This window comes from Oncorhynchus keta, unplaced genomic scaffold (genome assembly GCF_023373465.1).
Source record: "Oncorhynchus keta strain PuntledgeMale-10-30-2019 unplaced genomic scaffold, Oket_V2 Un_contig_3860_pilon_pilon, whole genome shotgun sequence".
Lineage (NCBI taxonomy): Eukaryota > Metazoa > Chordata > Actinopteri > Salmoniformes > Salmonidae > Oncorhynchus > Oncorhynchus keta.
The window spans coordinates 68,513-139,691 of record NW_026287470.1 but is presented as its reverse complement, the minus strand read 5'-3'; the positions used below and the strand labels follow the sequence as shown (position 1 = coordinate 139,691).

The window sequence follows — 71,179 nt, the reverse complement described above, 5'->3', positions numbered from 1 at the left end:
GCAAGCCACTGTAAGTCACTTTGGATAAGTGCATCTGCTAAATTACTAAAATGTAAAGCTTTTGTTGTGTAAACATTTGGGGTGATTTTGTTGTTTGGAATAATTATGAGAATGACGTAGCAAAGTGCACAAAAGAAAAGACAAGAACAATTTTGAATTCAAATTTTATTTGTCACATGCTTCGTAAACAACAGGTGTGGACTAACAGTGAAATGCTTACTTACGGGCCCTTCCTAACAATGCAGAGAAAGAAAATACAGAAAAAATAGAAAAGTAAAACATAATAATAAAAGTAATTCAAAACTGTGTTGGGACCGTGATATTTTTTAATTTACCTTTATTTAACCAGGCAAGTCAGTTAATCACACATTCTTATTTACAATGACAGCCTACCAGGGAACAGTCGGTTAACTGCTCAGGGGGAGAACTACAGATTTTTTCTTTGTCAGCTCAGGGATTCAATCCAGCAACCTTTCAGTTACTGGCCCAATGCTCTAACCACTAGGCTACCTGCCACCAAAATAATTTGGTGATGTGGACACCGAGGAACTTGCAGCTCTCGACCCACTACAGCCCCGTCAATGTGAATGGGTGCGTGCTCGGCCCTCGATTTCCTGTAATCCACAATCAGCTCTTTTGTCTTGTTGTTGTCCTGGCACCAAACTGCCAGGTCTCTGATCTTCTCCCTAAAGGCTGTCTCATCGTCGTCGGTGATCAGGCCTACCACCATCGTGTTGTCGGCAAACTAAATGATGATGTTGGAGTTGTGCGTGGCCAGGCATCGTGGGTGAACAGAGAGTATAGGAGGGGACTAAGCACGCATCCCTGAAGGGCCCCCCGTGTTGATGGTTAGTGTGGCGGGTGTGTTATTGCCTACCCTCACTACCTGGGGGCTTCACGTCACGAAGACCAGGATCTAGTTGCAGAGGGAGGTCTTCAGTCCATGGTTCAGTCCCAGGGTCCTGAGGTTAGTGATGAGCTTGGAGGGCACTATGGCGTTGAATGCTGAGCTTTAGCCAATGAAAAGCATTCTCATGTACTGTTGCTGTTCCTTTTGTCCAAGTGTTGGGGCTGTATACAAATTGGAGTGGGTACAGGTCATCTGGGATGATGGTGTTGATGTGAGCCATGACCAGGCTTTCAAAGCATTTTAGGCTACAGATGTGAGTACTACAGGATGATAGTCATTTAGACAGGTTACCTTGGCATTCTTGAGCACAGGGAATTTGAATTGAGACTTGAATAATTGTTTTTGAAACATATTCTGGTTATTTGTCATAATTTGTTTTTATTATTATTTTTTTATTAGGAAAGTTAGAAGCCTAAAAACAAGTTTAAATATAGGTGTACTGTGTTCATGTCTCACGCCTTGGTTTTTATGTTCTGCGGGATTAAACTAGTTGCTTTAAAATGTGTTTTATTTTGTTTTATTTGTATGCAAAAATCTGGGCTGGACTGGGAAGTTTCACTTGAACAACCCTCTAAATGGTAATTACAACTGGGAAACCACTTATACCTATTCAACCAAAACTTGACAACAAATCCAATTTTGACAATTAAAAACTTATCAATTTGGATAATGTAGCTAGTTTTACCATACTGTCAATGTTAAGCAAACTAGATAACTTTATTATGAGCATCATGAGCTAGAAAACAAGCTAGCAAAAATCTTATTGGTTAAAGAATTGGTCTGACTTAAAATGCACTTGAACACAATCATGTCAGACTTACGACTTCCCACGAGCATATGAATGTCCCATCATTCAAATGTTTCATAGGTTACGCATGATCATTATAACAGACAATTTATAGACAGTCCATAATGTAAGACATTAATTAATATTCAACACATGGTTAGATTTCCAACAGTTCATATTTTTTATGTCCTTATTTAAAAACAATTTCTCAAAAAAAAAAAAATTCTAGACCACTGCTCAGGCCAGGAGATCCAGCCTGTGTTTGCGCTGGTGCCACTTCAGATGGTTTAGTTGTTTGAAGCTGAGTCCACACACAGCGCAGCAGTACGGTCTCTCCCCAGTGTGGGTGCGCTGGTGCACCTTCAAATTGTCTGCCCGAGCGAAGCTCTTGTCACACATAGTGCAGCGGTGGGGTTTCTCCTGCGTGTGAACGCGCCGGTGCAGCTTGAGGTTCCAGAGCCGACTGAATTTGTTCCCACAGATGGAGCAGCAGTAGGGCTTGTCTGTTGTCTGAATGCACTTGTGCCTCTTCAGGTCGGAGAAGGAGGTGAAGCCCTTGGAGCAGTGGCTGCAGAGGTGGAGTCCCTCTGCCTGGTGGACCCGCTGGTGGACCTTGAGGTTGCAAGCCTGGGTGAAGGACTTACCGCACTTGGTGCAGGAGTACGGAGGCCCAGATCCTGACCCTGAGACTCTACCTGTTTTGTGTGTCTGCTTGTGGGCCTCAAGGGAGCCAGAGTCTGAGAATGTCATGGTGCATTGATTGCAGGCATGACGCTTCCCCCCTCCTCCCATTACTCCTCCTTCTGTTACCTGCTCTTGTGAACGATCTCTGAGATTTAGAGAGAGTCCAAAGTTGTCAGGGGCACCATACAGGCTCTCTGTGTTGTTGTTGTGGGCTGAGCTTCCAGAGTGGATGGAGGTTAGCCCCCTGTGGCCGGCTCTGCTACCTGACTCTGGGACACCGTGTTCAGGGTACAAGACACTGGAGTCCTGCAGGTAACCCTCCTCGTTGATCAACAGGCAGTTCCGGACACCCACCTCTGGGTGGGGGGGTGGCGTTGGCGACGCCACCTGCTCCCTCCGGCTCCGATGGGGCCCAGGCATGTGGGAGCGATGGTGATGGTCTCCCCCCTCAGACCCCCCCAGGTCCACCTGGTAGTGACCCACAGCTCCGTAGCTCAACGCATCCAGATGAGACGGAGAACCAGGAAGCCTATCCAGCCCTTCCACGTCTAGACGATGGCCTCCTCCACCACCAGCACCGCCGTAACCAGATTTCTCAAAGCCACCCCCCAGATCCTCCATGCTGTAACGGGGTTGGAAGAGAGGTTGACTGGGGTCCCCTGGGTTTCCCTCTGGGCCTGGTGGTTCAGGCCCCTGGTCTAGACCGGATCCCCAGTCAGCCTGGCACTGCTGCAGCTCCTGCTCACTGAAACTCTTACTGGGCCCCGAGACGTCTGAACCATCGGCACCTGAAAACACAGGGGACATGAAGCATTAATATTTAAGACATTAGAACTAGTAGAAACAGTAGTAGAGTAACTCATGTTAAATGTGTACTTACAGCTTCAAGTTTACTTTACATGTGTAATAATGAATACATTTGGAATGACACAGCAGATTATCAGTTACTCTTCTTATCATTCTCTTAAACCTAAAGGTAGGCAATGTTATGTTTGTCTATGTTATGTTTGTTGTAAACAACTCACCGTCCAGGCAGACACCCCATCTCTCCTGTAGCTCAGTGTTGTGGAGAGGCTCCTCTTTCAGCAGGCTGTCCAGCTTCTGACCTGTGACCTCTGTGGACTGGAAGAGCAAATTAATGAGTCGATTCTAACTAAATGATTGATAAACTGACAGTGACTGAATAGAGCTGACATCATGGTTCTCTATTCAGAACTCTCCTCAGGGACCCCCAGACATCTCACAACTTTGTCGTAGCCCTGAACTAGCATACCTGATTAGAGTAGTGAAAGGCTTGATGATTCATTGACAAGTTGAATCAAGTGAGCTAGTTTTGGAACAGTTCAAATATGAGGAGAGGTTTGACAAAGGTTGCCCAATTATTCCTGAAAGACTATCTGTTCTAATATGTTTTCTGAAATATATTTCTACCTGAATGTCCTGTAACACTGCACCCTCCACCCTTCACAGGTGTTTAGTCACCTAGATACCTCAGAGGTTCTCCTAAGGCTGGTGGCCTCAGCCTCCAGATCATGGAAGGCTGTTTCCCTGGCCACGCCCCCACAGCTGCTCCACTCCTCCCCTGGTACCTTCTCCTGCTTCAGGCCACACCCCATCTCCGCACCTTGCCACAGGTAAACAAAGAGAACATTTTATTTACGTAAAAGGAAAGGCGAGAGCAACATTGTGGATGCTGTGGAGTCTTTTTTGCATTAGTGCAGATGAAGGAAAGGAGGCCTCTTATTGAGATACCACTAACTCCTTTCTTAAACCAATACTGCCTGATCACCAAAGTATGAAAAATACAGATTACATCAGTCACACTTTAGAGTGATTCCTCCATATTGTCTTTAGATGTGGCTCTCCTCACCTGTCTGTGAGTTTCCAGAGCTTCCACCTTCCCCATCAGCTCTCCCACAGTCTGCACACTTCCCCCTCTGGCCTCCCTCTCTGTCCCTCTCCCTTCCTCTGTTCTCCGACCGCTGTAGCCTCTTCTTCAGCGACTCGACCTGCTCACGGCTTCGGGACACCTCCTCCAGGAAGCCATCCTCCACCAGTCTGGTGATCTCATATATGGCTGACTTTAGGACCGTCTCCATGACTCCCGAGAGCTGGGTCTGGAAGGTGAGGACGAGGTTCTCCGACATACTGCTTGCGTGTGTGTCTTTTTTACAGATCAATTCACAGTGGGATCTGCACCAAACATCTGTGCATGTGGGATCAAGTCAGGACTGTGTGTGTGATCCTAAAGTGAATCTCTTCAGAAAGCCCTGTTATTCAGAATAAGTGGGTAGAAATATGCTATGACTATCACTGACACATCGCGTATCTGTTTCTCTGTCCAACAAGAGTGACAGCTCCTCCAGCTCGCTAACAACCAAGTGGCGAAGACAGTCCAGCGTAAAAGAGTGCAACAAAGGTTCAATAAGACGATCAAATTGCAAGGTTCACAATGTAACAGTTGTCTGGGGTCGTATCCAGCTTGCTAAAGAAAAATAGCTAGCTAGCTAACATGCTACTACCAGCCGTGTTGCTAGTCAATAAAGGGATATTTTGCACCATAATGTACTACTGATTCAAATCGTTATTACCAAAAGGTTGAAATCACTTGCTGAGCATGGGGGTTGATCGTTTTTTCCAGATAATATACGGTCTGGTGGGCGGGATGAATCGCTTCCGTGGAGATTTCCTGTAAATAATTTCCACGATAAATAGCCTACTAATCAGTATCTAGATTTGATAATAATAGCAATATTATATTTTGAACATTATTTACATTAAACGTAAGAACAAACAAAGTTTTTCTTCAAATAAATGTCGTCTACTCTCTGCAATAAGGAGCGTTCCAATGTAGATTGTCCCACTACCCGATTCGTAGGTCTGTTTCCGGAAGTCCTGTTGTTTTGTGGATGCTTTTTGTGTTGACTCTGTAGCTAGTTAGCTAACTACCATAACCTTGTTTTCTCTCAATACCTCTGGTATTTATATTTATTCGAATAGCTTCATATACAGTAAATGCTACAACTTAAATCTCGATATGATAAAAAATGTATTAGGACCGCCATGGAGAGAGACAGTAGCTAGCCTGCTAACGTAAGCTAGATAGCTTCCTAGCCTTTTGCTAGACTGGATCGTAACACTGACTCACCTGAACAAAAGTAGCTAAACGTTACCAACTCTTAATTGTAGCTAGCTACACATAGACAGTTTGCTATGATGTCTGAAGCCATCGTAACCTTCCAGTCTCAGCTCTCCGGAGTCATGGAGACGGTATTCAAGGCTGCTATGTACGAGATCACCAGGCTGGTGGAGGATAGCTTCCTCAAGGAGGTGTCCCGGAGTCGGGAGCAGGTCGAGTCACTGAAGAAGCGGCTGCAGTTGTCGGAGAACAGACGCAGGGATGGGGACAGAGAGGTCGGCCGTACGGGGAAGTGTGCGGACTGTGGGAGAGTTGACGAGGAAGCCGAGGAGAGAAGCTCTGGAACCTCACAGACAGGTGACGAGAGAGAGAAATCTGAAGACAGTATGCAGTGCTTTTAGAAAATATTCATACCCCTTGATAAGTTTTCCACATTTTGCTGTGTTACATCCTGAATTAATGGATTCAGTTCATATTTTTCTCACCCATCTACACACAATACTCCATCATGACAAAGTGAAAACATGTTTTTTAAAAATGGTTGCAAATACAGGTTATTAGGTTATTGTCCTGATAAAAAGAGAATTCATCTTCCAGTGTCTGGTGGAAAGCAGACTGAACCACGTTTTCCTCAAGGATTATGCATGTGCTTTGCTCCGTTTAGTTTTTATCCTGAAAAACTGCCCAGTCCTGAAAAATTACAAGTATACCCATAGCATGAAGCCACTACCCTTGACAATATGGAGAGTGGTACTCAGTAATGTGTTGTATTGGATTTGCCCAAAACATAACACTTTATATTCAGGACAAAAAGTGAATTGCTTTGCCAGATTCTTTCCAGTGTTACTTTAGTGCCTTGTTGCAAACAGGATGCATGTTTTTTATTATTTTTGTTCTGTACAGTGCCTTGTTGCAAACAGGATGCATGTTTTTTATTATTTTTATTCTGTACAGTGCCTTGTTGCAAACAGGATGCATGTTTTTGATTATTTTTGTTCTGTACAGTGCCTTGTTGCAAACAGGATGCATGTTTTTGATTATTTTTGTTCTGTACAGTGCCTTGTTGCAAACAGGATGCATGTTTTTTATTATTTTTGTTCTGTACAGTGCCTTGTTGCAAACAAGATGCATGTTTTTTATTATTTTTGTTCTGTACAGTGCCTTGTTGCAAACAAGATGCATGTTTTTTATTATTGTTCTGTACAGTGCCTTGTTGCAAACAAGATGCATGTTTTTTATTATTTTTATTCTGTACAGTGCCTTGTTGCAAACAGGATGCATGTTTTTTATTATTTTTATTCTGTACAGTGCCTTGTTGCAAACAGGATGCATGTTTTTTATTATTTTTATTCTGTACAGTGCCTTGTTGCAAACAGGATGCATGTTTTTGATTATTTTTATTCTGTACAGTGCCTTGTTGCAAACAGGATGCATGTTTTTGATTATTTTTATTCTGTACAGTGCCTTGTTGCAAACAGGATGCATGTTTTTTATTATTTTTATTCTGTACAGTGCCTTGTTGCAAACAGGATGCATGTTTTTTATTATTTTTATTCTGTACAGTGCCTTGTTGCAAACAGGATGCATGTTTTTTATTATTTTTATTCTGTACAGGCTTGCTTCCTTTTCACTCTTGTCAATGAGGTTCGTATTGTGGAGTAACTCCAATGTTCTTGGTCGATCCTCAGTTTTCTCCTGTCAGCCATTAAACTCTGTAACTGTTTTACATTCACTCTCGGCCTCATGGTGAATTCCCTGAGTGGTTTCCTTCCTCTCAGGCAACTGAGTTAGGAAGGACGCCTGTATCTTTGGGTGTGTTGTGGAAATTACCACTAAGGACCCCAACATCAAGCTTAAATACATTTGTTTATTCAGGTCAGCGGAGAGATTACAGACAAACAGCACTTTCTGATGAGGTATTTCCCCCTCAGCATGTTTATACTTTATACAAAGATAGCCAAATACATTGTTTCTCAGCAAAGTGTTTTCTCCCAGAGGCCGCCTGCTCAGGAAGAAAACACCTGGCAACCACAGTCTGGGTATTCAGCCAATAATTCCACTCCCGCTGAGCTGACCTTGTGAGAGTGTTGAAATCAATGAAAACATGGCACACGTAGCTCTGACTTCAGGTCTGACATTCAACACATTCTAAACAGCTGTTGAACTGACAACCAACTATTTCCGTTGACAATTCCCCATTGACAATTAAGTCTAGTCCTCTCGTCCTGTCATCCCCTGCGTTGTGTATTTATCTTCAAAATATTCTTATAAGAGCAAACCTCAAATACCCTGTCTGTCTCTGCAGCAGGTAAAACATGTATGATAAGTGTGAGAGATTGTAAGCAGAAAGAGACAGTCAAATTCCACTACAGGTGTATTGTTACGCCATTCAAAGTTGACTTAATTACTTCACCATGCTGAAAGGGATATTCAATGTCTGCTTTGTTTATTTTCCCCATCTATCAATAGGTGCTTTTCTTTGTGAGGCATTGGAAAACCTCCCTGGTCTTTGTGGTTGAATCTGTGTTTGAAATTCACTGCTCGACTGAGGGACCTTACAGATTATTTTAAGTGTTGGGTACAGAGAGGAGGTAGTCCTTAAAAAAAGATTGTTAACACTGTTATTGCACACAGAGCGAGTCCATGCAACTTATTATGTGACTTGTTAAGCACATGTTTACTCCAGAACTTATTTAGGCTTGCCATAACAAAGGGGTTGAATACTTATTGACTCAAGACATTTCAGCTTTTCATTTTGTAATAATTTGTAAACATTTAGAAAAACAATTTAATTTTGACATGATGGGTTATTGACAAAAACAAAATCTATATTTAATCCATTTTAACACCACAAAATGTGGAAAAAGTCAATGGGTGTGAATGCTTTCTGAAGGCACTGTATACAGTAATATATTGGTTATTGAACTACAGTAAGTTAAGTGTTTACACCCGATAACAGATTTACGGCAATGGAAATACATCATCGGTCACTGATGTGTACTACACAGAAATGCATAATTATGGATATGATTGTCATTCTCTTCATGGTGATGTATCCTGAATAGGTACACAAAGGTAGAAATATGCAATATCATCCATTGCATATACACTACCGTTCAAAAGTTTGTGGTCACTTAGAAATGTCCTTGTTTTTGAAAGAAAAGCAAGTTTTAGTCCATTAAAATAACATCAAGTTGATCAAAAATACAGTGTAGACATCCTTAATGTTGTAAATGACTATTGTAGCTGGAAACGGCAGATTTTTTATGGAATATCTACATAGGCGTACAGAGGCCCATTATCAGCAACCATCACTCCTGTGTTCCAATGGCACGTTGTGTTAGCTACTCAACTAGTACAAAGAAGGCCAGTTTTATTGCTTCTTTAATTAGAACAAAAGTTTTCAGCTCTGCTAACATAATTGGAAAAGGGTTTTCTAATGATCAATTAGTCTTTTAAAATGATAAACTTGGAGTAGGTAACACAACGTGCCATTGGAACACAGGAGTGATGGTTGCTGATAATTGGCCTCTGTACGCCTATGTATTCCATAAAAAAATCTGCCGTTTCCAGCTACAGTAGTCATTTACAACATTACCAATGATCATACTGTATTTCTGATCAATTTGATGTTATTTTCATTGACCAAAAATGATATTTTCTTTAAAAAAACAAGGATTTTTCTAAGTGACCTCTAACTTTTGAACGGTAGTGTGTTATTCTATTGAGCTCCGCCCCCAAACAAAACCAAATTAGATTGGTCCAGAATGGCCGAAATCTGAACCAGTCATAGACGTCTATGTTTCACAGGTTTTGACATCATTACACCACAGTAGAGTACAGTACAGAGAGAGAGTTCAGTAAAGTATTGTATTTTTGATTTAACTAGGCAAGTCAGTTAAGAAAAACAAATCGTATTTACAATGATGGCCTACCAGAAGGCAAAAGGTCTTCTGTGGGGACAGTGACTGGGATTAAAAATAAAATAAAAATATAGGACAAAACACACGTCACGACAAGAGAGACACCACAACACTAAATAAAGAGAAGACAACAACAAAGCATGGCAGCAACACATGAAAACACAGCATGGTCGCAACACAACATGACAACAATATGGCAGCAGCACAACATGGTTGCAGCACAAAACATGGTACAAACATTATTGGGCATAGACAACAGCAGAAAGGGCAAGAAGGTAGAGACAATAATACATTATGTGCAGCAGCCACAACTGTCAGTAAGAGCGTCCATGATTGAGTCTTTGAATGAAGATATTGAGATAAAACGGTCAGTTTGAGTGTTTTTTCAGTTCGTTCCAGTCGTTAGCTGCAGTGAACTGAAAAGAGCAGCGACCCAGGGATGTGGGTGCTTTGGGGACCTTTAACAGAATGTGACTGGTAGAATGGGTGTTGTATGTGGAGGATGAGGGCTGCAGTAGGTATCTCAGACAGGGGGGAGTGAGGCCTAAGAGGGTTTTATAAATAAGCATCAACCAGTGGCTCTTGCGACGGGTATACAGAGATGACCAGTTTATAGAGGAGTATAGAGTGTAGTGATGTGTCCTGTAAGGAGTATTGGTGGCAAAACTGATGGCCGAATTGTAAAGAACATCTAGCCACTCGAGACAACCCTTGCCTGCCGATCTATAAATTACGTCTCCGTAATCTACCATGGGTAGGGTGGTTATCTGAATCAGGGTTAGTTTAAACTGCAAAACCCTTACGCACCACTGCACTTTGTATACCAGGGTTGGCTGGCCTTCTCTAGTCACTCGTAGGCTCAGTCACTGCTATACTTTTATTTACAAAGCCATTTTGGGTTTACTACCTTTTTATTTGGGCATTTTTATTGTTCAGAAATGTGATGGGTACTCTTCATTCGCTGGACCTTATCCTGCTAACTGTTCCAAATGTCCCAACTGAATTTGGTAAAAGGACTTTTATGTACTCTGCACCATCGTCTTGGAACACCTTACAAAATACTTTTAAGCTGGAAGAACTTGTCCCGATTGGTGTTTTAAATCACTGATGAAGGATTTTGAGGCTGATTCCCTGACCTGCCAATGTTTTTAATTAGCTGTTTTTGATTTTGTTATACTCTTGTGAATTCAATGGTTTTTACTAGATTACTTGTAGTTTTTCATGTTGTCTGTCTGTAATTTTTGTAATGACTTGGTGCTGCCTATCTTGGCCAGGACGCTCTTGAAAAATATATTTTAAATCTCAATGAGCCCTTCCTGGTTAAATAAATAAAACAAATAAAAAGTTTGGCAGCTGTGATGAAAGAGGAGCAGTTATGATAGAGGAATCCAAGTCTAGATTTAACCTTTGCTTGCAGGTTTGATATGTGCTGAGAGAAGGACAGTGTACTGTCTAGCCATACTCCCAAGTATTTGTATGAGGTGACAACCTCAAGCTCTAAACCCTCAGAGGTAGTAGTAACACCTGTGGGAAGAGGGGCATTCTTCTTGCCAAACCACATGATCTTTCTTTTGGAAGTGTTCCGAACAAGGTTAAGGGTACAGAAAGCTTGTTGGACACTAAGAAAGCTTTGTTGTAGAGCATGTAGCACAAAATCCAGGGAGGGGCCGACTGAGTAAAAGACTATCATCTGCATATAAATGGATGAGAGAGCTTCCTACTGCTTAAGATATGTTGTTGATGTAAATTGAGTGTGGGGCATAGAATTGAGCCTTGGGGTACGCCCTTGGTGACAGGCAGTGGCTGAGACCGCAGATGTTCTAACTTTATACACTGCACTTTTTGAGAGAGGTATTTAGCGCACCAGGACAAAGACCCCTCAGAGATACCAATACTCCATAGCCAGCCCAAAGGAATGGAATGGTCTACCGTATTAAAATATTTGGCCAAGTCAATAAAAATAGCAGCACAACATTGCTTAGAATCAAGGACACTGGTGACATAATTTACAACCTTTAAGGTTGCAGTGACATCTATAACCTGAGCATATAGAATACTATAGACATCAAGAAAGCCAGTCAGTTGATTATTGACAAGTTTTTCCCAACACTTTTGATAAACATGGCAAAATAGAAATTGGCCTATAACAGTTAGGATCAGCTAGATCTTCCCCTTGAAATAAAGTAGGCACCATGGCTGCCTTCCAAGCAATGGGAACCTCCCCAGAGAGGTGAGAGAGGCTAAAAAGGTCAGAGATGTTCTTGGCGATGATAGGGGCATCTACCTTAAAGAAGAAAAGGTCTAAACAATCTGAACCAGATGTTTCTCTGGGGTCAAGTTTAAGGAGATCCTTTAGCACCGCGGTCAGCCTGCAAGGAGAAACTTTGTAGCGGGGCAGGGGGAAAAGAGGGAGGAGCATCAGGGACAGTCACGTTAGAAGGGGTGGGAGATGAGGAAATCTTGGACGGGCAGGAAGGCATGGCAGAGTCAAATGGGAATCCTGACTTAATGAAGTGGGGATTAAAGAGCTCAGCCATGTGCTCCTTGTCAGTAACAACCACATCATCAACATTAAGGGACATGGGCAGCTGTGAGGAGGAGGGTTTATTATCCAGGTCTTTAATTTGCCAGAATTCATTGGGGTTAGACCCACAGAGAGTGAACTGCTCCTTAAAGTAACTAACTTTGGTCTTCCCGATAGCCCAATTGCACTTCTTTCTAACTTGCCTGAACGAGAGCCAGTCAGCCTGAGTATGCATGTGCTGAGCGACAATTTGCCAAATGGAATTCTTGAGGTGGAATAACTCTGCCAGATCACAGTCGGACCAGGGACCGAACCTGTTTTCAATTCTCATATTCTTTATGGGCATGCATTTGTTAACGGTACCACTGGAAAAGATCAAAAAAAGAAGCGTCTTCGACAGAGGGGATCAAGCTGATTCTACACCAAATTACAGAGGCCAGATCATGAAGGAAGGCTTTGCTCATTCAAGTTTTTTAGCAAGCGTCTATGACAAGTCAGGACAGGTCGTTTCACTGAGCAGCCATTACGAACACAGGCTGTAAAACAGTGATCACTAGGGTCATTACAGAAAAAAAGACAGACGGATACCTATCAGGATTATTTGTAAGGATAACATCAAGGAGAGTAGCATTTCTGGGTGTTTCGAGTCATACCTTGTGGGATTGGTAATAATCTGAGAAATATTTAGGGAATCCCATTGCTCTAGGACTTGGTCAGGTGGTTTAAGCATGTTCTCGTTTAGGTCACCTAGCAGGACAAATACAGACTTAATGTAAGGGACAAGGAGAGAGCTTAGGGCATTTAGAGTACAGACCGGTGCTGATGGTGGACGATAACACCGAGCAACAGTCAACAAAGTGTTATTTGAACGTTTTTAATGCGTAAAACCAGCAAATCAAATTGTTTGGGGACAGACTTGGTGGAGACAACCGAGCACTGAAGGTGTTCCTTGGTAAAGATTGCCACTCCACCACCTATGGAAGATCTGTCTTGCTGAAAAAGGTTATTACCAGAAAGGTTAACATCAGTTTTCAAAACATTCTTTCTTAACCACGTCTCAGTAATGACCATCACATCTAGATTGGAGCTGTGAACCCACACTTTCAATTGATCAATTTTAGGTAATAAGCTTCTAGTGTTAACGTGCAGAAAACCCAGGCTTTTACGAGAGCAGAAATCAATGAAGCAGATATCAGAATTGGGGCTAGCAACACTAGATGGGTGAGGGTGTACTGTACATGCACATTTCCAGATATAATCAGCAGTAATACAATCAGGGCACGGCAGAGAACAGGGAGAGCTCTTCAGTGTTGATTTCATAACATTTGAATTTGCATTAGATGGCAACAAGATCATATTGTACAGCAATTTCATCAGGTAACCTTAATACAAAGCTGGTGAGAGGTGGTTAGAATAGTACAGTAAATTTAGTACAGTAAGTTAGAATAGGATGGCAGGCCAAGAGTCTGTGTAACCAATAGAGAGTCAGAGTCCCGAGTGTGGGAACAAAAAGACTGTCCCACGGTTGGGTAAACAAGCAAGTTCATAGTCAACAAAGCACGCAGGAGTCATGAGGCAAATAGCACAGGTGATAAATATTTTTTATTTATTTTACCTTTATTTAACGAGGCAAGTCAGTTAAGAACAAATTCTTATTTTCAATGACGGCCTAGGAACAGTGGGTTAACTGCCTGTTCAGGGGCAGAACGACAGATTTGTACCTTGTCAGCTCGGAGGTTTGAACTTGCAACCTTCCAGTTACCAACAACTTGGGGCTAGCTATTGTAAGTTCAGAGTCACTCACCTCAACAGTGCATGTGCGCTGGAGACAGGGAAGGGCAGACAGTGAACAGATGGCCAGGTGGAATCTAAACAGCATTGCATTGGCAACGGGAGTAGGTGTCACACCCACTTGGAAGAAGCTTTTTTTGGGAGGCAGATTCCTTGTAGAAAATCCCAGCAAGCTAGCTGACGTAGCTAGCAAGTCACTCTCCGTCTTTTTCATGTGGAAAAGGAGGTCGTTAGCTAGCTATTGTTACTTTTTTTATTGTACAGTATAGTACATTATACTACTCTAGTCTGCTCTACTGTAGTGAAATATAATGTACTGAACTATGCTCTTTACTGTACTGTCCAAACTTGTGAAACATAAACGTCTATGATTGGTTGTAGATTTGGTCATTAGAATAATAGCCACCAATCATGGACGTCTATGTTTGGGCCAAATCAAGGTTGTGGATGTTGAAATTATGGCTGGACCAGCCAGTATGGTATGCCAGTAGAATAGAGGACAGTAACAGGAGATCCTATGAGCTGAACGTAACGGTATGCCAGTAGAATAGAGGACAGTAGCAGGAGATCCTATGAGCTGAACATAACGGTATGCCAGTAGAAGGGAGGATAGACAATGATTTCCCAATGTAGTCAATTCAATTGGAGTATCTAATTCTGATACTGATTTGGTAACAGAATAACACGTTTTAATCACTTAATAATTCAGAAACAAATTGATATCAGTAAAAATACAAACGAATTGGTAGGTATACCATTACTTGTAACTTCTGTGAACTTTCATTATCCTCCCTCATGAGGGAGAGAAATTAGAAAATATATTAAACATATGTGGGTTTTTGGTTAAGGAATTACAAGGTAAACTCTCTTAAACTGACAGAAGGCAAATCATTTCTCCAAAACTAAATATGTGTTTATTACTTGACAGGGGTCTTTATTTCAACAGTATTGTGTTCTGATGTATTTCTGATACCTTAAGACTTTTTCCTGCTCGATGTTTTTTAAGACCCCTTTTCTGTCTTTTTGAATGGAAATCAAAGCCTTTACTCAGGCCTCATTTTTGAATGGAAAATGGTTGAGCAGTATCTAGGCTTTCATTTCCCCCAAATGGAGACTTTTAACTTTCATTTGACATGCTCCTATGAACTTTACATGTTGGTGCTCATGGGTACCTTTACATGGAAATGGCCATATGGAGGAATCACTCTGAAGATGGGCTGCTGTAATGTGTACCTTTTATACTTTGGTGATCACTGATCAGACAGTATTGGTTTAAGAAAGGAGTCAGTCATTGGTGGTGGTGGCATCTTAATAAGATGTTTCCTTTCCTTCATCTGATGTGAGGAGACTATTATCCACAATGTTACTTACCTTTTACTCCAAATGAAACGTCCTCTTTGTTTACCTGTGGCCAGGTGTGGAGAGGGGGCGTGGCCTGAAGCAGGAGAAGGTATCAGGGGAGGAGTGGAGCAGCTGTGGGGGTGTGACCAGGGAAACAACCTTCAATGATCTGGAGGAGGCTGAGGCCACCAGCCCTAGGATAATCTCTGAGGTAGGTAGGAGACTGACTAAACACATGGAGGCTGAGGCCACCAGCCCTAGGAGAATCTCTGAGGTAGGTAGGGGACTGACTAAACACATGGAGGCTGAGGCCACCAGCCCTAGGAGAATCTCTGAGGTAGGTAGGGGACTGACTAAACACATGGAGGCTGAGGCCACCAGCCCTAGGAGAATCTCTGAGGTAGGTAGGGGACTGACTAAACACATGGAGGCTGAGGCCACCAGCCCTAGGAGAATCTCTGAGGTAGGTAGGGGACTGACTAAACACATGGAGGCTGAGGCCACCAGCCCTAGGATAATCTCTGAGGTAGGTAGGGGACTGACTAAACACATGGAGGCTGAGGCCACCAGCCCTAGGAGAATCTCTGAGGTAGGTAGGGGACTGACTAAACACATGGAGGCTGAGGCCACCAGCCCTAGGAGAATCTCTGAGGTAGGTAGGGGACTGACTAAACACATGGAGGCTGAGGCCACCAGCCCTAGGAGAATCTCTGAGGTAGGTAGGGGACTGACTAAACACATGGAGGCTGAGGCCACCAGCCCTAGGATAATCTCTGAGGTAGGTAGGGGACTGACTAAACACATGGAGGCTGAGGCCACCAGCCCTAGGAGAATCTCTGAGGTAGGTAGGGGACTGACTAAACACATGGAGGCTGAGGCCACCAGCCCTAGGAGAATCTCTGAGGTAGGTAGGGGACTGACTAAACACATGGAGGCTGAGGCCACCAGCCCTAGGAGAATCTCTGAGGTAGGTAGGGGACTGACTAAACACATGGAGGCTGAGGCCACCAGCCCTAGGAGAATCTCTGAGGTAGGTAGGGGACTGACTAAACACATGGAGGCTGAGGCCACCAGCCCTAGGAGAATCTCTGAGGTAGGTAGGGGACTGACTAAACACATGGAGGCTGAGGCCACCAGCCCTAGGAGAATCTCTGAGGTAGGTAGGGGACTGACTAAACACATGGAGGCTGAGGCCACCAGCCCTAGGAGAATCTCTGAGGTAGGTAGGGGACTGACTAAACACATGGAGGCTGAGGCCACCAGCCCTAGGAGAATCTCTGAGGTAGGTAGGGGACTGACTAAACACATGGAGGCTGAGGCCACCAGCCCTAGGATAATCTCTGAGGTAGGTAGGGGACTGACTAAACACATGGAGGCTGAGGCCACCAGCCCTAGGATAATCTCTGAGGTAGGTAGGGGACTGACTAAACACATGGAGGCTGAGGCCACCAGCCCTAGGAGAATCTCTGAGGTAGGTAGGGGACTGACTAAACACATGGAGGCTGAGGCCACCAGCCCTAGGAGAATCTCTGAGGTAGGTAGGGGACTGACTAAACACATGGAGGCTGAGGCCACCAGCCCTAGGAGAATCTCTGAGGTAGGTAGGGGACTGACTAAACACATGGAGGCTGAGGCCACCAGCCCTAGGAGAATCTCTGAGGTAGGTAGGGGACTGACTAAACACATGGAGGCTGAGGCCACCAGCCCTAGGAGAATCTCTTGTATCTAGGGGACTAAACACCTTGGAAGAGTGGAGGGTGCAGTGTTACAAAATGCTCAGTGAGAAATATATTTTAAAGAACATATTAGAATTGTGAGGAAGAATAGGGCAGCCTTTTTCAAACCTCTCCTCATATTTGAACTGTTACAGAACTAAAACACCTGATTCAACTTGTCAACGAATCATCAAGTCCTTCACTACTTGAATCAGGTATGCTAGTTCAGGGTTACGACAAAGTTGTGAGATGTCTGGGGGTCCCAGAGGAGAATTCTGAGTAGAGAACCATCATGTCAGCTCTATTCAATCACTGTCAGTTTATCCATTATTTAGTCAGAATCATTTGCTCTTCCAGTCCACAGAGGTCGGAGGTCAGAAGCTGGACAGTCTGCTGAAAGAGGAGGCTCTCCACAACACTGAGCTACAGGAGAGATGGGAGTTCTGCCTGGATGGTGAGTCAGGAGTTTACAACAAACATAACAGACAATAGCCAACCTTAATGATGATGAGAATGATAAGGAGAGTAACTTATAGTAAGTATGCTGTGTCATTTCAAATGAATTCATTGTTATACATGTAAAGTCAACTTGAAACTGTAAGTAGACATTTAACATTACAGTTACTCTACTACCGTTTCTAGTAATTCTAATGTCTTAAATATTAATGCTTCTAATGCCTCATGTCCCCTGTGTTTTCAGGGGCCGATGGTTCAGACGTCTCGGGGCCCAGTAAGAGTTTTATTCAGCAGGATCTACAGCGGTGCCAGGATGACTGGGCTTCTGGTCTAGACCAGCATCCTGAACCACCGGGCCCCGAGGGAGAGCCAGAGGACCCCACCGACCCTCTCTACCGCCCTCGTTACAGCATGGAGGAACTTGGGGGCGCCTTTGAAAAGTCTGGTTACAGCGGTGATGGTGGGAGCGACCATCTTCTAGACATGGAAGGGCTGGATAGGCTTCCTGGTTCTCCGTCTCGTCTGGGAGCGCTGAGCTACGGAGCTGCAGGTCACTACCAGGTGGACCTGGGGAGGTCTGAGGGGGGAGACCATCACCATCGCTCCCACATGCCTCGCCCCCATCAGAGCCGGAGGGAGCAGGTGGGGTCGCCAACGCCATCCCCCCACCCAGAGGTGGGAGACCGGAACTGCCTGTTGATCAACGAGGAGGGGTACCTGCAGGACTCCAGTGTCTTGTACCCAGAACATGGTGTCCCAGAGTCAGGTAGTAGAGCCGGCCACAGGGGGCTAACCTCCATCCACTCTGGAAGCTCAGCCCACAACAACAACACAGAGAGCCTGTATGATGCCGCTGACGACTTTGGACTCTCTTTAAACCTCAGAGATCGTTCACAAGAGCAGGTAACAGGAGGAGGGGGGAGGCGTCATGCCTGCAATCAATGTACCATGACCTTCCCAGACTTTGGTTCCCTCAAGGCCCACAAGCAGACACACAAAACTGGTAGAGAGTCAGGGTCTGGGCCTCCGTACTCCTGCACCCAGTGCGGTAAGACCTTCACCCAGGCCTGCAACCTCAAGGTCCACCAGCGGGTCCACCAGGCAGAGGGACTCCACCTCTGCAGCCATTGCGGCAAGGGCTTCACCTCCTTCTCCGACCTGAAGAGGCACAAGTGCAGCCAGACCACAGACAAGCCCTACTGCTGCTCCATCTGTGGGAACAAGTTCAGTCGGCTCTGGAACCTCAAGCTGCATCAGCGCATTCACACGCAGGAGAAACCCCACCGCTGCACTATGTGTGACAAGAGCTTCACACGAGCAGACATTTTGAAAGTGCACCTGCGCATCCACACCGGGGAGAGACCTTACTGCTGCGCTGTGTGTGGACTCCGCTTCAAACGACTGGACCATCTGAAGTTGCACCAGCGCAAACACAGGCCGGATCTCCTGAACTGAATTTTAAAAAGTTACATTTTTGTTCTTTAGCATATGCTTTTATCCAAAGCGACTTACTTTTAGTGCATTCAACTTAGTTGGTTCGTTATTATTTTATTTGACGTTGAGAAAAAAAACGTTTTGATAAATTGTTTATTAGTAAGGACATTGAAAATATGAGCTGTTGGAAATATAACCATGTATTGAATAAGAATGTATGCCTTAAATGATACATTGTCTGTGAATTGTCTGTCATAATGACCATGCCAAACTACCAAACATTAGAATAATACTGCTTTCATGAAGTCTGCAGTGGTGTAAAGTACTTAAGGAAAAATATTTTAAAGTACGACTTAAGTAGTTTTTTGGTGTATCTGTACTTTACTATTTGTGTTTTTTACAACTTCTCCTTTTACTTCACTACATTCGTAAAGAAAATGATGTACTTTTTACTCTATACATTTTCCCTGACACCCAAAAGTACTTGTTACATTTTGACAGGAAAATGGTCCAATTCACACACTTATCAAGAGAACATCCTTGGTCATCCCTACTGCCTCTGATCCGAAGGACTCACTAAACACAAATGCTTTGTTTGTAAATTCATGGCAGAGTGTTGTAGTGTGCCCCTGGCTATCCGTATAAAAATTTAAATTAATTGTGCTGTCTGGTTTGCAAAATATAAGGAATTTTAAATTATTCATACTTTCACTTTTGATACTTAATTACATTTGAGCAATTCCATTTACTTTTAATACTTAAGTATATTTAAAACCAAATACTCTTAGACTTTTACTCAAATAGTATTTTACTGGGTGACTTTCAGTTCTACTTGAGTCATTTTATATTAAGGTATCTTTACTTTACCTCAAGTATGACTTTTGAGTACTTTTTCCACCACTGCATGTCGGAAACTGGGAACCTCAGAGTTCAAATTAAGTTATTTGCATAGAGCTTCCAATTGGTTGATTTTGATACTTTCCAAGTGGGAAACTTGGGTATCATCTTTCTACAACGATTTCCAAGTTGTACATTTTTGAGTTTGTTAGTTCCAACATGTCATGAATGCAGCATATGCCTCATATCTTCTGTTCATCAAGCTTGCTTTCTACCACAGTCACTACCCATACTGTAACCATGCATTTTCTTCCTGTACATAATACTTTGTTAACTGAATGAATTGAACCTGAATTGCCGTAATTGTCTTTCATGTACAATAAATATTTTGCTTCCCATGTAGTCTGTGAATATATCATTCCTTAAAGACGTGCTACTGACCTTTGACGACTACTAAGTATTTTTTAAACCTCCCGCTTTGGGCTGGATGTGTCAATCTGTAGTTCATAGATGCAAAATCTATGAGCGGAATTACTGTCTAACCTCAATTAGCCACAAAATCCCTAGTTTGAAAGTGACTGTTTTTTCTGGAAGCTGTGCTGGGCCATTTTCCCTAACATTCTCAACACATGCATAAGCCATATAGCAATTCGAGTTTAGCCAATGAGCTTCAGTCCCTCTGCCATTTGAGTGACAGCTAGCAAGATGCACACACAGCAAAGCGAGAGATCAATGACATGGTGACAAATCTACACATATGTGATGTAGTACGCAATTATCGGATCCACTTTTGGCTCGTGAGGGCCACTTTCAGAACTTCTTGCTAAAGTGCACAAAGTACCGGATAATCCCTTTAATTCCATTGGTAAATATGTTTTTAACTATTTGTATAGCTTACAACTATATTTTCATCATAGATAGACGAAGTGGAGTAATTATCGAAGTAATTCTCTACCCCACAAATATGTAAAATTTTGTCGCAAAAAGGTTTCACTTGTTCTATTAACGCGTTTCATAAAACGTTCCCTTACCATGCGGACGTTGATCACGCAGGGCCACCGTACAGCAGAAGGATGACGTGCGATTGAAAACAATCGAATTTCCGGAATCCATCGTCGATTAGCATGTTTTTTTTCGTTTTCTTCAATTTAAACAAAAATCTGGAGACAACTACCCCATGTTCATGAAGTGCTGTCAGCCTTTTGGTAATAACGTTTTTAATCAATAGTACTGTATTTTGCAAAATATTCCATTATTGACTTGTAACAAGGCTTGTACCAGTATCATGTTAGCTAGCTATTTTTTTTAGCAAGCCTGATACGACCCCATTTTTGTCTGATACCTTGTCTGTTACCTAGTCGAATTTTGAGATGTGACCGTTTTATTGAACCCATGTTGCACTCTTCTGCGCTGGACGGTCTTCGCCACTTGGTTGTTAGCGAGCTGGAGGAGCTGTCACTCTTATTGGTCAGAGAAACCGATACGCGATGTGTCAGTGATAGACATGGCATATTTCTACCCACTTATTCTGAATAACAGGGCTTTCTGAAGAGATTCACTTTAGGATCACACACACAGTCCTGACTTGCTCCCACATGCACAGATGTTTGGTGCAGATCCCACTGTGAATTGATCTGTGAAAAAGACACACAAGCAGTATGTCGGAGAACCTCGTCCTCACCTTCCAGACCCAGCTCTCGGGAGTCATGGAGACGGTCCTAAAGTCAGCCATGTATGAGATCACCAGACTGGTGGAGGATGGCTTCCTGGAGGAGGTAAGACGTGGTCAACAGGAAGTGACACGGAGCCACCAGGAAGTGGAGTCTCTGCGGATCTTGCTGCAGCGGGCAGAGAGTCAGCTGAAGGATGTCAGTCAGAGGGCCAGGTGTGGAGACTGTGGCAGGACAGATGTCTACAACGAGGAAACAGACGACAGACCTCCAGGAGTACAGGACAGTAAGTGGGGGCTTCCTTTGAGTCACAAAATACTTTTAGGTATAACCAAGGGGTAAATGTGTAGGTATTGCAACTGTTTCCAAAATGGGTTGTTTCTCCCTATGACAGTTCCTAAATAGCTATGCTCATCTACCACTGTTCTTTCCCAGCCTAAGGTTGGTTCCCACAACCACAATATAACCAATTAGCCTATACTTTTCGAGACATACTTTGAGTTCAGGGGGTTTATGTTATGTTGTTGTCTCATTAGTAGTGCTTTCATGAGTTGCACACCGTAGCAAAACGTTTTGCACCTGTCTCCCCAGGTGTGCTTCTGCTGAGCGGGTGTGACCTGAAGCTGGAGGAGGAGCCAGAGGTCAGGTGGAGAAGCTGTGGACAGGAAACAGTGGAGTCATCACAGGTAGCAGCTAAACCAACTCCTCCAGCTCCCAGTCCTTCGCTGGTAGGCAGTGTTAAGGAGGAGGAAGGGGAGGAGGACATGGAGCCGTGGAGAATCAAGGTGGCCATACAGCCGTCTGCAGCTTACACCTACACAGAGGAGCAGCGGGACTCAGACACACTCGTTCAGAGTACAGGGGACTCTATTGGGTTTCCCTCTGCAGACCCAGAGGTCCAACAGGTCACCCAGACACCCAGACTAGCAGGGCCATCTCAGAACCAGAGCAGAGGACCCAGCAATGACGGTGACAGAACGAGGAGTAGAGCCTCACCGGTGTGGATAGGCCATAGAATATTAGACACGGATACTGACGTTAACAGACAAGCTCAGTCGAACCTACGACTGGTAAGAGAGCCTCTGTCGTCCTCTGAATCGGCAGAGGCGAAGCAGCTAGCTAGAGATTTCGCTCCCCCAACCAATCCCAGCACAGCGGGGGCCTCTGTCTCCTCCTCATCGGGCTGTCATGTCTTCAGCTCTCTAAACTACAGGATTCCTTCCAAATATAAGCCCAGCGCTCAAACCCTGCCGCGCATGAGAGTATACAGGGATGCTGCCAAGCGGGGCGGCTACCCAATGTACAACAGGGGGACCGCCCAGGGAGGGCTCACCTCCTCCCAAACACCAACCCAACAAGGGAACCACCAGCATCACCACCCTGGGAGGCTGGCCCTCCGCTGCCCAGTGTGTGGTAAGGTCTTCCCCCATCCCAGTAGCCTTAAGGCCCACCAGCAGACCCACACGGGGGAGAGGCCGTTCATCTGCGCCCTGTGTGGCCGGAGCTTCACTAAGTTAAGCAACCTGAAGGCCCACCGGCGCGTTCACACTGGGGAGAGACCCTACAGCTGCTCGGACTGCGGCAAACGCTTCACACAGAAGTGCAACCTTAAGAGGCACCAGAGGATTCACATGGAGAATGATATATGATGTGGGCGGGGTGGAGTGTGTGGGTGTGGGGTGGAGTGTGTGGGTGTGGGGTGGAGTGTGTGGGTGTGGGGAGGAGTGTGGGTGTGGGGAGGAGTATGTGGGTGTGGGGAGGAGTGTGTGGGTGTGGGGAGGAGTGTGGGGAGGAGTGGGTCGGTGTGGATGTGGGGAGGAGTGTGCTCCAGGGGTGTTGGTTGTTCATTTGACCCATGTTATTGCATAAATATTATATAGTTTGTTATTCCTTTATATCAATACTGTTGATATGAAGTTAGACATGATGTAGGATAGATAAGCTGTGTTTTCCGCATGGTATTGTCTACAGTTTTTATAATAATGTATAGTCATTTGCATTTCTATAAGTGAATTGAAGTTTCTCTAGACCTTGTTCTCAGATGAATGTTCTACCATAGATGGCTAGTGTGGTAGCTAATCAACACTTGTCTTTTAAAACCTGAGCACATGACAATGCTCTAACCATGTTCTTCTGAGTGTCTGACATCAAATGTAGGCCTATACAACATGTCATGGAATATGTATACCCTATAAAATGTAACATAAAAAAAAATACCTCGGTCAATGAACAATGGCTGCTGAGTGAATAAGGTCAATATTGTTTTTGTATGAACTAAGTGGATAAAAAAAATATATATCTTTATGAACAAACATTTTTATGAGAACATACAGCAGGGTTGCATCGTAAAATCAAAGCTGTGCACTGTTCCCATTGGAAGTATAACATACAAGGGATGGATACAATAGTTTTATTTTAGAAGTAAATGGGGTGACTGAAGAAATAGTTTTGGTCTAAACTAGATACAGGGCTAGGATTTGTTTGTGGTTTTTAAATCCAAATTAAAGCAGTCAAGCGTGTTATTTTGTGTCCGATTTCTGTCATTTATTTGATTCAGTACTGTGTCGGGTATATTATCTTCCCTGGTGGAGTTATGCTGGTACTACTTTTTCTACTTTTCTGGTCAAAAGTAGGGGATAGGGTGCTATTTCACTGACCAGGACCCATAGGTCTCTGGTCAAAAGTAGTGCACTATATAGGTGACAGGGCACAATTTTGGACTCACAAAAAACACATAAACAGGCATTTAAGGAGACTACTACATCTGGTCCTGCAAACAGACCACTCTGGGACAATGCTGATTGTGTAGTTTGTGTCCACAGTATTAAGTTAAAGGTAGGCTCTTTTATTACTACTGGTAAATATAACATTGTTAATACGTTTTCAGTTGTGATGAGAAATGTGCAGTGTAATGTATATCTCTTGGGAAAATAATGTACGCGTTCCAAAGTTTTGATGCTGCTAACGCTTGACAGATCTTAAAACGCCTGGAAAGGTATTTGAAGTATCAGCTAACCACATCATACAATTTGTCAGTCGACGACACATTCGATGACGTGGCACGCAACTATTGGTTGTTGCGTCGCCTCGCCTTAGATGTGGAACAGGACCTAAGATTTCTACTTCACTGTATATATTAGATATCCTATGAAATTACTAGATGGGCTCTGTCATGATACTGCAAAGTTCCATACGGCAGCCATCTTGGTCAGGGAGAAATCCAAAACCAGTCTAATTGAAATGAATGGCAGTAGAGGCGTACAGTAGGTGATGCATTTCCTGCTTTTACTTCAGCAAGAAAATTAAAGTAAGGCATATCAGAAGTTGTGTAGTGGAATTATAGTCAATCTAAAATATTGCAATATAATTATAAATACATTTAGTACAGGTTTAATACCAATTTTATGAATACATAGCCTCCCAAATATATGTAAACAGACCATACATGTATCAGATTTAGTTTTCTTGGAAAGCTGTGAGTGCTATTATATGATACAATATCAGTACTTGTTGCATTTACAACTTGTCTAAGTCCTATCATCAACTGATTTCAGCCAGCATATTGCTGTGGATTGACTGCGTTGTTTGAGTGGAATGTTGGCATATTGGCAGTTAATTTGAAAAATGTATTGAATCATTCCTCTAAAACTGGCTGGCTAGCTGTCCTGTAGGTTTTCATTTTACTTTACTAAAGTAGTACACCTGATTATATTACTTCGCTGGTTGATAAACTGAACCAGTTTAGTTACAACTTGGGTTGAAATGAAAACCTACATGAGGGAATAGCTCTCCTGGAACAGGGTTGGCCAGCCCTGGCATAGATAAATAAAGGAGAATAATCATTACTCATATTGACCACTAGAAGCTGCTATAAAACCAAAAATCAACTTTATTGTGACAATATCACAAGCATAATATGGCATGAGAAGTTTACGGTGTGTGTGTGTTGTTGTTTGAGGGTAGACAATGTTGTAATGGTATTGTTAAGAAAAAAACACCTCACAAATCCATTCCAATTCCAAGTCACACCTAAAGTCATTCCATGCGTGTAGAGGAATATTTTGTACACCTCCAGACATCATAGCACAGTCCTTCTCTCCAGTGGCAGAATCAGGTTCTGACCACCACCAGACCCTACAGGGTAAACACCAGTCATACAGTTAGACTCGATGGTAAAAACATCATCCTGAAAAATATCAATGTTTTCAACTTTAATTGTTCAGAGCCTTTTCATAAGAGTAGTTGTATATATTACGCTTTGGTGAGTGGTGTGTAGTGAGAAATACCTTTGTTGAGAAAGATATACACTACCAGTCAAAAGTTTGGACACACTTACTCATTCAAGGGTTTTTCTTTATGTTTACTGTTTTCTACATTATAGAATAGTAGTGAAGACATCAAAACTATGAAATAACACATATGGAATCATGTAGTAACCAAAAAAGTGTTCAAAAGTAACCACCCGTTGCCATTTTTTTGTCCATTAAAATAACATCATATTGATCAGAAATACAGGGTGGACATTGTTAATGTAAATGACTATTGGAATCGGCAGATTTTTAATGGAATATCTGAGAGGCCCATTATCAGCAACCATCACTCCTATGTTCCAATGGCACATTGTGTTAGCTAATCCAAGTTTATAATTTTAAAAGGCTAACTGATCATTAGAAAACCCTTTTGCAATTATGTTAGCACAGCTGAAAAAGATTGTTCTGATTAAAGCAATTCTTCCTATTTTGTTGCCTTAAAACCTGGAATTAAAAAAGATTCTTTGGGGGGTTGTATCATTTAATTTACATGACATGCCTACCACTTTGAAGATGCAAAATATATTTTATTGTGAAACAAATAAGAAATAAGACATAAAAACAGAAAACTTGAACATGCATAATCATTTCAACCCCCCACCCCCTCCTGGGTCAATACTTTGTAGAGCCACCTCTATCTATTTCTTAACATTTTGAATTGCTTTATTGGCATGACATAACAATGTACATATTGCCAAAGCTTACGCTGGAAATGGAATGATTCGTTGACTCTATTAACATCAATGACAATCAGTAGCAAAAACAACCAATGGTGGGGGGATGAGGTTGTATTTACAAATGGAAATCAGTAAGAAAATAAACATACAAATACATAATGGACAATAGCGTTAACAGTGACAACACAATGGCATAGAAGACAAGCGTAGGTTGGTTGATCTCATGGCAGGCAGCAATGTAGTGCCCTGCCGACCCACAGTTCTCTGCATTCCCCCCAACAGGATGGGAAGCTTCTTGTCATATGAGGTCTTGAAAGACTTCCATTTTTATTTCAAAGTGATTTAATAACTGTCACGACTTCCACCGAAGTCGTTTCCTCTCCTTATTCAGGCAGTGTTCGACGGTCGGCATTTTTCATTTTCCATTTGTTTTGTCTTGTTTTCCTACACACCTGGTTTCCATTTCCCTCATGAAGTGTTGTGTATTTAACCCCCTGTCCCCCCTGTCCTTGTGTGGAATTTGGAATGGTTTGTTTGTAAGTGCTCGTTCACTATGTTACTGGCGCATGTCGGGTTTTTTACCCATGTAGGTTATTTTTTTATTGCCGTTGGTTTTGAAATGAAACTGCTCCAGCTATTACCTATTTATGCTCTCCTGCGTCTGACTTCACTGCCACCAGTTCCGCAACCCTTACAATAACATATGTTTTCCCTCGAATACACTCTCTCTTACCTGTTCATCTTCGCTGTTTACGATCACCAGGTCTGCTCCTCTGTTCAGACAGTCCTGTCTGGCATAATCCCAGGTGTTCACCTCAGTAGAGATGTAGTAACAGCTGCAGCCAAACCTCTGCCATCCTTCGGTACAGGTTTTCGCTGTTAACTGAACTTTAACAACACATTGCATTGCAATACAATCAATCAATTTCAGAACCTATACATCTAGTTATCTTTATTATGTTAGAAATATTATTATTTAAACCGAGGCTACGAGTACAGGGATTTTGCCCTTGCCCCTGTCCTACCCTTTAAAGATTATTTCTCAAACGTTAATGATCCGAATCACGCTCTGCGCATATGTTGTACACGCGTGTGTTTCACTTTACTCACCCTCTTCTGAACCATCAACCCATTTGATCATATGATGATGTAGCCTATGTCTCTGCCTCATATTTCTGATCAGTTGAAATTTGAACGAACTTTCCCAAAATGCATGACGTTCTAAATATATATTTGAAGGCTACATCATTCTGTCTGTTGTAGTGGATATTGCCACAGCTAGCACAAACAGGACGCAGTCTTCAGATTGCACTGGGGCAAAACAAGTAGCGTTTTGTGTGAGATGTAAGCATTATAGTTATGCTGACATATAGCCAGCAGTCTGCCTTCTGTTCAGCCAATGCTTACAATGATGACGATGAAAGAATAACATTACAATCGCTATTGACTGCCTGTCTGTTTCTTGTATGTTTGATATACTGTGTAAACTACACAAAGATTGCCTAAGTAGCTGCATATTATTCCCCTCCTGAAAAAATGAAATTGCTAGACAAACTGTTTGTGTCATACTTATGTTTGCAATGGCCTACTGTTCCAACAGACAAAGACCTACGTTTGTTCAAGCTGTTATGTGTACAAGCGGCAGTGGAGTCACCAAGCAGCAAAAATCCCTATTTTTTAGCAACAGCAAATTGGGTTCCATAAATTCCAGAACTGCAGTCGCTCCATATTATCTATTGATGTTTATTACATAGGGAAATGTGATAATTTTAAAATATTTTTTAAACTAACAGATCTGTTGTTGAACATATTAGCAGCGTATCCAGAGACCAAAAAGGTGAACAGAAAAACACAGTTATTTACAAGGTGAAATCACAATGAATTTAATCAATATTCTACAAAGAAAATAAATATACTCATTGACCAGAAAGAAAATTCTTAAGATTGTCTTTGTCAGTCTATAGGTTGGCAATGTGAACGGGATCTAAAAACAAATGAAGCAATGGTTGCTTTCTAAACCATTTCATACTTGTTACCTAGAAATAAATGACAAGCACAATTGTACTTGTCAAACTTACAGGAGACTGACAGGCCTATGATCCCAGCCAGTAGAACACACAGCAGCCCCAGACACTGCAGCAACTAGGAAGGGTCTCTTCCCTGAGCTATCAGAACCTGACCAGAGAAGGACTTTATATTAACTACAGTAATATGAGCTGTCTGAATATAATATAAGGGATTATACGTACGTGTGTGCGTGTGTGTGTGTGTGTGTGCGCGTGTGTGTGCGTGTGCATGCGCGCCCCCTTACCTGAGTAGCCAGGTTGTGGTGTGCTTCTTGGGGTCACTTCATTCCCAGTCTGGTAGTAAGTAGACATATCTGGAGTTTCACACATGGACTCTTCAAAGACATTGTTATGGTTGTCAACTCCAAACGGTTCCCCCGAAAACATCTTCCTTGGTATAAACAATGTCCCTGGACATCTCCACGGTTACCACTGTCTCTGTAAGCTGTTTGTGACGATGGACAGGGAACTATCATACCAGGAAGATCCATAGAGGGAAAATGGAAAACAAAGGCTAGCTGTTGACATATTAATATCGTACGTAACAAGCAAACTCAGGGCGTTTCCAGAACTCCTTTAACAAACAGATTCTTGTTGGATGGGACAGAGTCAATGAAGACGTCAAGTGGACACATGGTCGTGGAAACAGACCAGACACGGAGTTAAACATATTACACGTTTAGTACAAGACTATAAAATAGTTATTACAAGTTGCAGCGACGCATGTGGATAAGCATGAAAGGCTGTATACAAACTCCTAGATTCAGGAGCTTACATAAAGGGATAGTTCACCCAAATGACTAAAGTACACTCTGGTTTCCTTCCCCTGTAAGCAGTCTATGACAAGGTATGACAGCAATCTATGCTTTGGTTTCCAGTCGCTAACCAGTTGCTAACGCTTTTGCATTTCTGGCACAAATCTCATTCAAGTCATGGTCAAACATTAGCATTTGGAAACAGTGCCAGGGTAATGAACCAAAACATGGATGGCTGTCATACCTTGTCCATAGACTGCTTACAGGGGAAGGAAACCAGTATGTTATTTTGCTATTTGAGTGAACTATCCCTTTAATGCACCTAGTTGCAGGTTTTTATTTAGGTTAGGTATACAATGGATAAATTCCGTGGAGAAATATCACACATCACTCAGTTAGTTTAGTTGAACACAGCAAACAGTGAACCAGGCCCACAGGCAAATACAATATAACTGCAGAAAGTAAAGCTCAATGGTCAAATATTAGCTTCCCCTTCAAATGCACAGACGGATTATAATACATCTAAACAATCAAATCACCGCTTGTGCATTTTACTTTACTGGCCTCCAAGCTGTCACACCAAGGAAGCAAACAACAATAGTCTTTACTTTACTCTTAGTTTATCAAAATGCTCATCTAACAATTCACTAAAAACTCAACTGTTCCAGTTGGCAGCTTGGAGTCCAGCAGCAGCTTCTCCCTGATCCAGCTTGTGTCCAGAGCACACAATGTGCTCTACTTTAATAGGAAGGGGAACAGGTCTGCTTAATCACTTTGTTAACCTTGAAGGTAACCAGACAAAGGGAATCTATCCAGGATCATATTCAATGCAATAACAACACAGGGCTATCTTCACCCTGATACACTCCCCCTGTCCTTTCAGCTTCCTGCAGTTTTGTTTACTCAGTACATCAACATGTTCAGGAGCTCCAGGACTACAAACATGGGTCATTATAATGTCCATACAATAGATTTTACACTTCACGCTTGCTCCAAGTGGATATTGAGGGTTGGGTAGGCTTAACCAGTGAGGACGCAATGGCAAAAGACACCACCGGGGCTCTCGTCTCTCTTAATGAATCCGATTGGTCGAGGAGTTTTTGAGTGACAGCTGGTTGAACCACTGAAAAGGTCCTTGATTATCTTTTGGGACCCATGTAGGAGATCAACAGCCAAATATGAGCATTTGATATTGTGTTCATACTGTATGTAACTTGATAACAAAGACTGACTGTCAAAGATAATAAAGTAACTTGGTAATACAGTAAACTCCTGATCCAGTGTGCTGAATGTAATGATGGTTCAGGACTGTTGAGAATCTTTGCACTAAATCGAACCATGAAAATATCTGTAGCAGTTAAGAAGAATATACTTGAGTGACCTCACTGCCAGTCTTGTCAACTTGAACTGTTAGAGCCTTATTTCCTGCACAAACCTTCAAAATAGTTGACAGGTCTACCATCTCTTCTGCCTGGTACTACAGTGGGAGCCTAAAATAGTGACACCCTTGATAAAGATGAGCAATAACGACAGTGTAAAATAAATAATTAAAATACTGAGCTATATTGTATGCTCAAAAAAATTGCACAATTATATTATTTCATACTAATACAATTGCTCAGAGAAATATATTTTGTAATGTTTATTTCTCTCAAAAAGGTAAGGGTCAAAATGATTGACTCCCCTAAAGATTCTACCCAATAAAGTAGTCCAAAGTATTTTTGACTACTTTATAGTATTTGGTCCCATATTCTTAGCATGCAATGACAACATCAAGCTTGTGACTCTACACACTTGTTGGATGCATATGCAGTTAGTTTAGGTTGTGTTATAGATTATTTTGTGCCCAATAGAAATGAATGGTAAATAATGTATTGTGTCATTTTGGAGTCACTTTTATTGCAAATAAGAATAAAACATGTTTCTAAACACTTCTACATTCATGTGGGTGCTACCATGGTTACGGATAATCCTTGTTGTTTACAAAGCGCGTGACAAATAAAATTAGATTTTGTGTATTTTTCTCTCTGTTCTAGAAACCACTATCACTGAGAATTTCACTAGTCCACTTCCTGGCTGATGTGTGTGTGTGTGTGTGTCTTGAGTGTAGTAATACATGTGTGAACTGTGTATCCGTCTCTATTGATCCAGTATCCCTACACATATGGTACTGGAACTGACCCTGTATATAGTACGCTTACTTACTTTGTGTTCTTTCTTCTTTCTTCTTTTTATATCTTGTGTGTTTTTGTTCTACCTTGTTATTTTTAGTATTACACTGTTATTGATTAATGCATTGCTGGGGTTAGAGCTTGAAGGAAAGGCATTTTAATGTACTTGTGCATGTGACATAAAAAAAATTGAAACTACCGGTCATTTCCGTCCTCTAACCGGGACGCTGGGACAGTTGCACCTATAATCTAAACCAGCACCTTCATCAGAGACCACCACATGGTGACACTCTTTTTCAGTTTGTTTCTCACACACACTGACTACATTTTACAAGTTCGTATAGGCTAATTACCAGTTATTCTCATGTTTAGGTAGCCTAAAGGAAAACAGTGACATTTCGAAGAAAGACAAGCATTTAGGAGTAATGATGAACCCAGACAGTTCCAGTGTTTTTCAGATAGACCTACATCAAACAAAACACAGAACCATTTGATTGAAGCATTTTCTAATGTAAGGACAGACGGATGGACTTCATTTACAAGTAAAGGTCGACCTAAATGCATTTCCCAGGGATAGGCTACTGTTGACATCGTGACCTGTTGTCTTTGCTGCTCATTTCAGATCGATCCGTGTTGGATAAAGCTACAGGATCGAATTATTTTTAGGGTGATCTGGTGTTTGATGTGCGATGCTCCTCTTTCGTGTTTGATGATGCCCCGTAATAAGACGACGCAATCTGACTCCATAAAGATGAATAGTAAAGTGCAACCGAGACTCTTAAAGAGCTACAGGAACAGACTATCAAGAAAGGTCTGAGAATTGTCTATCAAAGGAAAATGGGTTTAATATCATTGTAAAAATGAACGATTGCATTACAAGGCAATACTGCAGCAGAGTGACTGAGTGATCCTGGGACGGCCTCTTTGTTTCAATAGTATGTCTCTTGGTACACCCAACCTGAAAGAAGAGACCATTCCCGACCTCTTCGTTTCAATAGTATGTCTCTTGGTACACCCAACCTGAAAGAAGAGACAATTCCCGGCCTCTTCGTTTCAATAGTATGTCTCTTGGTACACCCAACCTGAAAGAAGAGACCATTCCCGACCTCTTCGTTTCAATAGTATGTCTCTTGGTACACCCAACCTGAAAGAAGAGACAATTCCCGAGAGAAGAAACAAATTAGTTAGATTTCATCTTGCCACACTGCAAATCTCCACGAAACAAATGATAAAATACCGCACTCCCAATCTTACATGTCATTGTCATGTTCTTGTACAATAATTGACAGTGACGGCCAATTGTCGGCGTTAACTTAAAAACTTGTTGTCGTCTGTAGACCCTGAGCACTTACCTCCTGAGTTCCGTCGCATGATGTATTTTCTAACCTCATCATAGATGAAGATGAGCAGGGTGTAGGGAAAGGCACATACCCACCAGAAAGGCCTGAGGAAAAAGACAAGGAAATAGAAAATAAAAAGATTTGAGGTAAAAGTGAATGAAAGACAAGTGGAAAGAGGGAAGGAAAATAAAAAATAGAATAAATTGAGTGTAAATCTGGGAGCTGCATTTTCTCTCTTGGTTGGGCAGTAAACCCCATTACACTGGAGCTGTACTTTCTCTCTTGGTTGGGTAGTAAACCCCATTACACTGGAGCTGTACTTTCTCTCTTGGTTGGGTAGTAAACCCCATTACACTGGAGCTGTACTTTCTCTCTTGGTTGGGTAGTAAACCCCACTACACTGGAGCTGTACTTTCTCTCTTGGTTGGGTAGTAAACCCCACTACACTGGAGCTGTACTTTCTCTCTTGGTTGGGCAGTAAACCCCATTACACTGGAGCTGTACTTTCTCTCTTGGTTGGGCAGTAAACCCCATTACACTGGAGCTGTACTTTCTCTCTTGGTTGGGCAGTAAACCCCATTACACTGGAGCTGTACTTTCTCTCTTGGTTGGGTAGTAAACCCCATTACACTGGAGCTGTACTTTCTCTCTTGGTTGGGCAGTAAACCCCATTACACTGGAGCTGTACTTTCTCTCTTGGTTGGGCAGTAAACCCCATTACACTGGAGCTGTACTTTCTCTCTTGGTTGGGCAGTAAACCCCATTACACTGGAGCTGTACTTTCTCTCTTGGTTGGGTAGTAAACCCCATTACACTGGAGCTGTACTTTCTCTCTTGGTTGGGCAGTAAACCCCATTACACTGGAGCTGTACTTTCTCTCTTGGTTGGGTAGTAAACCCCACTACACTGGAGCTGTACTTTCTCTCTTGGTTGGGTAGTAAACCCCACTACACTGGAGCTGTACTTTCTCTCTTGGTTGGGCAGTAAACCCCATTACACTGAAGCTGTACTTTCTCTCTTGGTTGGGCAGTAAACCCCATTACACTGGAGCTGTACTTTCTCTCTTGGTTGGGCAGTAAACCCCATTACACTGGAGCTGTACTTTCTCTCTTGGTTGGGCAGTAAACCCCATTACACTGGAGCTGTACTTTCTCTCTTGGTTGGGCAGTAAACCCCATTACACTGGAGCTGTACTTTCTCTCTTGGTTGGGCAGTAAACCCCATTACACTGGAGCTGTACTTTCTCTCTTGGTTGGGCAGTAAACCCCATTACACTGGAGCAGTACTTTCTCTCTTGGTTGGGCAGTAAACCCCATTACACTGAAGCTGTACTTTCTCTCTTGGTTGGGCAGTAAACCCCATTACACTGGAGCTGTACTTTCTCTCTTGGTTGGGCAGTAAACCCCATTACACTGGAGCTGTACTTTCTCTCTTGGTTGGGCAGTAAACCCCATTACACTGGAGCTGTACTTTCTCTCTTGGTTGGGCAGTAAACCCCATTACACTGGAGCTGTACTTTCTCTCTTGGTTGGGCAGTAAACCCCATTACACTGGAGCTGTACTTTCTCTCTTGGTTGGGCAGTAAACCCCATTACACTGGAGCAGTACTTTCTCTCTTGGTTGGGTAGTAAACCCCACTACACTGGAGCTGTACTTTCTCTCTTGGTTGGGTAGTAAACCCCATTACACTGGAGCTGTACTTTCTCTCTTGGTTGGGTAGTAAACCCCATTACACTGGAGCTGTACTTTCTCTCTTGGTTGGGTAGTAAACCCCATTACACTGGAGCTGTACTTTCTCTCTTGGTTGGGTAGTAAACCCCATTACACTGGAGCTGTACTTTCTCTCTTGGTTGGGTAGTAAACCCCATTACACTGGAGCTAGCTAGTGAGCCCTAACTGATCCTGTGAGACTGCAGTAGTTTCCGCCCTTTATAATATCCACCCATTTTCCACCTCATCTTTTAAAACAGAGGGTGACCTTTGTTCCAAGTTGGTATACAGAAGAGCATTATATAATCTGAAGGGTCTATTGCTCACTTGAGTGGGTACATTCTGATGGCAACGTCCATTCCAGGGCAGTAGGACAGGAAGAGAGCCAGGGCGGATTCTGAACAAAGTCCGAAGATGAGAACACGGTTCCTGAGGTGGTAGGAAAAACAAATTAATTTTGATGGATTTAAAACCAACAGGGTGGATATTGATTTTTGAAGTGAGTCGCAGGGCTGTATGAACATGTGTGTGTATGAACGTGTGTGTCTTAGGACCCAGACCACTGAGATCGATGTGGGTACTTACTTCATTAGTCCCTGCTGAAAGAAGGAGTTCTTCCTGGTCTTACAGACGATCAAAACGGCCCACTGTGCAATCACAACAGCGGCGAAGTACGCTGTGTGGCAGGTGAACTCAATTATCTTTCTGCTCTCATATGTCTGAAGGATAAGGAGAGAGAGAGAGAGCGAGGGGGGGGTATAGAGAGGGGGAGAGAGAGAGAGAGAGCGAGGGGGTATAGAGAGGGGGGGGTGGGGGGGTAGAGAGGGGGAGAGAGGGGGGAGAGAAGGGGGGAGAGGGGTGGGGGGAGAGAGCGGGGGGGGGCAAGAGGGGGAGAGAGAGGGGAAGAGAGAGGGGAAGAGATGTGGGTAGATAGGGAAACAGAGGGGAGAAAGGGGAACGTGTTTATTACAATGTTACTAAATGTGTGGTGAGAATGTGAGCAAGCGACAGCAGTGGAATCCACAAGTGCACAAATGGAGGAATAGTAGCAAGCTGTCTACGAAGCCCAAAGCACGGAGAGGACGTTGGGGGAGGCTACAGACCTGTCTCTCTGGCAGTGACTGTTCGTCCACTGACTATCTGAAATGCAAGCTGTGCAACAACCCTGATCCATAATCCCAGCCATGACTTCCAAACTTTTTTAAATACTATATCACATTTATTGATTTATTTAGTTTTCTTGAATTTCCTGATGGAATAAATTTACTGGAATGAACAAAATCTAAAAAATGGGAGAGACTAAAAAAGTTCACATGGAGAACTCATCACACAAGAAGGTACTCAAAACAAAGCTAATGCTAATAATAATAATAATGCTATAAACCTGTCAATTTGACTGGTAAACTGATGCCAGCCCATCCATTATGCCATTATTGACTTGAATGGAGATGCCCTTCCTATTCATTCTATTTCTATGAATCTGTTAGTAAGATAGCAGTACTCAGTAGCAGTACTCACCCACTGCTGGCCGTAGCTGTCCTCCAAGTCGTTGATGTACTGGTTTTCCCAGTCCAAACGGATTCCTAGCAAGTCCATGGGATAGAACCCGTTCTCAGCCATGATTACAAAGTATGTGAAGAAGCCGGCTGCGGCCAGCATCACTCCTGTGAAGAGGAAAAAGGAGGAGAGCATTTGGTAACACTTTATTTGGATAGTCTGTAGAGCATCCACAGATGGACCATCTACAGACTAACATCAGTAACATTTCAACTAACTATCTACTAACCCTAGCCCTAACCATACCTTACCCTAACCATGGCAAGCAGTTGCTAATCAACTGTTAGTCTGTTGATAGTATGATGTTTTGTTGATAATACAGATGGACTATCCTAATAAAGTGTGACCAAGTATTTTGTCAGTGAAGACACATTGATCAGATTGTAAATGTGCTATGAAACAGACTGGTCAACATACAACTCATAAAGGCAAAACAGGAGCCTTACCAAATTGACCATAGGCCACACTAATGAGTCTCTCGTTCACCAGTCGGTCTGTTTTGGGGTTCCGTGGCTGTCTCTTCATGATGTCGTTCTCAGCTTGTTCATAGGCCAGGGAGATAGCGGGGATCTTGAAGGTAACAATGGGAAAAGATCACCCGAATTAGAAACATATCATTGGTCATTTCAATGTTTGTGAGAATATCTTCCGAACAACCTCTGAAATGACCACAGACATTGTTTGTGGTGATGCACCAGAACACGTGATCAGATTGTTCACTAAGGAGGAATATCCACATCTGAAAGACCCACCATGTCAGTTCCCAGGTCGATGCAGAGTATGGTGACGGTCCCTAGGGCCAGTGGAATGTTGGCGAGGAGCAAGAAGAGGAAGGGGGTCATCTCTGGAATTTTACTGGACAGGGTGTAGGTGATGGACTTCTTCAAGTTGTCAAAGATCAGACGGCCTGGGGGGAAATAGAGGATGGACGGGATAGTCAGGGTGATGACAGAAGGATGGAAAGACACAGCAGATTGATAATCATCGGCAGAGCTCCTCATACCCTCTTCAACACCAGTCACGATGGAGGCAAAGTTGTCATCCAGGAGGATCATGTCTGCAGCCTGCTTGGAGACGTCAGATCCAGCGATACCCATAGCAACACCGATGTCAGCTTTCCTCAGAGCAGGGGAATCGTTCACACCATCGCCTGTCACAGCCACAATGGCCCCCTGTGGATAAGTAAGAGAGCTGTTTAGTAGAATCGGACCCTTTTTTCAATTTTCTCCTAAAATGACATACCCAAATCTAACTGCCTGTAGCTCAGGACCGGAAGCAAGGATATGCATATTCTTGATACCATTGTAAAGGAAACACTTTGAAGTTTGTGGAAATGTGAAATGAATGTAGGAGAATATAACACATTAGATCTGGTAAAAGATAATACAAAGAAAAAAACATGCATTTTTTGTATTTTTTCGCACCACCATCTTTGAAATGCAAGAGAAAGGCCATAATGTATTATTCTAGCCCAGTCGCAATTTAGATTTTGGCCACTAGATGGCAGCATTGTATGTGCAAAGTTTTAGACTGATCAAATGAACCATTGTATTTTTGTTTAAAATGTTGTATAAGACGGCCCAAATGTGCCTAATAATGGTTTAATAATAACTTTCAAGTTCATAACTGTGCGCTATCCTCAAACAATAGCATGGTATTATTTCATTGTAATAGCTACTGTAAATTGGACAGTACAGTTAGAGTAACAAAAATGTAAGCTTTCTGCCAATATCAGATATGTCTATGTAGTGGGATATGTTCTTGTTACTTACAACCTCATGCTAATCGCATTAACCTATGTTAGCTCAACCATCCCATGAAGAACCCACCAATCCTGTAGAGGTTAAAGATCTTAGCAACGAAAGATGCAATGATCCTGACTGACTCATAAGCATGGATTCATTAACTCAATAGTACCTGACGCTGGCAACCCTCCACAATAATCAGTTTCTGCTGAGGAGAAGTTCTGGCAAACACAATCTCAGTGTGATGCATCAGGATGTCATCCAACTCTTCGGGGGTCATGTCCTTCAGCTCTCCACCGTGGACAACACAGGCCTTGGCATCTCTGCATGGCACAAAGACGGAAAGTTATAATATAAGCTAAATATAACTGGCTTGTATTTTTCACAAAACGGCTAAATCTAGGTTTCTGTCACTCCTCTTTAAGTGTAGACAGTGTGGTGACATACACTGAAATGTTCCCGAACAAACTGCGACATACCTTGGGTTGACCTCAGAAACTGGGATTTTCAGACGAGCAGCAATTTCCTCAACAGTCTCGTTGCCCTCAGAGATGATGCCCACACCCTTGGCAATGGCCTTCGCAGTGATGGGATGATCCCCAGTGACCATGATAACCTAAGGGTAGGACGGGAAGTTGAGTGGCCTGTTCACAGTGGCTGCTACGTGTGATGGCCGAAGAGTCTTGAGTTTAATACGATATTGCCATACCTTGATTCCAGCACACCTGCACTTGCTCACAGCGTCTGGCACAGCAGCACGGGGAGGGTCAATCATGGACATGAGGCCAACGAAGCACAGATTCTCAGTGGGAAAGTTCACATCTTCACAGTCAAAGTCAAAGCCTTCTGGAAACTGGTCATCAGGGAGCTGGAAATGGCAGAAACCTGGAAAGGACGCAGAGGCGGAAACAACCTAGAACAAATTCTGCATGTTCAAGACTGTATATTAGCTCCCAAACCTTTGAATTAATATTTTTCCATATTGGTGTGCCCTCTTACCCAGCACTCTCTCTCCCAGTCCTCCTAGCGCTTCGTAGGCTTTCTGAAATGATTCCTTTATCTCGTCATCCAGAGGATGTTCTTTGCCTTGGAGCAAGATGGTGGAGCAGCTGTCCAGGATCCTCTCAGGGGCTCCCTTCATCACCAGCAGATGATTGGACTCGCCGGCCGTGCTGTCCTCATGAATGGAGAGCTAGTGGAAGATGAGATGACACCATGAAGAGGGTTGACTTTATTTTAAATAACTCAGAAGGGAACCAGTGAGCCTGGTAAAGTAAAGTTACGGCTACTTATTGGATGTAGATACCCAGTAGCAGTTACAAGCTGACTGGATATAGATACCCAGTAGCAGTTACATGCTGACTGGACATAGATTCCCAGTAGCAGTTACAAGCAGTTACAAGCTGACTGGATATAGATTCCCAGTAGCAGTTACAAGCTGACTGGATATAGATACCCAGTAGCAGTTACAAGCTGACTGGATATAGATACCCAGTAGCAGTTACAAGCTGACTGGATATAGATACCCAGTAGCAGTTACAAGCTGACTGGATGTAGATACCCAGTAGCAGTTACAAGCTGACTGGATATAGATACCCAGTAGCAGTTACAAGCTGACTGGATATAGATACCCAGTAGCAGTTACAAGCTGACTGGATATAGATACCCAGTAGCAGTTACAAGCTGACTGGATATAGATACCCAGTAGCAGTTACAAGCTGACTGGATATAGATACCCAGTAACAGTTACAAGCTGACTGGATATAGATACCCAGTAGCAGTTACAAGCTGACTGGATATAGATACCCAGTAGCAGTTACAAGCTGACTGGATATAGATACCCAGTAGCAGTTACAAGCTGACTGGATGTAGATACCCAGTAGCAGTTACATGCTGACTGGATATAGATAGCCAGTAGCAGTAACAAGCTGACTGGATGTAGATACCCAGTAGCAGTTACAAGCTGACTGGATGTAGATACCCAGTAGCAGTTACAAGCTGACTGGATGTAGATACCCAGTAGCAGTAACAAGCTGACTGGATGTAGATACCCAGTAGCAGTTACAAGCTGACTGGATGTAGATACCCAGTAGCAGTTACAAGCTGACTGGATATAGATACCCAGTAGCAGTAACAAGCTGACTGGATATAGATACCCAGTAGCAGTTACAAGCTGACTGGATGTAGATACCCAGTAGCAGTTACAAGCTGACTGGATGTAGATACCCAGTAGCAGTTACAAGCTGACTGGATGTAGATACCCAGTAGCAGTTACAAGCTGACTGGATGTAGATACCCAGTAGCAGTTACAAGCTGACTGGATATAGATACCCAGTAGCAGTTACAAGCTGACTGGATGTAGATACCCAGTAGCAGTTACAAGCTGACTGGATATAGATACCCAGTAGCAGTAACAAGCTGACTGGATGTAGATACCCAGTAGCAGTTACAAGCTGACTGGATATAGATACCCAGTAGCAGTTACAAGCTGACTGGATATAGATACCCAGTAGCAGTTACAAGCTGACTGGATATAGATACCCAGTAGCAGTTACAAGCTGACTGGATGTAGATACCCAGTAGCAGTTACAAGCTGACTGGATGTAGATACCCAGTAGCAGTTACAAGCTGACTGGATGTAGATACCCAGTAGCAGTTACAAGCTGACTGGATGTAGATACCCAGTAGCAGTTACAAGCTGACTGGATGTAGATACCCAGTAGCAGTTACAAGCTGACTGGATGTAGATACCCAATAGCAGTTACAAGCTGACTGGATGTAGATACCCAGTAGCAGTTACAAGCTGATTGAGAAAAGCCATCCACGATTTTAAGTCCATCACGCCATATTTTAGATCGCAGTAGTAAATATGTAGGAAATATTTCAGTTTTTACTTCCATAGTTTTTTCCCCAAAGTTTTTTTCCCATGTGAAGCACATTGTGTTGCATTCCATGTCTGTAATTTGCTGTGTAAATAAAGCTTGATTAGATTTGATTGACCACGTGGTTACCTGGTATTTGTTGGTGGAGTTGAAGGGGATCTCAACGACTTTGCTGTACTTTTCTCTCATGTCTTTGACAGACCCACAGCACAGCTCGATACACTTCAGCAGGGCAGTCTCTGAGGCATCACCGCTCACATCTCTCTTGAGGATAGGTACGTTGTTCTGTTCTGCCAGGAAGACGGCTCGGTTGCACAGGCCAGCGACTCTAGCCAGGGCAGCCCAGGTTGCAGAGCTTTTGTCGAAAGAGGTACCACTCTGGTTCTCTGTGGTGTCAGCGTCATGGATCTGGTTGTCGAACCACATGTGAGCCACAGTCATTCTGTTCTGGGTCAGGGTGCCAGTCTTGTCGGAGCAGATTGTGGAGGTGGACCCCAAGGTCTCCACAGCTTCCAGATTCTTCACCAGGCAGTTCTTCTTGGCCATACGCTTGGCAGTCAGAGTTAGACACACCTAAGATGGACATCCATCGCAGAGGGTTAAATAATAGAAAATTAGACAAAATATGTTTTGTTGTTGTAACAAAAAACACATTTTGTCAAATGTTGTATACATTTTTTTCATAAAGTTTTTTGTTAAACATGACTTTTCATCAGCACTCACAGTTACAGTAGCCAGGAGACCCTCTGGCACATTAGCGACGATGATTCCAATGAGGAAGATGATGGATGGCAGCCATCCATAGCCCAGAATGACGGAGAGGATTAAGAAAGTCACACCGAAGAAGACGGACACACCGGTGATGATTTCGATGAAGTGATCAATTTCAATTCCGAGAGGCGTCTGCCCACTTTCCAGACTCATGGCCAAAGCGGCGATACGACCCATGATAGTGTGGTCACCAGTGTTGATGACGATACCTCTGGCAGTTCCTGGAAGGGTCGAAAATTGAGTATGTGGTTTAGAACAGGGTTCTCCAACTGGCGGCCCGTGCGCCGAATTTGGAACGCGGGTGGTTTTATTTTGCCTTCCCATGATTTCTGAGCAATTAAAAAAAAATATATATATACAACAAAATTGTTAAAATAATATATAAAAAACATTATAATATATATATATAAATAATTATTTACAATAAATATATATAATATAAAAAATAACATTAAAAATATAGATATTTTTTTTTTGGACGTAAAACTACAATTTATACCCCCAGGAAATCAGCTCCAGGTGATTTTAATTTGGGAAATATGTTCACAAGTATTCCCACACATAATAGAGAGACACGTGATCATATACAACTGTAAGCAAGGTTTGAAATGATGATGTTTTAGGCAAAAATGATATGTGTTTGGGCTTCTTGCAGCCAATTATGTTCTGGCTCCCTGACCATCTGCCCAAGAACAAAAATGGATGATTTGATGATTCCTAGTTTAGAATCACAAAGAGACAATTTAACACTTTTCAAATGCCTCCCTTTCCTACCCACATCTCAGTAGTTGGTATTCAGACTTACTTTATAGAGGCGCTTAACAAGGTTTCCTTGCGAGCAGTGAATACATGTAATTAAACCTCAGAAAACACACCCACTTGGTGGCCTACCAATTCAATAAGGGAGTTTTTGTTTAATTCGTTTTTCTGTTAATTTATCTAAAGTAATCTCTTTAAATACCTGTGTACCTTATATTTGAATTTGATCGCCACAAGGCTTGATTGTAGAGAATGTGTTGAGAATATATATAGAACGATAGAGACACATATGTGTTTTCAAGGCTGTTTCTGAACCCACGGGTACATTTTAAAACACTGATTTTACACATTATTTGTGTTTAGGGAATAATCATGAATCCTACTTCATGGAAAAATAAAGCCTTTATGCACAAATAAAGGTGTTTTGATTCATTTTGAAAGTTGCCACATTCAGTTAATCAATGGTAACGTTGAAATTAGTCTAACCTATAATAGTTTTAGAATTATAATATGGAGAATAGTATAAAATAGTATGATATAGTAAACATACCCTAATTGCCCGCACTGATCATGGAACTGTGGAAAGTGTTGCGCTGTGCGTCAAGATCAATGTATCCGTTACAGCTCCAGGCTAAAAAGCCCCCGATTTATTTTTACTACAATTTGTATTGGGCCTTCATGAAATAGTATACACTATTACTTGACCCTCAGCCACAGACACACAGACGTGACAGCGTTTTTAGATGAATGCGAGAAAGGTAGGCTAAATCAAACGATGTGATGGTGTGATGGAATGATACGAATGTAGAGAAGGGAACGAACACTAAATATACGTGGTTATTATGTACAGTCACCAACCGATAGTGGCTAATAAAAAAACAAGAAACGTTGGAGAATATGTTTAAAACACCCTAAAGGGCACAAAGGTTACATTTGACGCAACTCTTTACCTTGTCATCCCATTTGGCGTGTGTCTCCAAATTTAATTCCTGCAAGTTATAAGGCCATACAATAAAAACAATCTGCATAACGGCACATATTTCATACTTCACTGTGGGGATTACTCATTTACCTAGCTCTTATCAATTAGCTCTTGTCAATTTATAATTTACAGTGCATGGAGAATGCTGTTACTTCTACCGGGGAAAAATAAAGTAGATGCTTTTCCACTTATAACCGGCATGTTTGCTCGACCTTATTAATGGTGATGGAATTATTTGGGTATTAAATCAAGGTCAGACACACCTCCGACACACCTCAATTTCTGGCGTTTCCCACATGCTTAAATTCAATGGCAGAATACAAACAGAATAGAAACAAATAAACAGTGCATACAACATGAATAAAGTTCAATACACGCGCTTTTACATTTTAACGCTTTTTAATAACGAATATATACAAGAAATTTGAACTATTCAATAATTGCAGATAGTTACAGAAGGTACTTACCCTCAACACAGTTGGTAGAGAAGAAGGCAATGTTCCTGGTTTCCAGGGGGTTGTCATTGCTAAAATCGGGACTACGAGTTTGGGGCTCAGATTCACCAGTGAGGGAGGAGTTGTCCACCTGAGTGGGGAAAGATAATTGTGTCAATACAACAACGAATGAATTACATTTACGCGTCTGACACGTGACAATGTTTTATTTAAAGTATCCACCTTGCAGCCGCTGGCAGAGACGATACGCAAATCAGCTGGTATCCTATCTCCGCCTTTCACCTCCACTATATCGCCAACCACCACTTCTTCAGTGTTGATGTTCTTCTTCTCACCGTCACGGACTACCAGGGCTTGCTACAAGGAAGATGACACGATTAACATCCGCACACGTAACTTTAAGATAGAGTTCTTCTCAGAGGAGTTTGAAAAGGCAGAAGTCTAACCTGCGGGACCAGGTTTTTGAAGGAGTCCATGATCTTTGAGCTCTTGGCTTCTTGGTAGTAGGAGAAACAACCGGTGATAATGACGACAACAGCAAGCACAAGGCCCAGGTACAACTGTTAAGAGGCAGAATGATTATGACAATATTGCATTATCATTAAATAATAAAAGCCTTTCAGGCACTGGAGGCTTCATCTCAAATGATCTCTGAATTCTATGATTGTATGATTCTCACATTAGCATTGGTCGGCTCTTCCTCTGAGGTGACCTGGATAATATGGGCTATGAAGCAGAGCACAGCTCCGATCCACAGCAGCATGCAGAACCCGCCAAAGAGCTGCTTGCAGAACTTCACCCACTCAGGGGTAGTGCGGGGAGGAGTCAGGGTGTTTGGGCCATCGCGAAGAAGGATCTCCTTAGCCCGAACCGAGGATAGACCCTAGGTGGGGGAAGAAGGAGAGAGGGAAAATGTAAAGAGAAGGGGAAAGGAGGAGGGAGGGAAAATGTAAAGAGAAGGGGAAAGGAGGAGGGAGGGAAAATGTAAAGAGAAGGGGAAAGGAGGAGGGAGGGAAGTAAGGAAGGAGGAAAGAGAAGGGAAAGGAGGAGGGAGGGAAAATGTAAAGAGAAGGGGAAAGGAGGAGGGAGGGAAGGAGGAAAGAGAAGGCAAAGGAGGAGGGAGGGAAGGAGGAAAGTGAAGGGAAAGGAGGAGCGAGGGAAGGAGGAAAGAGAAGGGAAAGGAGAAGGGAAGGAGGAAAGAGAAGGGAAAGGAGGAGGGAGGGAAGGAGGAAAGAGAAGGGAAAGGAGGAGGGAGGGAAGGAAGGAGGAAAGAGAAGGGAAAGGAGGAGGGAGGGAAGGAGGAAAGAGAAGGGAAAGGAGGAGGGAGGGAAGGAGGAAAGAGAAGGGAAAGGAGGAGGGAGGGAAGGAGGAAAGGGAAGGGAAAGGAGGAGGGAGGGAAGGAGGAAAGAGAAGGGAAAGGAGGAGGGAGGGGGAGGGAAGGAGGAAAGAGAAGGGAAAGGAGAAGGGAAGGAGGAAAGAGAAGGGAAAGGAGGAGGGAGGGAAAGGAGGAGGGAGGGAAGGAGGAAAGAGAAGGGAAAGGAGGAGGGAGGGAAGGAGGAAAGAGAAGGGAAAGGAGGAGGGAAGGAGGAAAGAGAAGGGAAAGGAGGAGGGAGGGAAGGAGGAAAGAGAAGAGAAAGGAGGAGGGAGGGAAGGAAGGAGGAAAGAGAAGGGAAAGGAGGAGGGAGGGAAGGAGGAAAGAGAAGGGAAAGGAGGAGGGAGGGAAGGAGGAAAGAGAAGGGAAAGGAGGAGGGAGGGAAGGAGGAAAGGGAAGGGAAAGGAGGAGGGAGGGAAGGAGGAAAGAGAAGGGAAAGGAGGAGGGAGGGAAGGAGGAAAGAGAAGGGAAAGGAGGAGGGAAGGAGGAAAGAGAAGGGAAAGGAGGAGGGAGGGAAGGAGGAAAGAGAAGGGAAAGGAGGAGGGAGGGAAGGAGGAAAGTGAAGGGAAAGGAGGAGGGAGGGAAGGAGGAAAGAGAAGGGAAAGGAGGAGGGAGGGAAGGAGGAAAGTGAAGGGAAAGGAGGAGCGAGGGAAGGAGGAAAGAGAAGGGAAAGGAGGAGGGAAGGAGGAAAGAGAAGGGAAAGGAGGAGGGAGGGAAGGAGGAAAGAGAAGAGAAAGGAGGAGGGAGGGAAGGAAGGAGGAAAGAGAAGGGAAAGGAGGAGGGAGGGAAGGAGGAAAGAGAAGGGAAAGGAGGAGGGAGGGAAGGAGGAAAGAGAAGGGAAAGGAGGAGGGAGGGAAGGAGGAAAGGGAAGGGAAAGGAGGAGGGAGGGAAGGAGGAAAGAGAAGGGAAAGGAGGAGGGAGGGAAGGAGGAAAGAGAAGGGAAAGGAGGAGGGAAGGAGGAAAGAGAAGGGAAAGGAGGAGGGAGGGAAAGGAGGAGGGAGGGAAGGAGGAAAGAGAAGGGAAAGGAGGAGGGAGGGAAGGAGGAAAGAGAGAAGGGAAAGGAGGAGGGAAGGAGGAAAGAGAAGGGAAAGGAGGAGGGAGGGAAGGAGGAAAGAGAAGAGAAAGGAGGAGGGAGGGAAGGAAGGAGGAAAGAGAAGGGAAAGGAGGAGGGAGGGAAGGAGGAAAGAGAAGGGAAAGGAGGAGGGAGGGAAGGAGGAAAGAGAAGGGAAAGGAGGAGGGAGGGAAGGAGGAAAGGGAAGGGAAAGGAGGAGGGAGGGAAGGAGGAAAGAGAAGGGAAAGGAGGAGGGAGGGAAGGAGGAAAGAGAAGGGAAAGGAGGAGGGAAGGAGGAAAGAGAAGGGAAAGGAGGAGGGAGGGAAAGGAGGAGGGAGGGAAGGAGGAAATAGAAGGGAAAGGAGGAGGGAGGGAAGGAGGAAAGGGAAGGGAAAGGAGGAGGGAGGGAAGGAGGAAAGAGAAGGGAAAGGAGGAGGGAGGGAAGGAGGAAAGAGAAGGGAAAGGAGGAGGGAGGGAAGGAGGAAAGAGAAGGGAAAGGAGGAGGGAGGGAAGGAGGAAAGAGAAGGGAAAGGAGGAGGGAGGGAAGGAGGAAAGAGAAGGGAAAGGAGGAGGGAGGGAAGGAGGAAAGAGAAGGCACAAAGTAAGCAAAGTGATGTCACACAATCTGAAAATATATGTTTTACTCCAAATTGTGTAAACTTTAGGAAGATATAGATATGTTTCATATGTTACGATTCGGTGTTAGATAGTGATGCCATCTTGACTTAGAAGGCAGAGGAAGTTCTACCAACGCAAATTACAGTCAGCTTTCATCCGTAGGAGCTACTGATCCAACTGGTTGTCAATGTTACAAACGGAGGCACACATGAACACACATAGATATTCACTCACCCTGGCTAAGTCTGTGCCGTATTTCCTGTTAAGCTCATCCAAGGTCAACTTGTGGTCATCCTAAATCAGAGAGAGAGAGAGAGAGAGAGAGAGAGAGAGAGAGAGAGAGAGAGAGAGAGAGAGAGAGAGAGAGTTGTTCTTTAATCTTTCCATATTGGTAGAAGTTAACAGAACATTTAGTGATGAAACACATTTCTCCAATAGTTTGAACTGATTCTATGTATGACAAGGTCATGCAGCATAGATTTGACCTTAAACCATAGAAGAGTCATTTGTTTCTGTATGATGGATGGAATCACTCTGATTCGTGACTGAATCCATTACTGAATGTTACCTTCTGCCCTGAATAAGTACTGCACAGTGCACGTATCCGTTTTCCTATTTCGCTACATGTAAGAAAGCAGTTTCCAACGATAGGCTACGGTTTCTCTCAAGTTTAAACACAGGCTATTGGGGTTTTAGAACTGCCCCCAAGACTCACTGCAGTGTGATAGTAAGTAAATGAAAATGCAAATGAGTGCCCAAATGCAAATCTGTAAACCAAAGAGCTTTATACAGGCTTGATAGGTTGTGTGCTGCACCTTTTCTGTCCCACAGAGATGAATAGGGTTACACTGTAAAGGGGTTGCCGTGAATTTTACACTAACTTACAGGCAGCTAGTGGTAAGTTACTGTATTTAATATTGCTACTTTAATATGAATAAAGTATCAAAGCAAGTACTGTGTAATGACAGTAAAATATCCTAGAATTTACTCTATTATATGGTTAAAATATATATATATATATTTTATTGTCACACACTGGACAGGTTCAGTGAAATGTGTTGTTTTACAGTTATATATACAGTTAAAGTTGGAAATGTGTGAAAAACAGTGAATACTACTGACTGTAATTGGAATGAATGAAATGAATTGAGGGGAGAAGGGGTTTCTATTTCACAGTGTTTTACATGACATGGGATTGGTACAAGCAGGTTAGCTGTTAGGTAGTGCTTACACATTATAGCATATCAATTCATATTTTGTGTTTCATATCATTAGCACTTCTAGAGGCCTTAACAAAGGCTTCCAAACGGTCAGCGACTACAGGGCAAAATGACATGGCAAAATGCTCAACCATGAAAGGTTTAAGACTTACTGCCACTTCAGTATGTTCCCTATACATTTGAAATGGTTGGGGCGCTACTACCACACACCAGTTAAATTGGTACAACGTTCTCGATAACGGGTGCAACAAATACAGCCTCTTACAAGGCAAGCCTCGAAATATGGTAATGAGCCAGAAAACAACAACACCATGCACCCACTAGTGGTCAAAACGTTTTAGGAGCTACAACCTTTTTTTTATGGTAGTGAATTCTGTGGGATGGAATTACAGTACCATTTGAAATACAGCAATTCTTTCCCCGCCCAAATTACCGTATAACATTACTGCATTTATATATTATTTACTATAGTTTTTTTGGTTTCATTATCTTTGACACACTTTCCTTCAGGAAACCTACTGAAAAAATAGTGAAAGAAAGCATTTTCCATAACTTGTAGGTAGTAGGATTTAAGTCTGAACGGATAATTTCTCACTTATGGGTGGCTCGCAATGCAATATTGGGGAATGGAATTGGCAGAGTATATGCATATTAAATACTGTTGTAGTTAATAAAGTCAAATAAATATAGTGTTTTTGTGGACTGTTGTGTTTTGTGAACATTACTGTAGTATTTTCTACAGTGTTAAAAAACAACAATAATACTGTCATTTTCTATAGCATTCTACAGTATACTACAACATTCTACAGTAAGTACTACACATGATCAAGGGATACTACAGTGTACAGTATAGTATTCTACAGTTTAATGTAGAATTCTATAGTTAGAACTGTGGTATTCTACAGTCAACTGTTTTTTCATGTGTGAAAAAAAAACGTTTTTTCGTTACAGTGTACTATGCACCTTTGTCTTTTCTTATAGAAAACACAAACATTTTGAAGATATGTCATTGTATATATTTTAAACAAATTGCATATGGATTCATGTGCACTGTCCATGTCATCTAAATTAGATGAATAAATGAATAAATAATCTGTTTTCCTCACCAGGTCAACTTCCTTTTTCAGGTCATCCTTATCCATCTTCTCCTTCGCTTTCTTCACCTGCTTTTCACTCTTCTTCTTTCCATCGTCCTCGGAGGTCGCCGCCAGTTTATAATCATCTTTCCCCTTCTGTATGTCAAACACACGTTAATGATGAGAAGCTGCAAACTATCAATGTGCCTCTTTGCTCATCGGGTCTAGAAATTCCATTTAGAAATGAATAAAATCCCCTTAAGAAGCAGCAATTAACGTGAAATATAGAGAAATCTTTTTTGCAAGTATATGAACTGTAAAATAACATATTTTTTGTGAAGATGAAAGAACACAAAATAAGTCTATTAAAGTCCTGATAATCAAAAGTGCAATGCAGACTTACTACAAGCCCCATCCTTGCACCGCTGTCTCAATCCCAGTGGTTTTGTGAAGATCATTTATTTCCTCCTTATCCTGAGAAACTCCACCTGTTGCACATCTACACCTGCCTCTCTCCCTTTTTCTCCACGTCTCGAGGCAACCAAGAGCTCCCTGGGTAGCTAACTGAGGATTGAATATTTATATGGTTTACCTGGCCAAGGGGAGGTGCACAGGAGGAATGAATCAGATGTGTGGAGAAGGGACCGAGGATGGGAGGGGTTGTGGAGAAGGATCTGTGCCAATCTTCACCTGTACAGCTAGGTCATTTTGACCATGAGCCCCCATAACGAAAGCATCCCTGTCGGAAGTTGATGGTACTCACAATAAACAAATGGGTTCAAAATAACACAACCAGTGACCCAACCATTTGCCACTATAGTACCTACAATACCATGTGTATGTAGGTAGTTGGAAGTTGAAAGTACTCACAATAAACAAATGGGTTAAAAATAACCCAACCAGTAATTCAACTATGGGTCACTTTAGCACCTACCACATGTAGATATTTGAGTAGCATCCTGAAAAATCTTCAAAATGTTCTTAAATGTGATGTTTTGTTGCCTCTAGGTCCATTCAGAAAGCTGATTGAGGACCTTATTACTGATGAATGTGATGTTTTGAATGACTGTGTTTTTCTTTCTGCTTGCATTTTGTATTTACATTTTGATTTCTGTCATTTAGGACTCATCTGTAAAAGAAACCTTGATCTCAGTTTGACTCCATGACAAAATAAAGAAATAAAGGTCTTCGTGAGTTTACAGAACTCCCACTGAAAACAAAGATGTTAACAATAACCCAACCAGTAAAAGATGAGGACAATGAATGAACGGAGAACATGGTTTTCTCTCTGCAGTATTTGTCACTCACTGGTTGAATAGAACCAAAACCTGCTCCTTTGAAGCTGAATACAGAGTGATGTCATGAAAAGCTGACTAAGGGGAAATCTGCGGTTTCTACTTCCATTTTCATATGTACCTATTGATTCTTGAAGTGCGTACCCTTGAAACACGCAAGAAGAGAGGTTGTGTTTTGGTAGACAGAGTGGAAGGCCGTGGGTGGCTGTTTAGTAAACCTCTTGTCTGTTTGTGGTTGTGGGATCATGTCTATGTTCCCTTAGTGAGGGGATCCACTGTTGCATGAATTGATAAATAAGGACCATTAACAGATCAGATCCATGTTTATTGGAACACATTGTTTTTGTCCTTTTCATAGAACCGGGAATATAGACAAAAGGTCATATTGATTTTTATTTAACCAGGATCCCCATTAGCCGACGCCAATGGCCACACCTTCTCTTACTGGGGCTCGATGCATAACAAAACATACATTACAGTTAACCTGCCCTGGGATAACGATAGTTACAGTTAACCTGCCCTGGGATAACGATAGTTACAGTTAACCTGCTCTGGGATAACGATAGTTACAGTTAACCTGCCCTGGGATAACGATAGTTACAGTTAACCTGCTCTGGGATAACAATAGTTACAGTTAACCTGCCCTGGGATAACGATAGTTACAGTTAACCTGCCCTGGGATAACGATAGTTACAGTTAACCTGCCCTGGGATAACGATAGTTACAGTTAACCTGCTCTGGGATAACAATAGTTACAGTTAACCTGCCCTGGGATAACGATAGTTACAGTTAACCTGCTCTGGGATAACGATAGTTACAGTTAACCTGCCCTGGGATAACGATAGTTACAGTTAACCTGCTCTGGGATAACGATAGTTACAGTTAACCTGCCCTGGGATAACGATAGTTACAGTTAACCTGCTCTGGGATAACGATAGTTACAGTTAACCTGCCCTGGGATAACGATAGTTACAGTTAACCTGCCCTGGGATAACGATAGTTACAGTTAACCTGCCCTGGGATAACGATAGTTACAGTTAACCTGCTCTGGGATAATGATAGTTACAGTTAACCTGCCCTGGGATAACAATAGTTACAATTAACCTGCTCTGGGATAACGATAGTTACAGTTAACCTGCCCTGGGATAACGATAGTTACAGTTATCCTGCTCTGGGATAATGATAGTTACAGTTAACCTGCCCTGGGATAACGATAGTTACAGTTAACCTGCCCTGGGATAACTATAGTTACAGTTAACCTGCCCTGGGATAACGATAGTTACAGTTAACCTGCCCTGGGATAACGATAGTTACAGTTAACCTGCCCTGGGATAACGATAGTTACAGTTAACCTGCTCTGGGATAATGATAGTTACAGTTAACCTGCCCTGGGATAACGATAGTTACAGTTAACCTGCCCTGGGATAATGATAGTTACAGTTAACCTGCCCTGGGATAACGATAGTTACAGTTAACCTGCCCTGGGATAACTATAGTTACAGTTAACCTGCCCTGGGATAACGATAGTTACAGTTAACCTGCCCTGGGATAACGATAGTTACAGTTAACCTGCCCTGGGATAACGATAGTTACAGTTAACCTGCCCTGGGATAACGATAGGTCGAACTATGCTTTTTGGAAAGTAACTATTTCTGTTGCAATAAATAGTTACTTTTGGAGGTAACTGTAACTGTTTGAATACACATCCGTAAAAAGTACTACTTATCAAAACTATTTGAATACGTGTAACGGGGGAGAACCATCAACCTATTTTGAACATATCGGTGTTGGTCTGCCTGTGCCAGGTGTATGTGATTCCTCATTAAGGGCGTGGCCTTGTGTATAAAAGCCTTCCTGTTTGTGTCATTCAGAGGATCGCGTTACGATGTGCTGGTCAGCGTGCCTTGGGAGCGGTGATTTTGGGTTTACTGAAGTTAGTATGAGAAATAGGAAGGATTGTGAATGTAGTGTTTTTTAGGCGTTGGCGCCCATATTCCATCTTGACCTGCTCTCCTTCTCCCTGGGCACGCTCTATATGTGTTACAACACATTGTTATTGTCTGAGTATGTGAATGAAACGTGAATAAACCTTGTGATATTTGTTTGTGCGAAATCTGATATTGCCATCTGTTGAAGTCTGTCTTGTAGGACAGTTGTACGGACCTTCTGGAACGGATGTATAGAAATGATGTCGTCCTATGGAGATGTCTGTCTTGTGATGCTGAAAATGAAAATACATTGTTGCATCCTAATACTGTTGTCGGATTCCAATGTTCCAGTCCTTGGTGTAAATAATCGTATGTTTAGATTAGTCCCGAGGATGTACCCTCTCCGTATTGTAAAGTTGGTGTAGTACTGCTACTGAGAGGATCTGTGTGTAAATCCTTCACGTTACACACAGATCTCAGGAAGTGACTACTTTTCTGAAACTATTGGATTGGCTGGTTTCAACTAACGGCAGGGCTGTATCTGGAACTGCATGTTGAAGATAGAAATAGAATGAATAGAGCACACACAACCTCCTATGCTATTCCAATCTGACAGTCACATTGGAGCTACACAATACATTTCTACGTGAACATTCGGTATATTTCCATTCTCCTGAATGTCCACTGCCTCAGGTGTACATAATTAAATCAAATGATATTTAACCAATGATATTTTGTACAGATAAGCATTAATAAGTTGAATGCTCAACTACTGTATGACCCTGAAAAAGTTGAAAGCTGCCATTAATTTCATGATACCTGGAAAGACAGTGTAATTCAAAGCCATTTGCAAACAGCAAGTTGGATGCTTAGCAAAACGACTTTGAACCTCTGTCCGTCTGAGGGTAAGTGTTTCAAACATGCACTATACCATCCAGCTTACTCAGAATACAATCTAACATGCACTATACCATCCAGCTTACTCAGAATACAAACTAACATGCACTATACCATCCAGCTTACTCAGAATACAAACTAACATGCACTATACCATCCAGCTTACTCAGAATACAAACTAACATGCACTATACCATCCAGCTTACTCAGAATACAATCTAACATGCACTATACCATCCAGCTTACTCAGAATACAATCTAACATGCACTATACCATCCAGCTTACTCAGAATACAATCTAACATGCACTATACCATCCAGCTTACTCAGAATACAAACTAACATGCACTATACCATCCAGCTTACTCAGAATACAATCTAACATGCACTATACCATCCAGCTTACTCAGAATACAATCCTAACATGCACTATACTAACATGCACTATACCATCCAGCTTACTCAGAATACAAACTAACATGCACTATACCATCCAGCTTACTCAGAATACAATCTAACATGCACTATACCATCCAGCTTACTCAGAATACAATCTAACATGCACTATACCATCCAGCTTACTCAGAATACAATCTAACATGCACTATACCATCCAGCTTACTCAGAATACAATCTAACATGCACTATACCATCCAGCTTACTCAGAATACAATCTAACATGCACTATACCATCCAGCTTACTCAGAATACAATCTAACATGCACTATACCATCCAGCTTACTCAGAATACAATCTAACATGCACTATACCATCCAGCTTACTCAGAATACAATCTAACATGATTTCCCATGGATCATGGATGTAGTTGATTCCAGAAAGCAGTTTTGGGATATTTAGTTACTGTTAGCATTCTCAGTTACACTTAACATTAAATGGTTATTGTGCCTGTGTAATAAACATTGTTTTGGCGCAATATTTTATCAGCCTGTCACATAATTCTTTGATACTTGTATTTTAAATGCATAGCAATGAGCTGAGTTTTTGTAGGTATTGTACACAAGGACTAGTGACTGTTCCTTCTTCCACTTATGCCATTCTAAAGTAATTTCCAAAGTCCTATAACAATTTTCCTATTGTAATACTCAGTTACTACACATGTATAATAACTTTATGCCGTTACTGTTAATTGTCTCATGAAAATATGTCAGTCAACTTGAAGCTGCAAAAGTGGTCTAAACTTACGTAAGGTGTTGGGACTCTGCTGTTGGGACAGCTTTATGTAGGCCCTAACAGTTTGTGGGCACCATTTGCCAATGTTATTGTGCAATTAATGTATTTTTTTTGTGTTGTGTAGTGGCTTTGATGGCATTCATCAAAAAAAGTTTGCCCCACTAAGATTTACATGTTAAAATCACCACTGTAGTCAACGCCAATGGCAACAGCTAGTCTTACTGGGGTCCGGCACATAACATTTTTTTTATGGTGGTTTGTTGGTTGGTGGTGGTGGTTTTAGTGAAGTAAGTATGAGAAATAGGAATGATTGTGAATGTAGTGTTTTTAGCCATTGGTGTACATATTCCACCTAGCTCTCCTCCCTGGGCATGCTCTCTGTGTGTTACAGCAGATCATCATTGTCTGAGTGTGTGAATGAAACCTAGTGATATTTGTCTGTGAGAAATCTGATATTGCCATCTGTTGAAGGCTGTCTTGTAGGACAGTTGTACGGAGTTCCATGTAGGCCTATGGAGATGTCTGTCTTGCAATACTGAAAATTAAAATAAAGTATTGTTGCATCCTGATATTGTCTGATTCCCATTCTCCAGTCCTTGATGTAAAGAACCTGTTATGTTTATATTAGTCCTGAGGACCTCACCTCACGTATTAATAGTCCTGAGGACCTCACCTCATGTATTAACAGTCCTGGGGACCTCACCTCACGTATTAATAGTCCTGGGGACCTCACCTCATGTATTAACAGTCCTGGGGACCTCACCTCATGTATTAACAGTCCTGGGGACCTCACCTCATGTATTAACAGTCCTGGGGACCTCACCTCACGTATTAATAGTCCTGGGGACCTCACCTCATGTATTAATAGTCCTGAGGACCTCACCTCACGTATTAATAGTCCTGGGGACCTCACCTCATGTATTAATAGTCCTGAGGACCTCACCTCACGTATTAATAGTCCTGAGGACCTCACCTCATGTATTAACAGTCCTGGGGACCTCACCTCACTTTTTAACAATCCTGAGGACCTCACCTCATGTATTAAAAAGTTGTATGTCTATAGGAATTATACACTGATTGTACAAAACACGAGGAAAAATCTGCTCTTTCCATAACAGACTGACCAGGTGATTCCAGGTGAAAGGTATGATCCTGTATTGATCAGTGTAGATAAATGGGAGGAGAAGGGTTAAAGAAGGATTTTTAAGCCTGGAGACAATTAAGACATGGATTGTGTACGTGTGCCACTCAGAGGGTGAACGGGAAGACAAAATATTGAAGTGCCTTTGAACGGGGTATGGTAGTAGGTGCCAGGAACACTGGTTTGAGTGTGTCAAGAACTGCAATGCTGCTGGGTTTTTCATGCTCAACAGTTTCCTGTGTGTATCAAGAATGGTCCACCCCCCAAAGGACATCCAGCCAACTTTATTTTTTATTTATTTTATTTTATTTCACCTTTATTTAACCAGGTAGGCTAGTTGAGAACAAGTTCTCATTTGCAACTGCGACCTGGCCAAGATAAAGCGTATCAATTCGTCACAGACAACAACACAGAGTTACACATGGAATAAACAAAACATACAGTAGAACAAAATAAAACAAAAAGTCTATATACTGAGTGCAAATGAGGTAAGATAAGGGAGTTAAGGCAATAAATAGGCCATGGTGGCAAAATAATTACAATATAGCAATTAAACACTGGAATGGTAGATGTGCAGAAGATGAATGTGCAAGTAGAGATATTGGGGTGCAAAGGAGCAAGATAAATAAATACAGTATGGGGATGAGGTAGATAGATAGATGGGCTGTTTATAGATAGGCTATGTACAGGTGCAGTGATCTGTGAGCTGCTCTGACAGCTGGTGCTTAAAGCTAGTGAGGGAGATATGAGTCTCCAGCTTCAGAGATTATTGCAGTTCGTTCCAGTCATTGGCAGTAGAGAACTGGAAGGAAAGTCAACCAAAGGAGGAATTGGCTTTGGGGGTGACCAGTGAGATATACCTGCTGGAGCGCGTGCTACGAGTGGGTGCTGCTATGGTGACCAGTGAGCTGAGATAAGGCGGGGCTTTACCTAGCAGAGACTTGGAGATAACCTGTAGCCAGTGGGTTTGTCGACGAGTATGAAGCGAGGGCCAACCAACGAGAGCGTACAGGTCGCAAGGGTGGGTAGTGTATGGGGCTTTGGTGACAAAACAGACTTGACACAGCTGTGGGAAGCGTTGGAGTCAACGTGGGCCAGCATTCCTGTGGAATGCCTTTGCCACCTTGTAGAGTTCATGCCCTGACGAATTGAGGCTGTTTTGAGGGCAAAAGTGGGTGCAACTCAATATTAGGAAGGTGTTCATAACATTTTGTACACTCTGTGTATATTTATGTAAATCCCTCACGTTACATACAGATTTCAAAGTGATTACTTTTTAACTTTTTAAATACAGATCTTAGAAGGCAACTACTTAAAAAATATATTTCATTGGCTGCCTTCAAGTAATGGCAGGGCTGTACCTGGAACTCTGTGTTGAAGATAGAAATAGAATGAATAGATCACACACAACCTCCTATACTATTCTAATCTATCTGACAGTCATATTGGATCTACACAATATATTTCTATCTCAACATTCTGTTTGTCCATTCTCCTGAATGTCCTTTGCCCCAAGTGTACATAATTAAGTTAAATGATATTTAACCAATGATATTTTGTACAGATAAGTATTAATAAATTGAATGATCAACTACTGTTTGACCCTGTCAACATGCCACCGAAAAAAGTAAAAAGCTGCAATTAATTTTATGATGCCTGAAAATACTGCAGAGTAATTCAAAGCTGTAGTGGAAGGAGATAAGGTTGCGACTTGAGGCCCAGCGTGATGACTCAATACATTGTTTGGGCGGCTGACCATCTGTGGCCTATCACAGGGGTCAAACACAGCTGATCTGTGGCTTTCTCCGGGGCAGGACGTTCCTACAGTACCCTGGGAGCGCCGACAACGTTGGAGGTGTGAAGACTGATAAAGATTTATTTACTAAATTAATATTACTGTGTGAACTAAATTATATGTTTTATTGTACTGTAAATGCTATGGGTTATTATTATTGGGTTATTATTATTGGGTACTTTTTTTTCAGACCGTGGATAGTTCAAAGTGAAACATGGTTCCTATCGTTTAAATTAAATAGATTAGATGAGAATCTGAGTGTTGGGGGGGTATGTCCATGGGGGAGCAGCACAGGGAGGGGGTATGTCCATGGGGGAGCAGCACAGGGAGGGGGTATGTCCATGGGGGAGCAGCACAGGGAGGGGGTATGTCCATGGGGGAGCAGCACAGGGAGGGGGTATGTCCATGGGGGAGCGGCACAGGGAGGGGGTATGTCCATGGGGGAGCAGCACAGGGAGGGGGTAGGTCCATGGGGGAGCAGCACAGGGAGGGGGTATGTCCATGGGGGAACAGCACAGGGAGGGGGTATGTCCATGGGGAGCAGCACAGGGAGGGGGTATGTCCATGGGGGAGCGGCACAGGGAGGGGGTATGTCCATGGGGGAGCAGCACAGGGAGGGGGTAGATCCATGGGGAGCAGCACAGGGAGGGGGTAGATCCATGGGGAGCGGCACAGGGAGGGGGTATGTCCATGGGGGAGCAGCACAGGGAGGGGGTATGTCCATGGGGGAGCGGCACAGGGAGGGGGTAGATCCATGGGGGAGCGGCACAGGGAGGGGGTATGTCCATGGGGGAACAGCACAGGGAGGGGGTATGTCCATGGGGGAGCAGCACAGGGAGGGGGTATGTCCATGGGGGAGCAGCACAGGGAGGGGGTATGTCCATGGGGGAGCGGCACAGGGAGGGGTATGTCCATGGGGGAGCAGCACAGGGAGGGGGTAGATCCATGGGGGAGCAACACAGGGAGGGGGTATGTCCATGGGGAGCAGCACAGAGAGGGGGTATGTCCATGGGGAGCAGCACAGGGAGGGGCTAGATCCATGGGGGAGCAGCACAGGGAGGGGGTAGATCCATGGGGAGCGGCACAGGGAGGGGTATGTCCATGGGGGAGCAGCACAGAGAGGGGGTATGTCCATGGGGGAGCAGCACAGGGAGGGGCTAGATCCATGGGGGAGCAGCACAGGGAGGGGGTAGATCCATGGGGGAGCGGCACAGGGAGGGGGTATGTCCATGGGGGAGCAGCACAGGGAGGGGGTATGTCCATGGGGGAACGGCACAGGGAGGGGGTATGTCCATGGGGGAGCAGCACAGGGAGGGGGTATGTCCATGGGGGAGCGGCACAAGGAGGGGGTATGTCCATGGGAGAGCAGCACAGGGAGGGGGTATGTCCATGGGGGAGCGGCACAGGGAGGGGGTATGTCCATGGGAGAGTAGCGCGGGAGGGGGTGTTTCCATGGGAGAGTAGCGCGGGAGGGGGTGTGTCCATGAGAAGAATGGCGTGGGAGGGGGTGTGTCCATGGGAGAGTAGCGCGGGAGGGGTGTGTCCATGGTGGAGTAGCGCGGGAAGGGGTGTGTCCATGAGAAGAATAGCACCGGAGGGGGTGTGTCCATGGGAGAGTAGCGCGGGAGGGGGTGTGTCCATGGGAGAATAGCACAGGGAGGGGGATGTCCATGGGAGAGTAGCGCGGGATGGGGTCTGTCCATGGGAGAGGGGATGCAGGTAGCTGACTAGTGGCTATTTGTGAGGGTCTGATGGTAGAAACCTTGACTACATGGAACAACAGTCCCCCCCCAACAAATCTCAAGGAAGTTTGTTCTGAAGCGTCTGTCCTATGTCTGTGAGATATAGGAAGGTTCAGAAAAAAAACATATATATATATATTTTATGTATTTAAAAAATTATTTTTGGCACTAAGGTCTCCAGATATACTTACATACATTTTTTAAACTGGTACCAGGGGACCTTCAGAAGAGTCTTGTGAGACCTGTGTGCTTCCAACAGCAAAACAACCAACATGTTCGTCAGAGTCTCACCTTTCCACAGAGGGGTATAAAAAAAGCACAAACTATTTTCTTTCACCTTTCACCCCAGATGAGGAAGTGCAACATCGGCCGATGTGTTGGATTGAGACGCATCCAATGCGAAAAATCTGTTCACTCGAGCTTAAACTGACACATTTTTTAAGGATTTCAAAAATGATTATGATAATTAGATTTCAGGGGGGGTGCGGACATCAACTCCAGTTAATACAGAGGCTTGTACTCAGAGATACGGACCAAGAACTGATGTCCTCTGGAGAGGACACACATGTGTTGATGTATTGCTGAGTCTCAGGAGGATAAACCTTGTGAAATGTATTTTAGTTCCGATATTGAAGTCTGTCTTTTAGGACAGATGTACAGAGCTTACAGAGCTGATGCACAGGAATGATGAAGGCCTATGGAGAATGTGTGTCTGCCTTGTGACACTGAAAATGACAATTGCTGTTGCATCCTGATACTGTTGTCTGATTCCCACGCTCCAGTCCTTGATGTAAAGAACCTGACATGTTTAGAATCACCCAGAGGACCTCACGTACTAAACAGCTGGTGTAGTTTGGCTAAAAGAATTATACGTACGTTTATGTGTAAGTCCCTCATGCTACACACAGATCTCAGGACGTGACTACCTTTCTGAAACTATTGGCTGCCTTCCCCTAATGGCAGGACCGTATCTACAGGTTGAATATAGAAATAGAATGAATAGAGCATACACAATCTCCTTTACATTTGTTGACAGTCATTTTGGAGCTACACAATACATTTCTACGTGAACATCCCTGTGTATGTCCATTCTCCTGAATGTCCATTGCCCAAGGTGTACATAATGAAGTTTAAAAAAAATTACCAATGATATTTTGTACAGATAAGTATTAATAAGTTTAATGCTCAACTACTGTATGACTTTGTCAACAGGCCACTGAAAAAGTTGAAAGCTGCAATTAATTTTATGATACCTGGAAATACTGCAGAGTAATTCAAAGCCATTTGCAAACAGCAAGTTGAATGCATGGCAAAAATAACTTTGAACCTCCTTCCATCTGAGGGTAAGTGTTCTTGTTTCAAACACTATACCCTCTTTAAAGGGATAGTTTACTCAGAAAAAAAAATAACATGATTTTCCACATACCTTGGCTGTAGTTGATTCAAGAAAGCAGTTTTGGGATATTTAGTTACTGTTAGCATTCTCAGTAACTCTAAACATTAAGCTGTTCTCATGCCTGTGTAATGAAGTCATAATTACTTTTGGAGCAACTTTTCATTAGCCTGTTACATAATACTTTGATACTTGTATTTTAAATGCATAGTTTTTGTAAGTACTGTACACAAGGACCTATTTCACTACTGTAATAACTCAATGCAAGTCTTACGTAGCAACAACGTTAATATTGTAATACTCAGTTACTGCACACATATAATACCTTTATACTGTGTTACTGTATTTAACTTATGTCTAACTCATTAGGGAAATATACATTAGTAATGTTGAAGCTGCAAAAGTGGTCTTCTCTTCCGTCGAGGTGATTCCATGTCCCTCGTATTTAAATATACTAATTTACTATATTAAGACCGATATCATAGAGCCCTCCAAACCATGTGCTTATGGTCATACATTTAGTCATTCAACAAAAATCTTCAAATTCTTTGTCCCCCCCCCCCCACATTTTTATTTGTTTTGTTATTTTTAGATGGGGGGGTACATTATTCATTTAAAATGATACGTTTATAAAACATGTACCCACAGGCTGTACCTCAAAAGGAAAACATGGAGGGTTGGAGAATGTCGGAATAGATGGACTGATAGAAGGGTAAGGTTTAGAGAATGACAGAATAGATGGACTGATAGAAGGGTAAGGGTTAGAGAATGACAGAATAGATGGACTGGTAGAAAGGTAAGGTTTAGAGAATGACAGAATAGATGGACTGATAGAAGGGTAAGGTTTAGAGAATGACAGAATAGATGGACTGATAGAAGGGTAAGGGTTAGAGAATGACAGAATAGATGGACTGATAGAAGGGTAAGGGTTAGAGAATGACAGAATAGATGGACTGATAGAAGGGTAAGGTTTAGAGAATGACAGAATAGATGGACTGATAGAAAGGTAAGGGTTAGAGAATGACAGAATAGATGGACTGGTAGAAAGGTAAGGTTTAGAGAATGACAGAATAGATGGACTGATAGAAGGGTAAGGTTTAGAGAATGACAGAATAGATGGACTGATAGAAGGGTAAGGTTTAGAGAATGACAGAATAGATGGACTGATAGAAAGGTAAGGGTTAGAGAATGACAGAATAGATGGACTGGTAGAAGGGTAAGGGTTAGAGAATGACAGAATAGATGGACTGATAGAAGGGTAAGGGTTAGAGAATGACAGAATAGATGGACTGATAGAAGGGTAAGGTTTAGAGAATGACAGAATAGATGGACTGATAGAAAGGTAAGGTTTAGAGAATGACAGAATAGATGGACTGATAGAAAGGTAAGGTTTAGAGAATGACAGAATAGATGGACTGATAGAAAGGTAAGGGTTAGAGAATGACAGAATAGATGGACTGATAGAAAGGTAAGGGTTAGAGAATGACAGAATAGATGGACTGATAGAAGGGTAAGGGTTAGAGAATGACAGAATAGATGGACTGATAGAAAGGTAAGGGTTAGAGAATGACAGAATAGATGGACTGATAGAAGGGTAAGGGTTAGAGAATGACAGAATATATGGACTGATAGAAGGGTAAGGTTTAGAGAATGACAGAATATATGGACTGATAGAAGGGTAAGGGTTAGAGAATGACAGAATAGATGGACTGATAGAAGGGTAAGGGTTAGAGAATGACAGAATAGATGGACTGATAGAAGGGTAAGGGTTAGAGAATGACAGAATATATGGACTGATAGAAGGGTAAGGGTTAGAGAATGACAGAATAGATGGACTGATAGAAGGGTAAGGGTTAGAGAATGACAGAATATATGGACTGATAGAAGGGTAAGGGTTAGAGAATGACAGAATAGATGGACTGATAGAAAGGTAAGGGTTAGAGAATGACAGAATAGATGGACTGATAGAAGGGTAAGGGTTAGAGAATGACAGAATAGATGGACTGATAGAAGGGTAAGGTTTAGAGAATGACAGAATAGATGGACTGATAGAAGGGTAAGGGTTAGAGAATGACAGAATAGATGGACTGATAGAAGGGTAAGGTTTAGAGAATGACAGAATATATGGACTGATAGAAGGGTAAGGGTTAGAGAATGACAGAATAGATGGACTGATAGAAGGGTAAGGGTTAGAGAATGACAGAATAGATGGACTGATAGAAAGGTAAGGTTTAGAGAATGACAGAATAGATGGACTGATAGAAGGGTAAGGTTTAGAGAATGACAGAATAGATATAAAGGTAAGAGTGAGAGAGGAAGTGTATTAGAGAGAATTAAATGATGGAGGTAGAATGAGGAAGTGTGTGTCAGCGTGTATGTCTGATAGAAAGGTAAGGTTTAGAGAATGTGTAGATGGACTGATAGAAAGTGGGTTGTGAATGACAGTGATGGACTGTGTGTTAGTGACAGAATGGGTCTGTGTGTGTGACAGAATAGACTGGGTGACTGTGGACTGTGGGTGTGTGACTGTCTGTCTGTGTGTGTCACTGTGGACTGTGTGTGTGACTGTGTTTGTGTGTGTCACTTTGTGTCACTGTGTGTGTGTGTTAGACTGTGTTGGTGTGTATGTGTCACTGTCTGTCTGTGTGTGTCACTGTGTGTGTGTGTCACTGTGTTTGTGTGTGTCACTGTGTGTGTGGGTGTTTCTGTGTGTCACTGTGTGTGTGTCACTGTGTGTGTGTGTGTCACTGTGTCTGTGTCTGTGTATGTGTGTCACTGTGTCTGTATGTGTGTCACTGTGTCTGTGTGTGTGTGTGTGTGTGTCACTGTGTCTGTGTCACTGTGTGTTGTCTGTCACTGTGTTTGTGTGTGTGTCACTTTGTGTCACTGTGTGTGTGTGTGTGTTTCACTGTGTGTGTTCGTGTATGTGTCACTGTGTGTGTGCGTGTATGTGTCACTGTGTGTGTGCGTGTATGTGTCACTGTGTGTGTGTGTGTGGGTGTGTTTGGATGTGTCACTGTGTGTGTATGTGTCACTGTGTGTGTTTGGATGTGTCACTGGGTCTGTGTGTGTGTCACTGGGTCTGTGTGTGTGTCACTGGGTCTGTGTATGTGACACTGTGTGTGTCACTGTCTGTCTGTGTGTGTCACTGTGTTTGTGTGTGTCACTTTGTGTCACTGTGTTGGTGTGTGTGTGTCACTGTGTGTGTGGGTGTTTCTGTGTGTCACTGTGTGTGTGTCACTGTGTCTGTGTCTGTGTATGTGTGTCACTGTGTCTGTGTCACTGTGCCTGTGTGTGTCACTGTGTCTGTGTCACTGTACTGTGTGTGTGTGTCACTGTGTCTGTGTGTGTGTCACTGTGTGTCACTTTGTGTCACTGTTTGTGTGTGTGTCACTGGGTGTGTGTGCCACTGTGTGTGTGTCACTGTGTGTGTGTGTCACTGTGTGTGTGTGTGTATGTGTCACTGTGTGTGTGCGTGTATGTGTCACTGTGTGTGTGTGTGTGTGTGTGTGTGTGTGTGTGTCACTGTGTGTGTGTGTCACTGGGTGTGTGTGCCACTGTGTGTGTGTCACTGTGTGTCACTGTGTGTGTGTGTCACTGTGTGTGTGTGTCACTGTGTGTGTGTGTGTCACTGTGTGTGTGTGTGTCACTGTGTGTGTCACTGTTTGTGTGTGTGTCACTGTGTGAGTCACTGTGTTTGTCACTGTGGGTGTGTCACTGTGTGCCACTGTGTGTGTGTGTGTGTCACTGTGTGTTTGTGTGTGTCACTGTGTGTTTGTGTGTCACTGTGTGTATGTGTGGATGTGTCACACTGTGTGTCACTGTGTGTGTGTCACTGTGTGTGTCACTGTGTGTGGGTCACTGTGTGTGTGTCACTGTGTGTGTGTCACTGTGTGTGGGTCACTGTGTGTGGGTCATTGTGTGTGGGTCACTGTGTGTGTGTGACTGTGTGGGTCACTGTGTGTGTGTGTGTGCCACTGTGTGTGTGTCACTGTGTGTGTGTGTGTCATGTGTGTGTGTCACTGTGTGTGTGTGTGTGTGTGTGTGTGTGTGTGTGTGTGTGTGTGTGTGTGTGTGTGTGTGTGTGTGTGTGTGTGTGTGTGTGTGTGTGTGTGTGTGTGTGTGTGTGTGTGTGTGTGTGTGTGTGTGTGTGTGTGTGTGTCACTGTGTGTGTCACTGTGTGTGTCCATGTGTGTATAAAGGATAGACCTGTTCCTTATTTAGAGAAAACATGACCTGTACTCTACTTGGAGGCAATTACCGCCCTGCGTTTCAAAAACCTTGTTGGCAAACAAACAAATAGATGCTACGTAATTCAGTTTGACCCAAAAGGAACAGACTGTACCTGTATTTGAAATGCTTGATTCCCATTTGCTCTTTTCACTTATTGCTACCAAGATGCAAAATAAAGAGAGCTATGGTTGCGCAACTCAATACTAGGAAGATGTTCCTGATGTTTTGTACACTCAGTGTATATCCGTTGTTTCGCTGGAATGCAATATTTCTATCCTGTATAATAGACTGTGATATGTGGCTGTCTCACCGAGCTAGCTCAACCTTTAGGTCAGAGCTGCCCAACCCTCTTCCTGGAGATCTACCGTCCTGTGGGTTTTCAGCCCAACCCTAATGTAACACACCTGATTCTACTAATTAGCTGCTCAACAAGACCTTAACTAGCTGAATCAGAAATGCTAAATTATGGTTGGACTGAAAACCTTCAGGACAGTAGATCTCCAGGAAGAGGGTTGGGCAGCCCTGCTCTCGGGATTGGTGTCCCTGATACGGGACGGTTGCTGCTCAACATGCGATATGTGACTAGAATGGTGTTGTTAACAACAGCCAACTTTCCGGGACATAGACATGTCATATGGGCAGAAAGCTTAATTTGTTGTTAATCTAACAGCAGTGTCCAATTTACAGTAGCTATTACAGAATAAGGAAGGCCACCAAAAATTCTGAAATTTCAATCTCCAATTTCATAATTTTCCATCAAGATAGAACTGCCAAAGGGGGCGGAGTTGCAATCTACTGCAGAGACAGCCTGCAGAGTTCTGTCCTACTATCCAGGTCTGTGCCCAAAAAGTTTGAGCTTCTACTTTTAAAAATCCACCTTTCCAGAAATAAGTCTCTCACTGTTGCCTCTTGTTACGGACCCCCCTCAGCCCCTAGCTGTGCCCTGGACACCATATGTAAATTGATTGCCGCCCGGTTAAACTGGAGGGCGCATAATTCAAACAAATTCTAATAGTTTTTCAAGATTTTAAACATTTAGGTACATATTTCTATTGTGTCTTATATTAGCTGAAAGCTTACATTTTGTTTCAACAAGTCAAAATACATTTGTATTTACTCCTCAGACACCCTAAAATGTAACCAAACTATAATATGTCTTTCAGAAAGAAGTTCAATAGGAAACCTACCAGGTACAACCCCAAATCCGTAAGCATGAGCACCCTCATAGATATCATCCTAACCAACTTTCCCTCTAAATACACCTTTGCTGTTTTCAACCAGGATCTCTGCGATCACTTCCTCATTGCCTGCATCCGTTATAGGTCCGCGGTTAAATGACCACCCCTTATCACTATCAACGCTCCCTAAAACACTGCGAGTAGGCCTTTCTAATCCACCTGGCCCGGGTATCCTGGAAGGATATTGGCCTCATCCCGTCAGTAGAGGACTCCTGGTTGTTCTTTAAAAGTGCTTTCCTTCACCATGTTAAATAAGCATGCCTCATTCAAAAAATGTAGAACTAAGAACAGAGCCCTTGGTTCACTCCAGACTTGACTCCCCTTGATCAGTACAAAAACATCCTGTGGCGTACTGCATTAGCTTCGAATAGCCCCCGTGACATGCAACTTTCAGCGAAGTTGTTGGTTCCACTTATCTTGGCTCTGTTATTTACTTAACAATTAAGGAATAATCAATGTGCACTTATAAATCACAACAATTTGAATATAATACATAATATATAATAATCAAACATCAAACATACAACTGATGTCTCTCCTGAGTTCTGCACACCACCTAAGGGCACAGCTGATTTTATACGTGGTCACTCCCTAGTGGTATGATCACCTACGTCAATGTATGTGTGTATCAATAAGCTGAGGTTACCTTATAAGGCAACCTAGTACAGTAGCCTCTCTGAATTCATTAGCATTGACCACTGTCTCACAAGAACAAAATATCAAAACCAGAGAGTGGTTACTTCTCTTTATCTAGTTTCGGTCTGACTCAGACCCAGCCTGCAAGCACACTCTCGTAACAGCCAGGGCTTAACGACAAAGACTAATATAGACTCAGACCCAGCCTGCAAGCACACTCTCGTAACAGCCAGGGCTTAACGACAAAGACTAATATAGACTCAGACCCAGCCTACAAGCACACTCTCACAACAGCCAGGGCTTAACGACAAAGACTAATATAGACTCAGACCCAGCCTACAAGCACACTCTCACAACAGCCAGGGTTTAACCACAAATACTAATATAGACTCAGACCCAGCCTACAAGCACACTCTCACAACAGCCAGGGTTTAACCACAAAGACTAATATAGACTCAGACCCAGCCTACAAGCCCACTCTCACAACAGCCAGGGTTTAACCACAAATACTAATATAGACTCAGACCCAGCCTACAAGCACACTCTCACAACAGCCAGGGTTTAACCACAAAGACTAATATAGACTCAGACCCAGCCTACAAGCACACTCTCACAACAGCCAGGGTTTAACCACAAAGACTAATATAGACTCAGACCCAGCCTACAAGCCCACTCTCACAACAGCCAGGGCTTAACCACAAAGACTAATATAGACTCAGACCCAGCCTACAAGCACACTCTCACAACAGCCAGGGCTTAACCACAAAGACTAATATAGACTCAGACCCAGCCTACAAGCACACTCTCACAACAGCCAGGGCTTAACCACAAAGACTAATATAGACTCAGACCCAGCCTACAAGCACACTCTCACAACAGCCAGGGCTTAACCACAAAGACTAATATAGACTCAGACCCAGCCTACAAGCACACTCTCACAACAGCCAGGGTTTAACCACAAAGACTAATATAGACTCAGACCCAGCCTACAAGCACACTCTCACAACAGCCAGGGCTTAACCACAAAGACTAATATAGACTCAGACCCAGCCTACAAGCCCACTCTCACAACAGCCAGGGCTTAACCACAAAGACTAATATAGACTCAGACCCAGCCTACAAGCCCACTCTCACAACAGCCAGGGCTTAACCACAAAGACTAATATAGACTCAGACCCAGCCTACAAGCCCACTCTCACAACAGCCAGGGCTTAACCACAAAGACTAATATAGACTCAGACCCAGCCTACAAGCACACTCTCACAACAGCCAGGGCTTAACCACAAAGACTAATATAGACTCAGACCCAGCCTACAAGCACACTCTCACAACAGCCAGGGTTTAACCACAAAGACTAATATAGACTCAGACCCAGCCTACAAGCCCACTCTCACAACAGCCAGGGCTTAACCACAAAGACTAATATAGACTCAGACCCAGCCTACAAGCCCACTCTCACAACAGCCAGGGCTTAACCACAAAGACTAATATAGACTCAGACCCAGCCTACAAGCCCACTCTCACAACAGCCAGGGCTTAACCACAAAGACTAATATAGACTCAGACCCAGCCTACAAGCCCACTCTCACAACAGCCAGGGTTTAACCACAAAGACTAATATAGACTCAGACCCAGCCTACAAGCCCACTCTCACAACAGCCAGGGCTTAACCACAAAGACTAATATAGACTCAGACCCAGCCTACAAGCACACTCTCACAACAGCCAGGGCTTAACCACAAAGACTAATATAGACTCAGACCCAGCCTACAAGCCCACTCTCACAACAGCCAGGGCTTAACCACAAAGACTAATATAGACTCAGACCCAGCCTACAAGCACACTCTCACAACAGCCAGGGTTTAACCACAAAGACTAATATAGACTCAGACCCAGCCTACAAGCCCACTCTCACAACAGCCAGGGCTTAACCACAAAGACTAATATAGACTCAGACCCAGCCTACAAGCACACTCTCACAACAGCCAGGGCTTAACCACAAAGACTAATATAGACTCAGACCCAGCCTACAAGCACACTCTCACAACAGCCAGGGCTTAACCACAAAGACTAATATAGACTCAGACCCAGCCTACAAGCACACTCTCACAACAGCCAGGGCTTAACCACAAAGACTAATATAGACTCAGACCCAGCCTACAAGCACACTCTCACAACAGCCAGGGCTTAACCACAAAGACTAATATAGACTCAGACCCAGCCTACAAGCCCACTCTCACAACAGCCAGGGCTTAACCACAAAGACTAATATAGACTCAGACCCAGCCTACAAGCACACTCTCACAACAGCCAGGGCTTAACCACAAAGACTAATATAGACTCAGACCCAGCCTACAAGCACACTCTCACAACAGCCAGGGCTTAACCACAAAGACTAATATAGACTCAGACCCAGCCTACAAGCACACTCTCACAACAGCCAGGGCTTAACCACAAAGACTAATATAGACTCAGACCCAGCCTACAAGCCCACTCTCACAACAGCCAGGGCTTAACCACAAAGCTTAACCACAAAGACTAATATAGACTCAGACCCAGCCTACAAGCACACTCTCACAACAGCCAGGGCTTAACCACAAAGACTAATATAGACTCAGACCCAGCCTACAAGCACACTCTCACAACAGCCAGGGCTTAACCACAAAGACTAATATAGACTCAGACCCAGCCTACAAGCACACTCTCACAACAGCCAGGGCTTAACCACAAAGACTAATATAGACTCAGACCCAGCCTACAAGCACACTCTCACAACAGCCAGGGCTTAACCACAAAGACTAATATAGACTCAGACCCAGCCTACAAGCACACTCTCACAACAGCCAGGGTTTAACCACAAAGACTAATATAGACTCAGACCCAGCCTACAAGCCCACTCTCACAACAGCCAGGGTTTAACCACAAAGACTAATATAGACTCAGACCCAGCCTACAAGCACACTCTCACAACAGCCAGGGCTTAACCACACAAAGACTACAATATAGACTCAGACCCAGCCTACAAGCCCACTCTCACAACAGCCAGGGCTTAACCACAAAGACTAATATAGACTCAGACCCAGCCTACAAGCCCACTCTCACAACAGCCAGGGTTTAACCACAAAGACTAATATAGACTCAGACCCAGCCTACAAGCCCACTCTCACAACAGCCAGGGCTTAACCACAAAGACTAATATAGACTCAGACCCAGCCTACAAGCACACTCTCACAACAGCCAGGGCTTAACCACAAAGACTAATATAGACTCAGACCCAGCCTACAAGCCCACTCTCACAACAGCCAGGGCTTAACCACAAAGACTAATATAGACTCAGACCCAGCCTACAAGCCCACTCTCACAACAGCCAGGGCTTAACCACAAAGACTAATATAGACTCAGACCCAGCCTACAAGCACACTCTCACAACAGCCAGGGCTTAACCACAAAGACTAATATAGACTCAGACCCAGCCTACAAGCACACTCTCACAACAGCCAGGGCTTAACCACAAAGACTAATATAGACTCAGACCCAGCCTACAAGCACACTCTCACAACAGCCAGGGCTTAACCACAAAGACTAATATAGACTCAGACCCAGCCTACAAGCACACTCTCACAACAGCCAGGGTTTAACCACAAAGACTAATATAGACTCAGACCCAGCCTACAAGCCCACTCTCACAACAGCCAGGGCTTAACCACAAAGACTAATATAGACTCAGACCCAGCCTACAAGCACACTCTCACAACAGCCAGGGCTTAACCACAAAGACTAATATAGACTCAGACCCAGCCTACAAGCCCACTCTCACAACAGCCAGGGCTTAACCACAAAGACTAATATAGACTCAGACCCAGCCTACAAGCCCACTCTCACAACAGCCAGGGTTTAACCACAAAGACTAATATAGACTCAGACCCAGCCTACAAGCCCACTCTCACAACAGCCAGGGCTTAACCACAAAGACTAATATAGACTCAGACCCAGCCTACAAGCACACTCTCACAACAGCCAGGGTTTAACCACAAAGACTAATATAGACTCAGACCCAGCCTACAAGCCCACTCTCACAACAGCCAGGGCTTAACCACAAAGACTAATATAGACTCAGACCCAGCCTACAAGCACACTCTCACAACAGCCAGGGCTTAACCACAAAGACTAATATAGACTCAGACCCAGCCTACAAGCCCACTCTCACAACAGCCAGGGCTTAACCACAAAGACTAATATAGACTCAGACCCAGCCTACAAGCCTACAAGCCCACTCTCACAACAGCCAGGGCTTAACCACAAAGACTAATATAGACTCAGACCCAGCCTACAAGCCACTCTCACAACAGCCAGGGTTTAACCACAAAGACTAATATAGACTCAGACCCAGCCTACAAGCCCACTCTCACAACAGCCAGGGCTTAACCACAAAGACTAATATAGACTCAGACCCAGCCTACAAGCACACTCTCACAACAGCCAGGGCTTAACCACAAAGACTAATATAGACTCAGACCCAGCCTACAAGCACACTCTCACAACAGCCAGGGCACAACAGCCAGGGCCTTAACCACAAAGACTAATATAGACTCAGACCCAGCCTACAAGCACACTCTCACAACAGCCAGGGCTTAACCACAAAGACTAATATAGACTCAGACCCAGCCTACAAGCCCACTCTCACAACAGCCAGGGCTTAACCACAAAGACTAATATAGACTCAGACCCAGCCTACAAGCACACTCTCACAACAGCCAGGGCTTAACCACAAAGACTAATATAGACTCAGACCCAGCCTACAAGCACACTCTCACAACAGCCAGGGCTTAACCACAAAGACTAATATAGACTCAGACCCAGCCTACAAGCACACTCTCACAACAGCCAGGGCTTAACCACAAAGACTAATATAGACTCAGACCCAGCCTACAAGCCCACTCTCACAACAGCCAGGGCTTAACCA

At 43.3% G+C, this 71,179-nt stretch overlaps 4 protein-coding genes and 2 long non-coding RNA genes across 62 annotated transcripts in view; 3 read left to right on the top strand and 3 right to left on the bottom strand.

Annotated features, from left to right (window-relative positions):
• Nucleotides 1-19,939, top strand: part of LOC118372071 (zinc finger protein 135-like) — a 95,524-nt gene extending 75,585 nt beyond the window's left edge. For 2 of the 48 annotated variants that reach the window (XM_052508700.1, XM_052508697.1), the window contains exons 2-9: nt 5,733-5,877; nt 15,174-15,314; nt 15,441-15,566; nt 15,693-15,818; nt 15,882-16,070; nt 16,449-16,633; nt 17,172-17,268; nt 17,515-19,939. In XM_052508700.1, coding sequence (XP_052364660.1) covers nt 5,733-5,877; nt 15,174-15,314; nt 15,441-15,566; nt 15,693-15,818; nt 15,882-16,070; nt 16,449-16,633; nt 17,172-17,268; nt 17,515-18,725 — 2,220 coding nt within the window. In that variant the 3' untranslated portion in view covers nt 18,726-19,939. Of the gene's footprint in view, nt 1-5,423; nt 5,878-15,173; nt 15,315-15,377; nt 16,386-16,448; nt 16,634-17,171; nt 17,269-17,514 lie in introns of those variants that run through there. The other 46 variants (XM_052508698.1, XM_052508702.1, XM_052508701.1 and 43 more) reach the window with 45 other exon arrangements.
• On the bottom strand, nt 149-5,280 carry LOC118372060 (zinc finger protein 34-like). The gene is made up of 4 exons (XM_035757814.2): nt 4,252-5,280; nt 3,872-4,005; nt 3,407-3,503; nt 149-3,169 (listed from the first exon to the last, which is right to left on the bottom strand). The coding sequence occupies exons 1-4, from the start codon at nt 4,526-4,528 to the stop codon at nt 1,935-1,937; spliced, it is 1,743 nt and encodes a 580-aa protein (XP_035613707.2). The 5' UTR covers nt 4,529-5,280; the 3' UTR covers nt 149-1,934.
• A 638-nt stretch (nt 19,940-20,577) lies between the features above and the next one.
• On the top strand, nt 20,578-22,874 carry si:ch73-109d9.3 (zinc finger protein 853). The gene is made up of 2 exons (XM_035757820.2): nt 20,578-21,497; nt 21,803-22,874. The coding sequence occupies exons 1-2, from the start codon at nt 21,200-21,202 to the stop codon at nt 22,858-22,860; spliced, it is 1,356 nt and encodes a 451-aa protein (XP_035613713.1). The 5' UTR covers nt 20,578-21,199; the 3' UTR covers nt 22,861-22,874.
• Nucleotides 22,875-25,082: 2,208 nt separating this feature from the next.
• LOC118372069 (uncharacterized) lies at nt 25,083-28,464 on the bottom strand. Its single transcript, XR_004823146.2, has 3 exons — nt 27,309-28,464; nt 26,932-27,086; nt 25,083-25,345 (listed from the first exon to the last, which is right to left on the bottom strand). It is a non-coding gene; the product is annotated as an uncharacterized LOC118372069 (long non-coding RNA).
• A 3,546-nt stretch (nt 28,465-32,010) lies between these two features.
• Nucleotides 32,011-49,299, bottom strand: LOC118372063 (sodium/potassium-transporting ATPase subunit alpha-1). Of its 10 annotated transcripts, none has more exons than XR_008117252.1 (22): nt 49,132-49,299; nt 48,759-48,884; nt 46,667-46,726; nt 44,071-44,274; nt 43,838-43,951; nt 43,614-43,748; nt 43,404-43,521; nt 41,148-41,416; nt 40,554-40,997; nt 38,542-38,734; nt 38,252-38,427; nt 38,022-38,158; nt 37,715-37,865; nt 36,801-36,969; nt 36,550-36,704; nt 36,244-36,367; nt 35,759-35,904; nt 34,826-34,959; nt 34,568-34,669; nt 32,543-32,634; nt 32,173-32,334; nt 32,011-32,110 (listed from the first exon to the last, which is right to left on the bottom strand). XR_008117252.1 is itself a non-coding variant. In XM_052508795.1 (22 exons), exons 1-21 carry the CDS (start codon nt 49,141-49,143, stop codon nt 32,306-32,308), a joined length of 3,090 nt encoding a protein of 1,029 aa, XP_052364755.1. In that variant the 5' UTR covers nt 49,144-49,299; the 3' UTR covers nt 32,011-32,110; nt 32,297-32,305. The 10 variants fall into 10 exon arrangements, 7 of the variants coding, with proteins under 7 accessions (XP_052364755.1, XP_052364757.1, XP_052364756.1 ...); XR_008117253.1 differs by having other exon boundaries at nt 32,011-32,148; nt 32,211-32,334; XR_008117254.1 differs by having other exon boundaries at nt 32,173-32,272.
• An 11,716-nt stretch (nt 49,300-61,015) lies between these two features.
• Nucleotides 61,016-62,011, top strand: LOC127924230 (uncharacterized). Its single transcript, XR_008117251.1, has 3 exons — nt 61,016-61,205; nt 61,416-61,751; nt 61,878-62,011. It is a non-coding gene; the product is annotated as an uncharacterized LOC127924230 (long non-coding RNA).
• Nucleotides 62,012-71,179: the final 9,168 nt, after the last annotated feature.

Bases quoted from the DNA above. Each gene is read 5' to 3' on its own strand.
- LOC118372063 (XM_052508790.1), bottom strand. The intron at 38,159-38,251 runs GTATGGCAATAT...TCCTACCCTTAG, and splicing joins GCAGGTGTGCTGGAATCAAG to GTTATCATGGTCACTGGGGA. The intron at 34,670-34,825 runs GTAAGTACCCAC...CTACCACCTCAG, and splicing joins TTTCAGCAGGGACTAATGAA to GAACCGTGTTCTCATCTTCG.
- si:ch73-109d9.3 (XM_035757820.2), top strand. From the start codon at position 21,200: ATGTCGGAGAACCTCGTCCTCACCTTCCAGACCCAGCTCTCGGGAGTC. The intron at 21,498-21,802 runs GTAAGTGGGGGC...CTGTCTCCCCAG, and splicing joins ACCTCCAGGAGTACAGGACA to GTGTGCTTCTGCTGAGCGGG.
- LOC118372060 (XM_035757814.2), bottom strand. From the start codon at position 4,528: ATGTCGGAGAACCTCGTCCTCACCTTCCAGACCCAGCTCTCGGGAGTC. The intron at 4,006-4,251 runs GTGAGGAGAGCC...ACCTGTGGCAAG, and splicing joins CTCTGGAAACTCACAGACAG to GTGCGGAGATGGGGTGTGGC. The intron at 3,504-3,871 runs GTATCTAGGTGA...TTGCTCTTCCAG, and splicing joins GCCTTAGGAGAACCTCTGAG to TCCACAGAGGTCACAGGTCA.